At 48.2% G+C, this 71791-nt stretch overlaps 3 protein-coding genes across 3 annotated transcripts; all 3 read right to left on the bottom strand.

The window, feature by feature from the left end:
- Nucleotides 1-32876: 32876 nt before the first annotated feature.
- LOC136465156 (putative homeobox-leucine zipper protein HOX26) lies at nt 32877-33979 on the bottom strand. Its single transcript, XM_066464008.1, has 3 exons — nt 33500-33979; nt 33180-33392; nt 32877-32960 (listed from the first exon to the last, which is right to left on the bottom strand). The coding sequence occupies exons 1-3, from the start codon at nt 33977-33979 to the stop codon at nt 32877-32879; spliced, it is 777 nt and encodes a 258-aa protein (XP_066320105.1).
- Nucleotides 33980-44008: 10029 nt separating this feature from the next.
- On the bottom strand, nt 44009-45729 carry LOC136465154 (uncharacterized). The gene is made up of 3 exons (XM_066464007.1): nt 45650-45729; nt 44948-45567; nt 44009-44109 (listed from the first exon to the last, which is right to left on the bottom strand). The coding sequence occupies exons 1-3, from the start codon at nt 45727-45729 to the stop codon at nt 44009-44011; spliced, it is 801 nt and encodes a 266-aa protein (XP_066320104.1).
- Nucleotides 45730-59348: 13619 nt separating this feature from the next.
- On the bottom strand, nt 59349-61567 carry LOC136465153 (zinc finger BED domain-containing protein RICESLEEPER 2-like). Its single transcript, XM_066464006.1, has 3 exons — nt 60907-61567; nt 60595-60772; nt 59349-60450 (listed from the first exon to the last, which is right to left on the bottom strand). Exons 1-3 carry the CDS (start codon nt 61565-61567, stop codon nt 59349-59351), a joined length of 1941 nt encoding a protein of 646 aa, XP_066320103.1.
- Between the last annotated feature and the right edge of the window lie 10224 nt (nt 61568-71791).

Below are 71791 nucleotides of genomic sequence, written 5' to 3'. Positions count from 1 at the left end.
CGCGCAAACGCGAGGTATGCTACCCTCTTCCCCTTTCGGTTTCTTTGATTCGTATTTTTGCACTATTTTCCCGATTAGGGTTAGGGTTAGGGTTAGTCACGACGCTGTTTTCTTTTTCCCGAATCACCTTCGGGTTTTAGGGTTCGTTCTTTGCATGAAAACCGAGCCCTTCTTCTTTTCTCAGATCCGACGGATCGAGTTAGGGTTCAACCGAACGTCGGGTGACCCTTTTCTGCTTAGATCCGCACTGGATCTCTTCGTCTTTTTTCTTTTCTAATCGGTACCCGTTCTAGATCTACGTGCTAGTAGGCTCTGGTACCATTGTTGACATTCTGTGAATCGACTAGAGTAGATCTAGACGGATGAACTCATAGAACCATGAAACACATGCACATTTAGACCTAGAACACTACACCGAGAGGGAGATAGGGGAGAGAGGGCTGGTGATGAACCTGAGCCTCCAGATGATGTCGCGGTTGTGCCAGCCATCGCGGGTTCGGTGATGGAGGCAGCACACGGGCAGCGACGGGTGGAGTAGAGGTTGCACGGACGTCGATGCAGTGCGGTCGGGCGTAGCAGTGGCGACGGCGAGGATCAGTGGAGCTTCCCGTCGCTGGCTGCGCGCCCTCTCGAGATCGGTCTAGGGTTTTGTCGGTGGGTTTGCGGCTCACGGCGAACCTCGTACATTGAGCCGCCGGCCCCCACCTCTCTATATAGCGCAGTGCGACGGGGGCCCACCAACCATGTAGGGTTGGGCGCCCCCGATCAGGGCGCGAGACCAAGGCCCAATAGGCCGTTGGGCCTACTGGTCAGGAGATCAATCTAACACCATCGTCTGGTGGGTACTGTGCAAGTCATGCTGACGCAGTGTATGCATGCTGCTAGTACTGTACCATCATAGTACATATATAACATGCAGTGTACTGCATGGACTACCGGACCCTGGGTTCATTCATTAAATCATGAATCGGTGTAACCCCTGCGGTGTTAAACAAACTAGAGCACTGATGAGCGAGGCAACATGGGCATGGAACACCCAATGGCATGCAGCACCTTGGAATTCTGTTCCGCTGATCACTCCTTGTTGGATGCTGATGGTATATATGCATCTGAAATTCTGAATTCTGTGGCTGCAGTTGTTGTGTTTCTGCCAAATTTAGCTTAGGCTGATATTTATGCTGATTTGTTGTGAGAGAAAAATATTATTGAAAAGTACTGCCAAAGTAATTGCGAATATGGGTGTATATACACGTAGGTGCTGTGCTGCCTCATACAGTACTGGTTATACGTGCAGTATACTACTTCCTATATTTAAGGGGGCTGCTATTTCTCAGGTGTTTGAAATTTAAGTTTTTTTTTCGGCAATGAACAGTATCCATTAGATCTTAATCGAACCATCCAGGAAACCGGCACTATACATGTTCTTTCTCTTCCTCTCTTATCTCTCTTGGTCCTTGATTTCAGGCATCTGGATTATAGGAAACGTGTATATTTAAAGGAAACGAGATTTGGTAGAATAACAGTACTCGGTTTGTATAGAGGACCGTGGTACGCTGGGGAAGCGTTCAATCAAAAGATTTCAGAGCATGTGTAGACTAGTGATCCTATACAGATAGGAGCACTACAGTACATGCCATCTCTCTCAATCGATGTAGTAGTAGTACTTGGAGACAGTTCCCCCAGGCTTTGCGTCTTGGCCACACTGACCGACCCGTCACCCTCCGGAGTTCATCGCAACCGGACAAGGGCTACGCAACGAACTGATGCATGAACAGATGATGATGAGGGAGACGAATTCAGAAGGGCAGGACGACCCATGCGAGGCCGTCAGTTTCCTTGCCCATCATTGGATGCCAAACTGCCACAGGCGTCCTTGTACCTAGTATGCTAGTATGTTTAATTTCGGTGTTCCGGTTTAGTTCGCGAAATTTTTAGCGAAATGCTACGGTAGCATTTTTGTTGTTATTTGATAAACAATGTTCAATCATAGTCTAATTAGGCTTAAAAGATTCGTCTCGTGGATTTCGTCTAAACTGTGTAATTAGTTTTATTTCTTATTTATATTTAATGTTTCATGCATGCGTCCAAAGATTCGATGTGACGGGGAATCTTAAAAAATTTGGCTTTTTGGGTGGAACTAAACAGCCCCTCAGATCAACTAATTTTTTTTGGGCGGGGGTGTTATTCGCTCATATCGTTTACGTGGCTTATAAGCCGGCTGATGCTGTTTTGTTGTAAGAAAAAAAATATTATATCATGATTGATAAGTATGGCTAGCAAACAGAGTGATTATTAGTAAAGACTAAAGACACACCAGTTCAATAGCCTGTTCGTTTCGTCGTAAACGATCATGAATTATTTACTGCTGGCTGGTTTGGTGTAAGAGAAAAATATTATTTCAACTTATAATCTACGATCGTAAGCATTCAGGTGGGACAAACCTGTCCAGAAAGTATCAAGCGAAAACAGGAAACAAACGAAAACAGATAGCACCCAACCCTCCATTCCAGCGGAAGCGTCCGGATCAACTGAATTTTCAAGGAGTTGAGTCTGAAACAACTGAATTTCTCTTATTACTTTCTAAGGGCAGCTAATCTTGGGGGCGTATGATGGTAATGTTAACTCTCACTATACAGTAATCCTAATGCTCTCCAAACAGATGTGCCAAAGCCCAAAGTGGGTCAACTACACAATCCAGTTCAGAACTTTCGGATTGAGAGGATCATTGAATCTCTGTCAATCTGTTGTTGTCATGTCGAATGGCACATTGGCGTGGCCGCCAGGGTGATGGTTGTAGCTCTCTGTAGCTAGTACGGCCTGGACCGGACATGCACAGCTCAAGCAAGCAAAGCAAGCATGCATGCTCTAGTAGAGTAGCTCGCCTCTAGGAGCGAAGGGATCTGAGCATTTACGACGTACCGGAACGTGGTGATGATAGCAATAGTGGTCGCAACGTGACGGAACCGAGGGAGAGCCCATAGCCCTGTCCCCTGTAGCTAGTAGGGGTTTTCTGAGGAACAGCCCATTCAGTCTATTCGTTTCGTTGATCGTGGATTGTTTAGCGCCGACGGTTTGGTGTGAGAAAAAATATTATTTTAGTTTATAATCTACGATCGTGAACAGTCTGATTGCTATTGTTAGTGTAGAGCACCACCTATTTTCTTCCGGTTATTATGAGGAAAAAACGACTGATGATGAACCTAATTAAGACCAAACAGAAAAGTACTACGATCACAGCTGTGCAGGGCATGAGCATGGGCACAAGCATGGAGCATGGATGGCTATCCTATCAGCTACTCCTACATGATGACTGATGAGCAAAGGAAGGAATGGCATGCAGAGAACACGAGTGAGCCCTGGTTTAGTTAGCGAAAAGTTTTCTCAAAAAGTGCTACAGTACCCGTCACATCGAATCTTACGGTACGTGCATGGAGCATTAAATGTAGACGAAAATAAAAACTAATTGCACAGTTTGGTTGGAAATTACGAGACGAACATTTTGAGCCTAATTAGTCCATGATTGAACACTAATTACCAAATAAAAACGAAATTACTACAGTAGCTAAATTTCAGACTTTTCACGAACTAAACGCGCGCTGAACTGAAATGCCCTTGCCATCTCAATCTCAAACACATAGCCCAAATGGTGCACTACAGCCCTTCTTCATCAAGGCCTCTGCTCTCCTCCTCCTCCTTCCTAGGGCTTGTTTGGATGCTAAAATTTTTGGCAAAGCGCTCCGGTAGCATTTTCGTTGTTATTTGACAAATAGTGTCCAATCATAGTCCAATTAGGCTTAAAAGATTCGTCTCGTGGATTTCGTCTAAACTGTGTAATTAGTTTTATTTTTTATTTATATTTAATGCTTCATGCATGCGTCTAAAGATTCAATGTGATGGAGAATCTTGAAAAATTTTGCAAAATGGGGTGGAACTAAACTGGCCCCTAGTCCTCTCAATGTTCTCTGCAGGAACAGAGGGATTCATGGCTCATCAATGTGGTTTGGTGGCAGAGGAATGGGGGGGGGGGGGGGGGGGGGGGCTCTACTGCAGCCTTTTTTTCATCAGTGTGTGTCCTAGGACTAGCAGATACTCCTCCTTTGACCCTCCCCTGTCCTCTGCTGCTTCCTTTTTATCAATGCCTCGGACACCACACACCAGATCAGAGTTCAGTATTCCGAAAAATGCGGCGCGCCATAAATGAATTCTACATGATTTTGAAATGAATTATGCAGGATTTTGAAATGAACTTCCCGGTGTATTCTAACAATGTTGTGAGCTTTCTTGGTGTTCTTTTACATGGCCATCAGACTCATCACACTATCAACCCGATACTGTTTCAGTGAACCTTTTAACTTTTATAAGGGATGCATTAATTCTGAATTCTAGAACTATATGCAGCTTCACCATGACAATTCATAGAGAAAAATCAGAAAGTTATTGTTTTTGGATAAGGAACCAGCAAGTTACAGCAGCATAGATATTATATATATAAACTAGCTGCAGGCTGAGCATTGCACACAGCTGAACTCTCACTCCCAGTCCCGGTATCTTCAGCTCCTCACTTCACTCACGCTTCTCCAGTTCTCCTGCTTCGACGCCACAATTGGCAGCACTCAGCAGCAGCAGCTGCTACTCTGCAATGCAGTCTGCAGTACTGTGACAACGCTGCGCTAGTCTCTCCCTCGCCTCCGCCCACATAGCCTACACGTACACGTTCACCTCCACTCTGCTCGGCTCGCGCCCGCCAGGCCGCCATGAGGAGGCGACGGTGGGCGCCCCTCGCCGCCGCGTGCCTCGTCGCGCTCGTCGTGCTCCTGGCCGCCGTCCACGGCGGCGGCGCCAGCGCGTCAATGCCCGCGGACCGCCGCTCGGGGGCGAGCGTTCGCGGCCGCGCGCGTGTCGCCGCCTTCGACACCACCATCGCTCGGTGCAAGAAGCAGGGGAAGAGTGCTGGCCCGGCCTGCGCGAGGCTGCCCGGCGGCGGCGACGACGACGACGACAAGCGGGTCGTGCCGACCGGCTCCAACCCCTTGCACAACCGATGACAAGATCGTGCGTGCTTTTGCATTTTGCAGCCAAGGACATGGGGATCTCTGTCGCTCTTGCTCTGTATGCGCCCTGCGTCATTCCATGGCGCGGATTGGTTGGCGGCGCGAGAAGAAATGGAGCAGAGGAGAACTTCATGGCCATTGATCTAGGGAGGAGTAGACTGTAGTAGTAATGTAGTATATAATCAGTTACTATTTTTACTGATGTCCGACGTAGTAACTAGTTCTTGTTCCATGGTGCCTGGTATCGGCGTTCGTCAGAGATTAGTTCCTCTGAACCGACGAATTTGTAAGCCACGGTTTGGAACGCCGGAATTTCGTGGGATTTCTAAGGAAATTGCACGTTTCTCCTATGAAATTCTTGCGTTCCAAACAAGACCTCAAGATTGGGAAAAGACAGTTTCCTTTTGTCTCCTGAATCATCATTGTATAGAACGAAGTTCGCTTTTTAAATCCAGTTAGCATTTTGACCCCGTTCTGTTCATCCTGTGTCCTGTCCGATCCTCCCCTTTCAGGTTTTAAGCAATGGGATTCATTTCTGCATAAAAGAAATGCAAAAGACATAACTTCAGTTGGCTTGTTCGTTAACAGTGTGTTTGGATTGGGTCATCGGATGATCCTAGAAGCATCCGAACCTAAAACCGAGGCTCCAAGCTCGTTTGGATTGCCACACGGAATGGTCACGTCGGTCACCAGCCGATGCTCCGTAACTAATTTCGCAAGTCAAGAGCAGGAACCTACTCGTCCGGCACAAAAACGGCGAACGACTCCGTCTGGAATGGAATGGACCCAGACCGGCTGAACCTCTAGTCCAAACACGCTATAAGTTCTTTTCCATCATCATGTTGTTCCGGACGATTCATAACACCCAGATGGCCAGGTTACACCTGCAGGAACAAAAGGAGAGAACGATGTGGCGCCCTGCACTTGTCCAAGAGCCAACTTCACAAACACACTTTACATTAGGTAGGGTAGGACGTAAGACAATCCATGTATATGGAAGGCCTGGTACCAAGTTCGCCTCTTGAAGTGAAAAATTGCCTGCCTCTTGGGTTAGGATGCTCAACTGGCTCGCTCCTCGTCAGCTCAACTAACTTGTTGCATGGCACTTCCTCTCTCAATCCTTGTCTTACTGTCAAGTAGATCTCGGCACATCTCACTTGAGATTATTACTTGACTACATCTTTATTGGCGTGAGCACATAGTGAGCCATTTTCTCCTCAGCATCGAACCTACCACGTATCATAGCCCCAAAACCTTCCTTAGGAAAATCCAAAATCAATCTAACTCGACGGACCATTTATAGGATGTTGGTCTAGCTCTTAAAATCACGGCCAAATACTTGGAACCTAAGAGGATTGTGAACATTAATAATGCTACAAGTTTTTTTTTTTGAGGAAAATAGGAGGGTGCAAGCCCCTACTGTGCTTTTATTATAATAGAACAAGTGTTTACAACCAAGATTATGATACATAGAAATTTACAAAGAAGATTAAAGCTATTACACATATGCTTCTAGCCATTGACTAATTGAGGGTACATAAGCTTTCTTTGCTCTAAGAATAACCTGAGCAAAATCATTCCTGAAATGACGCTTGGCATTACTGATTTGTGGCTGCACATTCCTGAAAATTGCATCATTCCTAACTGACCAGATAGCCCAACTCATTGAAATAATTATCTCCATGGAGAAAGGAACACCAAGCTGAACTCTGAAAGAGGTGATTGTGTCAAAAGGATCAGCAGAATTATGAATGACAAGGCCCAAAGTGCTCCAACACTCCACTGCAAACTGACAGAAAGAGATGCAACAGAGTTTCTTCTCATATAAGACTGCAAACATCACAATTATAGTCGTCCAGATGCATATTTTTCCTTCTCAGCAAATTTCTAGTGCTGAGCCTATCTTTCATTAACAACCAAAAGAAGAACTTCCTCTTATTTTGACTGCAACTCTTCCATAACCATGAAAATGCTGGATGAACCTGCCTTCTGCCAATGAGATGAGCATATGCCTTCTGAGAAGAAAAAATACTGGAATTCCATATGTAAGACCAGAGATCAGGTTCTTCTTGTAGATTCAGATTTGCAAGTATCTCAGAGAACTCACTGAATTGCTCATAGGCTTCCTCTGACAGTGGCAAATGAAATAGATCATAACGCTCCTGACTCTGACACGCTTGCCTGACAGAAATTTGAGAATTTTTGGCATGTGAGAATGATTTTGGAAAAGCCTGTTCAAATACCTAATCAGACCAGAGGTCCTGCCACAAAAAGCAGGAAGACCCATTCCTTATGAAAACTCTTGACATTCCTTTGTATGAGCTTAATAGCTTTATGATATCTCTCCATCAGAAAGAGCCATGTCTAGAGGACCCTATAAGCCTGCCAGTTGAATAATATTTCTCCCAAATCAAATGAACCCAAGGGATATCCAATCTTCTAAAAAATTTGTGAAAATGCTTGAGGAGCAAACTCTCATTTTGAGTTGAAAGATTCAGAACCCCCGGACCACCACTGTCCTTTAGAATGCAGACTAGCAGCCTTTGGTGGAGTTTTATTATTGATATCACATCCTCTCCATAAACAATGTTTCCTAAATTTATAAATTTGCTTTACTACCATTTTTGGCAACAAAAAAGTACACATTGTGAAGGTAGGCAAAGCTGTAAACACTGCATTAGTTAATTCCAACCTTCCTGCCTGACTCAGAAAAGAAGAAATGCTACTCAGACGTCTCTCACATCTTGAAACAAGAGGCCAGAAGTCAGCCACAGTAGTTTAGTTAAACTCAAGGGCAGCCCAAGATAGGTAAAAGGAAGAGAATCTTTAGTGTAGCCAAAAGTATTAGCCAAGATATGGAATCTTTCCTCATCAACATTTATTAGGACCATTAAAGACTTATTATAATTAACTTTTAGTTCTGTGCTATCAGCAAAAGAATTCAGCAAAGCTTTGAGAAAAAAGAGTTGTCTTGCATCCCCTTCCATGAAAATAAGTGTGTCATCTGCATACTGCAAAATTGGGAAATCTTGATTGTGGACTAAATTCACTGGGAGAGTAAGAAGACCTTGATTCTTGGCTGTATTAAGAAGATTTTGCAGAAAATCAGCTGCCAAAACAAGGAGCAAAGGGGAGAGGGGATCCCCTTGCCTTACTCTCCTCTTTTACAATGAAAAACTTTTCTAGGCACACTATTCAAAAGGACAGAAGAAGTTCCAGAACTGAAAATCATATTCATCCATTAAATCCATTTTGGGGGGAAACCTTTATTTTACATAATTTCAATCATCAATTGATGTTCAACCTTATCAAAAGCCTTCTCAAAATCCAATTTGAGGATGATAATTTCTTTTCTAGACTGATGACAAAGATGAGCATATTCCAATGACCATGCTAAACAATCCTGAATAGCTCTTGCTTTAATAAAACCATACCAATTTTGATGAATGAGAGAAGGTACAACCATCTGCAATCTGTTGGCTAAAAGCTTTGTCAAAATCTTCAGAGAGGTATTTAGCAAAAATACGGGTCTATAATCTGAAACCCTGACTACATTATCATGTTTTGGAGCCAATGTGATATGAGAGCCATTAATACTTTGCAAACAGATATTATCATCAAAGAATGCACTGCAGAGATTATAAAAATCATGACAGATGATTGGCCAGCACTTTTTGACAAAATCAGTATTAAACCCATCAGGTCCAGATGCTTTGTCAGAGGGTAATAATGCTACAAGGTAGTGTATTGGTTTTGGAAATGTATAGGAAGTATGTAGTTGTGATTTCTAAATAACAACATAGTTTGCTTTGCTGTTAGCCAACATTTTGTCAAACTTCTTAAGTTTCACTATGCAAGTGTTAGTTTCTTTAGTTGTTGAAGATAGCTTACAAGTAGTTTTTTTTGTTAATTCTCAGTGGTTGTGCTGCTTGTAGACTACATATTCATGTTGCGGAAAACCTAGAAAATTTACTAACCATTTTGGTGCTCTTGGTCTTGGGAACAACAAGTTATCTAAATGCTTGTCTTGAACGTTTGTACATGTTTATCATGTACCTTGTTTATTGAACTATTGGCTAAAATCTGTGCAGGGTCTATATGGCTATCTGACAAGAGTCTAATATAGGGGTATCCTAAGTCCCTGGGAGAAGGGGAAACCGACCAACAGACCCCCTAACCGATCTCACAGATCACTCGGGGGCTCGGAGGCTATTCCCACCAGGTACGCTCACACGCACCCTTTGGGAGGAGTCAGGAAGAGCCCGAGCATGCCTGTGGCCACTGCTTGGTGCTCGGGGGCTCGCCAAGGCCCTAGACCGCCGAGCGACGATAGCCTGAGCCAGACTCTAGCCCTGAGCATACCCATGCTAGTGCTCGGATGACGAACCGATGTCTCGAGCCACGGGCAACCTACCAGGCATCCGAGGGTTGGTAGGTATGGAGATGCCACACCGTCTTCTCGTTCAACGGGCGCGAGGGCCCTGTCGGCCACTCCTTCGACAGAGTCACACAACTGGCGTGACACAATAGGACAAGGGACTTCACTAGCTCCAGGGGCGAAGGGCTCTAGGGCCTACTCGTCAACCCTTCTAGGCGGGGGCTTCTTGCTAGCTAAGGAAGTCTTGAGAAGGTTGAAAGGACCGTGACGCCTAAGAGGGGGTGAATTAGGCAACTTAAAAATCTAACTTCTAAAACTATGGACTCTTTTGCTAACCCTAGCAAAACCTATGCAATAGATAAACTATCTAGATGTGCAACTATGGTTTTGCTAGTGTGTTGCTATCTCTACCGTAAATGTAGTAAAGTAATCAATGTAAATGTGGAAATTAAAGAGCAAGGTAGAGATATGCAAACTCCCGTCGACGACTCCGGTATTTTTACCGAGGTATCGAGAAGCGCGTAAGCTTCCCCTAGTCATCGTTGGAGCCCCTCGCAAGGAATCCCTCATAAGGGCCAAGCTCCCGGTTAGGTAACTCCGTGGATAGCCTCGGGCCTTCCCCACGCGCAAGTGGGTCTCTGATGTGCCTCTCGGCAAGCCTCTCCCGGACGCTCCCCACCGTCTTCACTATCAAGCTTCCGGCTGAAACGCCGCGGGCCTTATTCCCTCCGGTCAACGGTGGCGGCCACACCACAAACGCGGTTGGTGCGATCTCGCAAGACTTCAAGCCCCTCCGATGTACAACCCTTGTGCTCGCAAGCACGGGGTGGTAAGAGGTATGCAAACCTCACTAAACACTAGGCAAACACCTAGAGCAATCGCATAAGCGGTGGTCTAATCAACCTAAGCACTTCGCAAAATACTTATGCTAATCACCTAATAAAACACTAAGCACTATGCATGTGGAGATCACTAAAATGGTGTATCAACACCCTTGGTATGTTTCCTCAGCTCCACTCTACTCAAATGGCCGGTTGAGGGTTGTATTTATAAGCCCCACTGAGAAAGTAGCCGTTGGGGTCGAACTCCCGCAAAACTGCTACTGACCGGACGCTGAATCGCCTTGACCGGACGCGTCCGGTCGTCCCGACCGTTGAGCCGGCAATATACTGATCGGACGCTGGCCAACGTCCGATCGCGTCCGGTCGGTTGCTGCCAGCGTCCGGTCCAGTGTCCGGTCGCCTGTCTGCCGAGCCACTTGCCCAGCGTCCGGTCGCAGCGTCCGGTTGCTTGTCCAGCGTCCGGTCCTGCATCCGGTCACCACAGTGAGCTCTTTTCTTCGCGATCTTGCATACGGCTTGGTTCCAATCTTCATGCTTGGACTTGGCTTGATCTTTTGGGTCTTCTCTTGTGCTTCAAAGGTCTTGCTTGAGGTGTTGATCATTGGATCATCACGTCGCCTTCGTCCAAGTTACATCTTGCACCCTATTGAACTACAAAACAAACACTTGCAAATTCATTAGTCCAATTTGGTTGTGTTGGTCATCAAACACTAAAATCCAAAGTAAATGGGCCAAGGGTCCATTTTCCTTACAATCTCCCCCTTTTTGGTGATTGATGCCAACATGACCAAAGCAAGCAAATAATAAGAATTTGGAAGTTAAAAACTACCTACTTGCTAGGATGCAATGCAAAGGTCTTGCCCTTGCAAATGTCCCCATAAGATATTATGGATTAAAGCCTAGCTTTCTAAAAAAAACTCCCATTACTTAGACTACTCCATAATTCACTTTCCTCCTATTCTCAGACCATTACCACTTGTAGACATTAACTTAATGCTTGCATTTAGTCCTTCAAATTCTCCCCCTTTGGCATCAAACACCGAAAAGGAAGACATTAGTAGCACAAGGGAGGGTCAAATTTCATGATCCTTTGTATATAGAGTGAAATGGATCATAAAATTTGACTCTCACATTATATAGACTAAGCTTCCCCTAAATATATGCATACATATGGTATAAAGCAAGGCATATGCATAATTAGCAATTTATTGTACAAGAGAGTTTAATCTATATAATGTATGGAGAAAGCATATAAATATGGAATGAAATCAACATGATGATGCTAATTGAAGAATAATGCTTTCCTTCGGGGACTCTATTTTCCTTGCAATGAGACTACTACACACAAGATAATCTTGAAAAAGTGTTAGTCTCAAAGCATCCAATTTGTAGATAAAGCTCCCCCTAAATTTGTGCACACAAGTGTTGAATACTTGTAAAATTTGTGCACATTGATTTAAGTATCAAAATACCACTTGAAAGATGATATTTGGGAGAGATTATCTACAATTTGGACTTTGGCACATATTAGATAAGTAATTGTAATACAAGCTACGTGCCGTGCTCCTAAACAATTTTAAATCATGTAGGTTTGCTCCAAGGGTTGATAATGAAACCGAGCAAGCCTACCATATGATATACCTATTGAATGCATGACAGAAGATTAAGCATGTAGATGCAAACATAGGCATGAAAAATAACTAGATGCTTTAAGAATATATCAATTGAAAAACAATACTAATTGAAATGAATACTAATTGAAAGTAATGACATCTAGTTACCTAACATGGGAAGGGGAAATTGGGTCCATAGTATTCACTGACCTACTTGGCAATGACTTTGTCCATCATGATGCACCCCATGAAATGCACACAAACTTTGCCAAGTCTCCAAATTCCCCGTTATCCGACGGACTTCTCACATCCCTTTCGGGATCCAAACCTTCTTGGTGCTCTTCATGTTTAAAATGATTTCCTTTGGCACCCAAAAGCGTTTGACCCTATTGTTGGCTTGCTTGTTCACCTTGATGGCCACCACCTTGTCATTTTTCTTCTTCTTCAAGAGATAAGGTGTGGAGGCCTTTTTGTCCACCTTGTTGGTGTAGGTGTTGGAGAGCTTGCTTGCTTGCTTTTTCCCCTTCTTCTTTGCTCCTCTCCTATTCTTCACCTTGCACTCATAGGACTTGTGACCTTTCTTGTGGCACACGTAACAAACCACGATTTGTCCTTCGTCAAGCTTCTTCACTCCCTTGACGATGTTATCTTGATGAAGTTGGGTTTGCTTCGCCTTGCCTTTTACTTGAGTCAAGTCCTTGGTGAGGCGAGCTACTTCTTGCTTAAGTTGCTCATTCTCCTTTGCAACTTCTTGTGTGCATGTATCTATAATAACTTTCTCAACACAAACTTGGTTGCACAAAGGTGAGTCTAAACATAAATCATTACAAGAAGTAGAGGCATCCTTTTTAGACATGTTAAAGATAGAACTTTTCTTTTTAGATGCCTTGGTGGGGTTTGTGCTAACGGCTTCAAGATTAACAACTTTATTAGTTAGCTCATCACAATGTTTGCACATGGTTTCCATTTTTGCAAGCAAACTATTATATGCTTCTTGTGAGCTAGCTAACTTTTCTTTTAATTTTTCATTTTTCTTTAAAAGTTGTTCATCATTGATTGTGCATGCATTTGTTGTTGCACTAGTCTCAAGTTGCTCAATTTTAGTAGATAGTTCAACATTGAGATTTGCAAAGTTTTCATATTGTTCAAGCAAATTTTTGTATGCTTCTTGTGAACTACCTAGCTCTTCTTTTAATTTTTTGAGCTTCTTTTGTTGACTAGTGCAAACTTTAGCATATTTAAGATTTTGTTGCACAATTGTATTATAAGAAGGCAAATCATCATCACTATCGCTCTCACTAGAGGATGAGCTTTCATTACCTCGTGCCATAAGGCACACACGAGAAGAGCTTGATGATGAGTACTTGCGCCCTCGCCTCTTGTGATGATCTTCTTCACTTGAGGAATCATCCCATGACCTTATTGATGTGAGGGCTTTGTTCTTGCATGCCTTCTTCTTTGCCTTGGGTGTGGGCTTGTTTGGACAAACTTCCACAAAGTGCCCCAACTCGCCGCATCCATAGCATCCTTTCTTTCTTTGCTCGTCTCTTTGATTAGTGAAAACGAGGTCTTGAATTTGGATGGGCACACCCTTGACATTGAGCCTTACGGTCATCTTCTCCACCTTTTTGATAAGTTTGATTGATTCTTCATCAAGGTCGGAGGTGGAGGAGGAAGATTGATCATCATCACTTGATTCTTGTTCATCATCATCATCATCCTCATCTTCTTCTTCTTCACTTGAGGAGCTTGAGCTTGAGCTTGACTCGACTTTCTTGCCCTTCATCTTTTTCTTCTCGCTACAAGCGAGAGCTTTGCCTTTGCTTGATGAAGAAGCTTCTTCTTGCCCCATCTTACGTGACATTTCAAATGCCACTCACTTGCCAATGGCTATGCCCGGGGTCATATTGCTCAAGTCCTCCATGTTGTGAAGGATGGTGATGATGCTTGCATATTTCTTTTGTGGTAGCACGGAGATGATCTTCCTCACGATGTCCGCATCATCTAGCTTTAATAATCCTATAGAATGGAGCTCATTGATAATTAGATTCAAACGAGAATACATATTACGAACAAGCTCATCATCATTCATGGTAACTGAATCATAGTTTTGCTTTGCCAGACAATGTTTTTGCTCACGGACATTGCTTGTGCCGTCATGGAGCTCTTGGAGTTTTAACCAAATTTCATGTGCCGTATTTAAAGTGAATACTTGGTTAAAACATCCATACTAAGTGATTCAAACAAGCAATTTTTAGCTCTAGCATTGAAGTGCATTTCTTTTTCATCACTCTTTGTGGGTTTTTCGGGATTCTTGATGGGTTTCATCCCGTCACGAGTGACTCTCCATACACCCAAATCAACCACCTCAAGGTGGCAAGCCATTCTAGCTTTATAGTATGGAAAGTTAGTGCCGTCAAATTATGGAGGCCTAGCGGTATCCATCCCAACCACTCTACAATCGTGTCGGCTCAACGGCGGTCAAGCCAAGGGTCTAAATATGAGCCAACCAGCTCTGATACTAATTGAAAGGACCGTGACGCCTAAGAGGGGGGGGGGGGGGTGAATTAGGCAACTTAAAAATCTAACTTCTAAAACTATGGCCTCTTTTGCTAACCCTAGCAAAACCTATGCAATAGATAAACTATCTAGATATGCAACTATGGTTTTGCTAGTGTGTTGCTATCTCTACCGCAAATGTAGTAAAGTAATCAATGTAAATGTGGAAGTTAAAGAGCAAGGTAGAGATATGCAAACTCCCGTCGACGACTCCGGTATTTTTACCGAGGTATCGAGAAGCGCGCAAGCTTCCCCCTAGTCATCGTTGGAGCCCCTCGCAAGGAATCCCTCGCAAGGGCCAAGCTCCCGGTTGGGTAACTCCGTGGATAGCCTCGGGCCTTCCCCACGCGCAAGTGGGTCTCTGATGTGCCTCTTGGCAAGCCTCTCCCGGACGCTCCCCGCCGTCTTCACTATCAAGCTTCCGGCCAAAACGCCGCGGGCCTTGTTCCCTCCAGTACACGGTGGCGGCCACACCCCAAACACGGTTGGTGTGATCTCGCAAGACTTCAAGCCCCTCCGATGTACAACCCTTGTGCTCGCAAGCATGGGGTGGTAAGAGGTATGCAAACCTCACTAAACACTAGGCAAACACCTAGAGCAAGCGCATAAGCGGTGGTCTAATCAACCTAAGCACTTCGCAAAGCACTTATGCTAATCACCTAATAAAACACTAAGCACTATGCATATGGAGATCACTAAAATGGTGTATCAACACCCTTGGTATGTTTCCTTAGCTCCACTCTACTCAAATGGCCGGTTGGGGGTTGTATTTATAAGCCCCACTGAGAAAGTAGCCGTTGGGGTCGAACTCCCTCAAAACTGCTACTGACCGGACGCTGAATCGTCCTGACCGGACGCGTCCGATCGTCCCGACCATTGAACCGGCAATATATTGATCGGACGCTGGCCAGCGTCTGGTCGCCTGCCACCGGACACGTCTGGTCGCAGATTTGCCGCTCTAGAACCTTACTGTACTTGATCGGACGCTGCTGTCCTGCACCTGGTCGGTTGCCACCAGCGTTCGGTCCAGTGTCCGGTCGCTTGTCTATCGAGCCACTTGCTCAGCGTCCGGTCGCAGCGTCCGGTTGCTTGTCTAGCATTCGGTCCTGCATCCGGTAACCACAGTGAGCTCTTTTCTTCGCGATCTTGCATACGGCTTGGTTCCAATCTTCATGCTTGGACTTGGCTTGATCTTTTGGGTCTTCTCTTGTGCTTCAAAGGTCTTGCTTGAGGTGTTGATCATTGGATCATCACGTCGCCTTCGTCTAAGTTATGTCTTGCACCCTATTGAACTACAAAACAAACGCTTGCAAATTCATTAGTCCAATTTGGTTGTGTTGGTCATCAAACACCAAAATCCAAAGTAAATGGGCCAAGGGTCCATTTTCCTTACAAAGGTTCACCCGAGGGAGGCTACACTGTAGCAGACAGCTCCTAATGGTCAAGAGCTAGAATAATGGTAGCAATATCAAGAGGCGGTTGCAACTCTGTCAACTCCTCCCTACATGACAAGGGGAGGTCCATCCACGTCATGCAAGAGGGCTCATACACCCTGTGCATAGGCCAATGACTAGAACCCAACTGGCTTGTACACCAACCCTCCTCGGAGTATAAGGGGAGAGAGGACTCCTATAGACAGGGGGATGATTCTCAAAGAGACTACTAGAGAACCTTAGCTAGAGAAGGCTAGTTTCTTACTCACTGAGGAAGAACAACGACGAGCACTAGGATAGCATCGAATGATCTCCTACCAAAATATCTTGATTTCTACCGTTGTAATCCCCGATTGGGCACTCCTTAACATGAGGAACAATACACTACTAGAATAGGGCTTGAAAGCCCAAACCAGGATAGATCGCCGTGTGCCTCTTGTGTTTTTGAGTGTCTGAGCCACCGAAGACCCACACATCAAATTCTGACAAACAACCATGATGCTCGCCGTGGTTATGAACCCGTGACACTACCCCACTCTCTTTTTCATGGCAATTGTAGATGTTGCTTGGGAACTCATTAAAAAGCCAATAGTTTACTTCTGAGGCCATCCGGTTGGGACTGTTGCTGCAATTGACAAATCTTAGGGGCAACAGTCAACTATGACATTTTCACCAAAGGGAGCAGCTCTTTAAACATAACATCAGTGTGCTTGGATGGTTCTGATAAGGAAATCCTAGCAAGATTCTGAAGAGGTATTGGATGTATCCATAGGTGGTGCAAAAACAACAGAAAATGTGGTGACATGTCAACAATATTTGGATCTAACATTGAGGTTTTCACAACACTAGAGAATTGCACATTTTTCTTACATAGGAGTATAAAAATCACTCTCTTACCTTGTGTCTCACAAAGGGAATGACCTTTATATTATGGGGTACTGCGTGTGGAGCCTTTGGGACTAAACATGAAGGTGAAAAAATATATGGTGGGAGAAGATGTTACAGTGCTATAGTTTGTGCTGGCTCTAGATGGTGAGGTTGGTTTAACAAGAGTGGGTTCATCAAGAGCTCTATCAGAATATATGTTGTGCACTTTTCAGAAGCTACACGTCTCTATGGTGTATTCAATATAGTCTGCTTATCAGTTCCATCAAAATTTCTCTGAATGCCAACTCGATAACAAACTACATGAGACAAACTCCTTTTGGCCCAAATGCTATGGCTTTTACTCAAAAGAGTTTATTGAACACATCCATAAGATAAAATCTAGAAAGATCCTTGAGCCAATCGGTAATAAAGATGATCATGATATCAATTCACTCATAAATATCACAAGATAGATTCACATATTGTTGATATATGCCTATAATGAGGGGGAATTCAAACACAAGCTGACACCAAATATACTGATTGAAGTGGCATTGGTTAAGAAGCATACAAGTCTAAGACTGAAGATGACACCTTCCTCGCTAGTGTACTAGAGGACTTGCCTGAAGTAGCTGAACTTGAGCAGATATCTAAATTAAAATAGTCAAAACAAGCGCAGGCGACATGATATGTTTTGAGACTTTATAAACCGGTTTCCTGCAATCAAGAGGAGGTTTACACATGCTTTTAAATAGCATGCTATAACTCTACTATATCTTTGTTATAGCTTTTCAGAGGGTATACCGTTATGCTATTGCCAATTTACTATAATCTATATCTATCTCTTTTAAGTTTTGTACTTAATAAATGATGTAATAGATCATGTAATGATTATTAAACTGTTGAATATTGAGTGTTGATCACAATAGTATGTTGGTCGATATGATGAACGTCAAGTAATGTGTTGGAATTGATGGTTCTGGATAGGAGAGAGAAAGGGAGGAGAGAGCATGGTGGTGGAGAGGGGACACACTAGGGTTTTGAACAAGTGGAAATTAGTGAGAGGTGAGGTCCCTTGTCCTCATACCCTTGGGCACTTATATAGGCAATTGCTATTGATGAGTGGACCCTTGGTGGGGTTGACTTTCACATGACACTACTCTCGCTACTAGTTGGACCTCTTCTAGGGGGAGATTTGACCCATATACCTCATGGGCTTCCCCAATAGTAGTCCCTCAATTATTAGGTTATGACCAGTACAACATGAGCTAATAGGTGCTCATACTAGAAGAGGCGCAAATAGAACTCGAACCCTGGTTGCGAGGATTGCCCTTCGCAATCAACGTGTGTACACCTCAATAAAAACTCCATTCAAAAACCATGTTGGAAAAAACACATGAGAAAAGACCATGCCTCGAGTCTACTCTTTACAAGTGCTAACTTAGGAAGCTATTGACTCCAGCAAGTGCCTCAATGTTGATCTCCTCGCCATCTTCATATTCAAGCTTTGGCTTCCTTAGTCACTTTTATGACATAGATTGTTAGCTCAACGTGTAGGTGCTCTAGGACCTTCTTCTTGCATATATCTTCATCTCCGGGAGCTTCTTGGCATGCAGATCTTTGCCTCAAGGACCTTGTCATTGCATAAATCTTTGTCTTTGAGACCTTATCAATGTGCAAATCTTTGCCTCCGAGACCATCTCATTTGAGGCTTCACTTGGAGACACAACTTTTATTCACAAATGGGTGTAGTCATTATAGTCGATGTTGTCGAAGTAGTCATAGCTGAAGGTGGCCATGAAGCCTCCAAATCTTCTCTCATGAGTACGGGCAAAAGGCTTTACCCTCTAGAGTGTCATGTCCTCCAGTATGCCCCCTAGCTCCTCTTCGCTGGCACTTGTGACCGAATCTTTAGTTGTGCTTGTAGTAGTTGTCGTAGTCATAGTAGCGGAAGTAGATGTTCGGACCAAAGTTGTTGGTGAGCCATTGTAGGGTCAAGATGACAGATTAGAGGGTGTGTGAATAGTCTTTTCTAAAATTAATCACGCCGGCTAACCGAAACAAATTAAAAATATCGGTCTAGCCAAGACTACACCCCTCTATCTAAATTCACAAGCACCTTACAAAGATTCTAATTAAGCAACTAAGGTACTGAAGTAGGTAGAGCTCACTTAAACAATTTTAGTTAGCAATGTCACACAAACCTATGCAACTAGTACTCAAGCAATCATAGAGCTCCTACACATGCTAGTATGCAAAAGCACAAAGCCTAGGCTCACTAGCAATACTCAATAACAAGGCTACTCGAGTCAAATTAGAGAGCTCAAATTACTTAGCTATACAAACTAAGTAATGTAACTAGCAAGGCTACTCAAGCCAACTAGTTACGCAAGGGAGCTACTTCTATGCTACATAAGCAAGTAAGGCAACTCATAAAAGCTACTCAAGCTAACTGGTTACACGAGCAACTACACAAGCACAATATATGAAAAAGTACATACAAGCTTGTGTATGGAGATTTTGCAAACCCATGGGAAGATGATGACACAATGATTTTATCCTGAGGTTCGGTGGTTTGCCAACCACTTAATCCTTGTTGAGACAAGCTCCAAGATTGCCACCAATCCTCTTGCTAGTGGTAACCTATAAGTCACACTCTCTCACGTGGAGTGCATACCACAAGCTCTAGCACTTTGACACGGCCGGACCACTTGTCGCCCTTCGCGTCTCGCTCTACTAGAGTTGCTTTTTGTGTCTCCCATGGGGCGAGTACAACACCCCTCACAATCACTTCTCTGGAGCAATGCACAAGCTTCTTGCGTGCTTTGATGGAGACCAAGCCGCCAAGCCATCTAGGAGGTGGCAACCTCCAAGAGTAACAAGCACCACCGGCTTGCAACTCGAACACCTAGCATCACTCGATGCAATCTCGCAATGCAACACACTAGAATCACTCACTCGCAATTGATTCATACTCTTGCAAGCATAAGTGAGTTAGAGGGATCCCAAGCACACTCAAGCATGGAGACTAAGTCCCCCAAGGTGCTCAACCTTAGCCATGGCTGAGCACCACCTCTATTTATAGCCACAAGGCCAAATAGAGCCATTGCTCAAAACTCAGATGAACCGGCTCCAGACCATCACCTCTAGGTCTGGTGCCCTGGATTTCGCCATGTGTCGCCGACTATGAAGCCGACCGTTGGCTTCCAACAGCTACTTCGCGCGTGCTCAGCCACCTACGGATTGAGCTCTGGACCGAGGGTCCGAACCAATGCTCGTCATGGTCCAGAGCACTCCAGAGAGCTCCCAAGGGCACCAAAATGCTCTGGACTGAGTCTTGAGCTCCGGACCAAACCATCACCCAGAGTCCTAAGCCCTCCAATATAGTGCAAAAATGCACCTCCGGACCCAGAGGGCATAGTCCTAAGCCTAGCTCTGGAATGAGTCCTAAGCTCTAGACTGAGTCCTAAGCCAGAGTCCTATGCTCCGGAATAAGACTCAGGACCATTGCGCACTAGGGTCCTGAGCTCGTTTTTCAAGGCAACTTCAACACCCTTGCTTCCATGTGCTAACACCATTGTGTCCCAACATATGTGCACGTGTGTTAGCTTTTCCAAAATATTTTCAATGGTTAGCACTCTTTTCACCATGCCACTCAATTCTAGCAACACACGCAAAGTTAGATCACTCGAGTGGTACTAGATGACCGATGTGCAAATAAGTTTGCCCCTCTTGATAGTATGGCCATCTATCCTAAACCCGATCATGCACTTCTCTACCCAACCTTTGACCAGTGAAATGAAATGTCCTATAGGTTATACATTTGCCTTGCGCATTCCATTCCATCTCCACCAATGTTGATGCTACACAAGCACCAACCTTGATCAACAAATTATATGATCCACTTCATATCATCACATGACCTTATTGGTTCATCGATCTTTACCTCACTTGCTCTTCACCGTTGCCTTTGTCCATCGACGCGAAGTCTTTGCTCAAGCTTCCCCGCCATGCGGTTTGGCGTTTCAAAGCCTCTGACTTGCCCTTCACGCTTGTAACCAGTCCATCAAGCTAAGCCTCATCTTGATCTTCTCCACCTAGCTAGTCACATGACTCCATGTCATGTCTCTAATGGGCTCCTTCATCATATGCGTGAGCTTTGCAACATGTCTAAGTCATTTTCACCATCATGGCGTGTGTTGCTCACACTAGTATACCTATGGACTAATTATCTATGTATCCCACACAAACATATATTAGTCTATCTAGGTTGTCACTCAATTACCAAAACCAAACAAGGACCTTTCAGCCCTTCAAGTCAAAGTGGTCGAGGAAGATGAAGTAGACCCTGGTGCCGAAGGAGTTGATGTAGCCCCTTGAGCTCAACATTGAAGGCAAGTCATCATAGGCATTGGTGCTGAAGATGTAAACAAAGGTCCTCGAGCCGTTGAGTGGCCAAAGATGATAGCAAAGCCCCTCCTGCCAAAGTGTTGGCGAAGACGAGTAGTCGCAGTCGCAAAAGATGTTGGTGAAGCCCCTCATGCATACCAAAGTGTTGGCGGAGGGGAGTCATTGTGGATGCCGAAGATGTCAGCGAAGGCCCTTGTGCTGAATGTATTAACGAAGGCAATGTTGGTGTAGATGCCGAAGATGTCAACAAAGCCCCTCATGCAAAGTTGTAGTGGAGGCAAGTTGTTGTACCTACCAAAGATATCAATGAAGATACGTTGTCTTGCTTACGCTAGAGATGTTAGAGAAGCCCCTTCAGCTATTGGCATCGATGGTTAGTCATTGTGGTTGCTGAAGATGATTGTTAGGCCCCTCGCATCAAAGTGTTGGTGTAGGTAAGTCGTTGTAGTCACTGAAGTATTGGCGACACTCCTCCTACTGAAGTGTTTACCGAGGGCGATGTTGGGGGAACCCATGAGGTATATGGGCCAAGTCTCCCTCTAGAAGAGACCCAACTAGTAGCTAGAGTAGTGTCATGTGAAATCCAACCCAACCAAGTGCCAATTGTAAATATCCATTGTCTACATAAGTGTCCAAGGGAATGAGGGCAAAGAACCTTGCCTCCCACTCATTTTCACTTGTTTAAAACCTTAGCGTGCCCCCTCTTGACCTTCGAGCTCTCTCCTGCCACTCTCTACTGTTTGGAACCTCTAGTTCCAACATAATGGACTTGGAAACATATTCTCCTAGATATTCTACATGTATTTGAGTATTTGTGTTCATAAAAAAGTTGTCTAGTTAAAAGTTTTCAATGCATATTCATTAAGAATGTTCATGCTTTCTACAAAACCGCTAAATAAATAGCTTCCGTTATAGCCTCTTATAGCTTTTATTTGGAGAAGATCACCGCTAAATATCATAGCTCGCTATTTAAAATACTAGGTTTACAACACTAGAGACATCAAGATTAAGTTCAGCTACAGGCAAAGTCTTTTCTGAGAACCACCCATGCCCTAGCGACTTGCAGCACCTCTTCACCTCCAGAGGCCACATGCACCCACTGTGCAGAGGGTTTATGCACCTTCTCACATTCAGAAGATACAAACGGCCTCCATCCTGAGTGTACAACCACCTCCTCAACCCCATAGGCTACAGTCAGTCAGCCTAATCTTGTCCAGGCAATAAAGTTTATTGGTAGAATTTTTCTTTACAGTATAGTCAAATGTCTCTTTAATGTTTCTTCTTGTGCGGTCTACGCTGCACAAGATTTTCTACATGATTGTATATATTGATGGTACTGTAGATGTAGTACTCAGAATAGGATAAGTAAACAATGAACGGTCAGCTGAATAGGCGCAACAGTAAATGACATCTACTGTTTGCAATAGTAAGTAGCATGTACTATTTGCATCAGTGAAACAGTAAATGGGTGGTTGTAGGCTATAGATCTTTATAGATTCTAATGACCTGACATATAACTTCTATGTCCTCTTACACAAGTACCTTCTCCGTTTCAAATTATAAGATGTTTTGGCTTTTCTAAATCCCTTTATTATCAAGGTTTGTGGTAAAAATCCTAATTTGTCTTATCATAAACTTTCTCAAAATCGATCTTAAAAATAATATCATTTTGTTTCTTTGGTGTAACTCATGGGTAGCTTCATGTAAAATCACTACACCCTCTATGATATTTCGCTCGGGAAGAAAAGCAGTTTGAGATGGTTTGATAATTCTTTAACAATTCTTTTAGTAGCAACTTTTGTGAATATTTTGAAACTAACATTTAGCATATAGATGTGTCGATGGCAAAAAGTGACTCACCGCCGGCACATGTAGCAAGCCAAGCTCTCTCCGGACTTAGGAGGACACCGGACCGGATGGTCGTGACCTAGGGCATGCCAGTCAATTTGACCCTATAATTGACAAGGAGAGAAAAGTAATTAGTAATTTAAGGTGGAACATGTCGGTGTTGCTCTAGACAGTTCCAAATGTGCGGCTAGATAGCCGACTCGATAAGGCTATCGACTAAATAGTCGATATCCAACATGTTCATGATATAAGATATTGAAAACCAATACTATTGGCAATTTTCAGATATTAATGATATAAATCTAATGCCAATGATCATAAAAAATGTAAGAACATGGTAGAGAGATGCTATGAGTGAAAGCATTTGCATTGACTATATCATGTATTGGCTTAAAGACCAAGACAAGAACAAGTACAACAATACAAGCCGATATACTTGCAATGCGTGGGCCATCGGCAAAATAGCCGATTCCAAGGTAAATAGATACATATCATGTGATCAATCACTCATCTAGTATAAATGGATCTACAAGCTCATCAAATCTAACCTATCATCATTAACAGAGGGGGTGGAGCGGATCGAAGATAGCCATAATAATGATAACAAAATTGACTATTAAAACACATAGATCTATCCATATTTAGACAAGATTATGAGCACGTGTTATGGTCTTAAAAGCATAAGCAACCGACCGAGAGGCCGATCTAAGTAGTTTTTTTTGTCATATAGTATGCGAACGTTCAACCACCGAAGCATAAGTAAATCTACAAACCGACCAAACCCAATTTATGGCACTATCAATAGGTCGACTGAATCGATGCATCATTCATAGTAGAACGGCAAACTGCAAGCCTAGTGATCTATAAATCTACTTATGTTTTGATGGAATTGTGGACACGTGCCATACACGTGAAAGCTCAAGTTATCAGCTAAAATAGCCGATAGAAACATAGCGGATGGATGACATTATATCTCCCTTAACAAGTAGATCCATTAACCAGCATTACCCGATCTAGTGTGCTACCAACAGGTTGATAGAGAAGACAACAAACCAGAGATTGATGACTAACAAACATATTCCTTAATGGAAACAAGGCTTCAAACACCCACTATGATCGATCAAGATCAAGATAAAATGGTCGATAAACGAGATCTAACGTCAACAGCTGAATGTTAGCGTACAAACAGTCGATAGACAATAGATCGTAGATGAGGACCGAGGAATCTTTAATCTAGATCGAGCAATTGGTGATATTATGTTGAATAGTAAACTATTTAACACAATATCGATAACTAATCCGTATCAAAATTTGTATGAGATCGAGCCGGATCGATGCAACCGTACAAATTTTGATAAGAATCAAAGGTATCAGTAATGGTAAGAGATACGAGCCGAACCGATGCAACCTTACAATAACTGATGATAACTAAATGATACAAAGCTTGTAAGAGGTCAGACCTAACCGATGCAGCCTTACAAACAAAGTATAAGTCGTGACGGTACTCACAACAAACCAGAGGTCGGCTGGACCAATGCAGCCCGCTTGCTGAAGGAACTCGCCGGAATCTACTCTGCTCCTACTCCTAAGGGTGGCATGGGGCCGAAAAAGTAAAGGTACTTGTTTTGATTGATGTGTGGATGTCTATTATAATAGTCGAGGCTCAATATTTATACCCCAGGCTCGACTATGAGTCCTGGTCGAACAAGACCGGTTACAAAACTTGGTAAAGAGAACAAAACTTTCTAAATTACGATAACTTGGACCTCAATCTTCCCCTTCTATGAAGTCTGACGCGTCTTCTTGCTTCATGTCTTGCCGCCCCTGCCGATAGGGCCTATTCCTTTAAGATGACGACATCACCTTATCCAGTCGATTCTGATGGCAATTCAGCTAGCCGATCTTGCTGAATATTTTGGCTTTCCTTGATAAATTCTGACCTCAGGGTCCTTTCACCCTGAACCAAATTTTGGTGTCAACAAGATGGGCCTGTATTGTTGTATTTATTTTGCTTCGATGCACTTTTGTAATAGAATAATTGTTCCAAAGTTGAGGATGTGAAGAGGAAGTTCCCCTTTGTGGAATTCCCTAAAGAGAGCCATTTGGTCATCCTTCATTTCATGCCAGAAAACCTGATGAAACTTTGGTGGGAAGGGAGCAACTAACATTGCATTCTCCTCGGTTGTAACTTGAGGGATATCGTCACGGTATAACTCATTCAAAGATATATTATTACAGTCAGTAGAACAAACAACTTTTTACAATATCTAGTGATGTATGCAGTGTGTGACCATGTATGAGACCCTCCTCTTGCTCCAAATGATAAATTCTAGTTTTCTGTGTTTACCATTTGCTACTAACCGGAAGTATTTTGTATTTGCATCACCTTCAAGTATCTCTCTTATCTTTGCTCACTGGTACCATTTTAGTTCTTCTTCCCTCAATAACTCTGATAGTCTATCATGTAAGACATGCTGAAGATTGAGTTCATCTTGACCCAACAAAGTTTGTTCTTCTTTTTTGTCTAACTCATCTAATTTGGTTAGCAATCTTTTCTTCCCCTTTTTGTAAGCATTGCTAACATTTTTGGCCCATCCCCTTCAATATTGACATAAACGTCTAATTTTTGCTTGCGATTTCTCTAAGGGTACGGTGTATTGCCCTCATCCACGCTATGCCATATATCTTGAACCAGATCAAGAAATCCTTCTCGCAACAACCAACCTAACTCAAACTTAAATAAATGTTGACTATTATAGGAACCTCTCCCGTGTTAAGAAACAAAGGTGTATGGTCAGAGATATCATGTGATAAAGCTTGTACAATAGTGTGTGGGAAATGAACCTCGCATTCACTGCAAGAACGAACTTTGTCCAACTTCTCAAAAGTCGTCGGAATCTCCAGGTTATTAGCCCAAGGTGAACTGCCTACCCGAATGTTCTAATTCTCATAAGTTGAACGCGTCAATAATTGCGTTGAATAGAAAACACCATCTATCATTGTAATTAGCATTATTAGATCTTGTAGTCTTCTAATTATATTAAAGTCACCACCTATTAAGATATGTAAGGTTTGTTTAGTACATAAATAAATGGACCAGCTCTGATGTAGAAGCGGCCTGATCTTTCCGATAAGTATGATAACTTCAATTGGTGAAGAACTCAACGTTCATGATCTAGGCTTCGAACCAAGTCTGATTTGGATCCTCACAACCGTTACACCACTGCTCCGTTGTTGTCAACCGCACAACGCGATTGACCTCACCGAGAAGGTTTTCCTGCAAGTGATCGAGAACACAAGCAAGAACAAGATGAACGTAATCTGAAATTGCAAATATAAATGAAGTATATGATATGAGGTTCAAGTCTTGATTCAAAAGGACTAGTCGACAGAGGAAAACAAGATCAAGAACAGGGCCCTGGTTCACAATAGTCAATCTTGGCGATACAAGTGCAACGTACAATGTCTGTTTCATGAGGAAAACAAGAACACAGCAAAATCCAAACCCTAATGAGAGTGATGGCGGCTAATTATAAAGTCCGATCTGATCACCTATGGATGCACCCCCTAATAGGCTCTAAGACGGTACACTGCCCCAACGGACCAAAAGATAGTGTCGCAACACTATGACAAATTCTAGATGCTGACTTGTTTCGATGATTCTTATTGACTCTAGATGAATTTTGACGTGAAACCAAAGCCATTGGTTAGCTTATGAAATTACCTTTCCGTGCATATGTGGATCGTCGAAAACGAAGTCCATATGCGTCTTGGGCATTGAGTTTACGTGGGACTGCTCCTGGAATCCAAGATGGACCAACTTGAATTGGACTGGGCCTCCGCCATGTAGATGAGTTGGACGCCCATGTTGGTCCTCTTCATTTCCTTGGCTTGTATTTGTTTCTAAAAAAATCCTTAACTTGTATTTGAAGGAGTGATCGATGTCCTCATCAAACTCTATAAGGAATGTTTCTTTAAGATGGTTTTGTGCAGCCCCATAAACTAAAAACAGAATCCACTTAAAATCATCATTTTTGTTTCTTAGTTTGAATTTAACAAAGAAATCTCCTCCATCTCTGGTGCATCAAACGCCTGTGTGGATTGGTACCTAAAAGCATGCCTCCAGATCAGCCTCGAGGAGTTTATAGTGCCACAAATAATTTTTACCCTCGCAAAGATTTTTAAGGAAATTCATGGAACAATCCCTCCTCCCAGTTTCTGATAGAGCAATAAAATCTAAACTTTTTTCACGCACTACATCTGACAAGAACTTAAACCTGTTCGGGTCTCCTAACCCATTGCAATTCCAAAAGATCCCTTTCATTGAGTAACTTAATTTTTTTAGTACATTTCTTTTTCTTTTGTGAACTTGACCTTTTCTTTCTCGGAATTATTGCCTGTAGATCACATAGATCACTTGCATCCCCATCGCTCACAGTCTCAGGTACCTCACCACAGAAATGATTTAACGTGAGAATGTCAAGTTCACCATCTGAATCATATAGAGAAAAAACGTGGTCCTTGTTTGAACTATTAGAACAAGGAACATTAAAATCCTTAGAGGTTAACGGTAGTTTACTCTTCTCAATATGTTTCAAATTTAGTGTGCATCTAAAGTAGCAAAAACTATATATCTAGAAAAGCTAAAATGTCTTATAATTTGGAATAGAGCGAGCACTTGTTTGTAGCTCAAACGACCAAGAAACAGATATGTGAGCATAATGTGATGTGGGCCTGTGGCCATGGATTCCTGATTAGCTTGCTCTTCATTCTTCCATTAACACTGGTTAATTTGAAGAGACGAGCCATGGGAGGTGTTTGGTTGGCCCAAAATACTCATGTCCAGCCCCCCATGACTGATCTGTCTACCAATGTCACCATGGAACAGCTATCTTGCCCATTTTAGCAGTCTAGCAGTAATATGTTCTTGCAGTAACATACTAACATAGTATGTCATAACGCAGGAGTATTCTTTACTGTCATCATGATTATTGTACCTGATTAATTAGCAGCTCGTAATTGTTAGAAAGAATTCATGCTCACTTCTCCACATCACAAATTTTACACGATCCCTCAAAGGATCACTAAGCACGGATATTTTTATATTAAAAAATGAAAATTAATAAGCATAATCAGGCACGTGTACATCGAGAAAATCAAGTCCAATCCAATTCAAAACAAATGAAGAAGAGAACACCTGGAAACAAATAATAATGAATGAAATGAAGAATCAAACCCAAACCAAATTAAAAGTGAGTGAACACAGACACAAATTTAAAGAATATCAATGATGGTCTCATCATGTATATATATGACCGATGCCCATTAGCAAACATATATTGGTCAGCTGAATCCTCTCCATAAAGTATATGGTATCTTAAAACGAGTTAGGGGGTATTTGGTTCTTTAGTCACTCCTAAAATTCATGTCACATCGAATATTCGGATGCTAATTAGGAGGACTAAACATGAGCTAATTATAAAACTAATTACACAGATGAAGGCTAATTCACAAGACGAATCTATTAAGCCTAATTAATCCATCATTAGCACATGTTCATTGTAGCATCATATTGTCAAATCGTGGACTAATTAGGCTTAATAGATTTGTCTCGCAAATTAGTCTCCATCTATGTAATTGGTTTTGTAATTAATCTATATTTAATGCTCCTTATTAGTATCTAAACATTCGATGTGACATAAATTTTAGGAGCGACTAAAGAACCAAACAAGGCCTTAATAAGCTCGTGTTGCAGTAGTAAACTAGTAATTACCTTATGCATGTATCTAATAACCAACTGGACGTAGCATGGCCGTCACTAGTACCTAGCTGCCCCATTTATATGTACACAGAAAATCAATTAAAGGGGGGTAAATAAAGAAGAAGAAAAATGGAAATTTGGCCTCTGGATTCCACGGACGAATGGTCGTGAGCATAGTTGGCCATGTAGCCCGAGCCCATCGGCCCGACCCGATACGGAGGCTAGCGGGCCCGGGCTGGCCCGGCCCGGAGCAGTAGGCTGTGCCTAGGCCTGACCCTAGGCACGTGGGTTGGCATGGCACGGCCTGCTACATAGCAGCTGGCTCGGTGATGGCCCGGCCTGCCAGCGTCCCCCCTCCTGCCGCCCCGCGCCGCGCCCCACCCCCACATATAAGCGGCTCCCTAGTCCCCCGTCGCCTCGCCTCCTCAGTCCTCACCTCTCCACTCTCCCTCCTCGTCCGCTCATCAGTTAGCAGTCGCCTTGCCTCCTCGTCCGCTCTGCTCTCCGCTCCAAACCCTAACCCTAATCCCAAGTTCCCCACTTGCTCGCCACGACGCAGCCAAGCCCCGCTCGCCTAGTCGCCTCGGCCTCGCCGGCGGCCGGCTCCGCAGTCCGCTCCCAACCCTAACCCTAATCCCCACTCGCTCGCCGGCTCACTGTGGCACAATCTCTGCTCCCTCTCTCGCCCGCATCGACCGCATCCACGATCTGGTGAATCTGAGCTCTCTCTAGTGATCTACTGATCTCGTCCGTCGTCCCCGACTCCGGTGACCTCGATCCGCCTCTCCTCCCTTCTCCCTCTCTCTTCTCTCGCTCTCGGTGAACTATGTGAGTTCGTGACCGTGTTCCCATCCGTCCCTCCTCCACCATTCGCCATCGTTTCTAATCGGTCTCTCTCCTCTGGGTGGCCCTCGTCATCTCCGGCACCGGGCTCCAGTTGCGCAGGTACTCCGCTAACCCTAACCCTAACCCTAACCCTAGATCTATCTTCTCCACTTCTTGTGTCTCTTCCACTGACTCTGGATCTGTACCTCTATGGCTCTATCTCTCTGACTCTGTTTTTCTCCTCCATGCAGGTCGGTTGCCGATGCCTCGTCGTCCTCTTCCTGTGGCATAGACTGGGCACGGCGGCCGCGCGCACCGTTGAGGAACGGTGCTGGAGATAAGTCATCCGCGGTCAAGGTTGCCATGGCGGATGACGATGATGTCGTCTATCCACTCACTGGCAATGATGACCTGATCGCGGCAGGGCTGCTCCCAGAGGACGACGATGACATCTGTGACAACGCTGCTGTGTTGTTGGGTATCAATGTCAGTAGCGGCTCTGCTCCGATCGATCTGGACGGTGGCGACGGTGGTGGAGGGGCGGAGCCGGCGCCGTCGGCGATGGCGACAGGGACACCGGTCGGCTCCAACAGCACAGATGGTACCTCATGCCTTGGTAAGCGTAAATTTGGGGTCTAGGTTGATTTTGATGAGATCTATGAGACTGTGAATGGTCAAAAGGTTCGAACTGCTGCTATCTGTAAAATGTGTAAGAGTAGATTGTCTGCTAGATCTTCTGCTGGCACTGGCCATTTGATTAGGCATCAGAAATCTTGTAGGAAAAAGGTTGATCATGCTGCTAGGGTTCAGTCTAGGCTTTCTTACAATCCTGATGGATCTGTGCATAACTGGGACTACAATCCTACTGTTGCTCGCTCTGAGTTGTGTAGGTTGATTGCTAGGCTTGACCTTCCATTAGGTATAGGTGAGTCACAAGCATGGGAGGATTACATTATTCTTGCTCATAACCCTATGTTTGCCAACGTTTCTAGACATACCACCACTAGAGATCTTGGTAAGCTGTTTACTGAACGTCGTGATAAGTTTAAGAATTTTGTGTTGCCTGCTGCTTCTTCTGTTGCTTTGACTTTAGACATTTGGTCTGGTAATGCTAAGGAGGACTATATTAGTGTTGTTGCTCACTATGTGAATGCTGATTGGGAGTTACAGAAAAAAAGGTTATTGGTCTTAGGCTGATTGAGGTTAAACATTCTGGTGAAAACATTGCTGAAAGAATTGCTGCTGTGGTTGAGGAGTATTGTCTGATTGACAAGATTTTCTCTGTCACTCTAGACAATGCTTGTTCTAATGCTAGGGCTATGAACACTTTGACACCTCTATTTGCTTGTTACTTGGGTCCTGATCCTTCACCTGATCCTGTGGATCCTAGTAACCGTAAGTATAGTTTTGTATATCAATGTTGTGCTTGTCATATCATTAATCTCATTGTAAAATCTGGCTTAAAGAGGTTGAAACCTTACACAGAAGATTTTAGAACTGCAATTAACTTCTTAAATTTCTCTAATCAAAGAATTGTATTGTTCAAGGAATACTGTAATGTTAAGGGTGTTAGACCTAGAAAGTTTGGCTTGGATATAGATGTTAGATGAAATTCTACTTACCTGATGCTTAAACACTTGGTTCCATACAAGAATGTCTTTTCTGTGTTCATTAATTCTTATTATGGTTCATAATTGTTGACTACAAATTATTGGTATTTTGCTAAGAAGTTAGTGGAGTTCCTGGAACTCTTCTATGACTCCACTGTTGTACTGTCTGGTTTTTATTATCCTACAAGTCCACTTGTTCTGCACCATATCCTAGAGATTGCTTCTCATTTGCATGCATGTGAAAAAAATCATAATCTGAGAGCTATTGTATTACCTATGAAGCTTAAGTTCCTTAAATATTGGCAAGACATACCTCTGTTATATTCATATGCATTCATTCTTGATCCTAGAGCTAAGATGAGAGGTTTCTTTAATGTGCTGCAATTACTTGGTGAATACACTAGTTCTGAGTACAATTCATACTATGCTGATATCAAAACTGAATTGTATAAACCGTTTAACAAATATGAGAGCAAGTTTGGTGCAGCTAGGTTTCAAAGGGTTGCACAACCATCAGATCATACAGGTAAGAAAAAGCCGGCCTGGGGAAGAATCTTTGGCCGTGGATCAGGTGTTGTTGGTCCTTCACCTCTCCCTGCCACTTCATCTTCATCTACTTCTGTTGTTTCTGAGCTATCTGCTTACTTAGACAGTGACAATGTCACTTCTTATGAGGGTGACTTTGACCTACTTCTGTGGTGGCGTGACTACAAGCTAACCTTTCTAATCATGTCTATAATGACTAGAGATATCCTATCAATTCCTGTATCTATTGTGTCTTTAGAGTCTTGTTTCAGTTTGACAGGTAGGATAATTGAGGAACGACGGCGGCGCTTGTCACCAGAGACTGTGGAGATGCTGACCTGCTTAAAGGACTGAGAGTTAGGAGAAAAAAGGGAACAGCATGCTGTTGAGAACCAAGAACTTGAAGACTCATTCCAGAACTTGTACCTTGATGAAGATGGACCTGCTGGTGGTGCTCCTGGTACTTAGTGAGGTACTGAGGTTAAGACTTGCCTCCTGAGTGTGTGTGTGATTTGTGACTGTGAAAGGGTGTGTGTGACTGTGAAAGACTTGTCTATCATTTGAACAATGGTTAATTAAGAGCTGACTGCGCTCTTTTTTTCTCTCTAGGGTTTCTCACAAGGGTGAGTTTTACCTAAAAATGTTTTTAATGAGGCAGCATTGCACTAAACAGCTCATTTTGGTTATTTATGTTGTCTGTCGGCTTTAGACTTTGATTCTGTGAATCAGTGAATGTATGAAACTGTGATCTGTGAATGTATCGGACATTTCGACTTTGATTCTATGAATGTATGAAAATGTGACTGCATCGGACAAGTTTTAGACTTTGATTTTGTGAATGTAAGAAACTGTGATGATGTATTGATGTGAACTGTGAATGTATGAATTATAAAACTGTGAACTGTTATCTGTTTGTGAAACTGTGATTCTGTGAATGTAAAGGGTAACATGCCGCGGGCTGGCACGGCCCATGATTCTGGCCGTGCTTCGCGGGCTGGCCCAGCACGGAAATCGGCCCATAGGGCCGTGTCGTGCCGACCCGTTGGCTATCGGGCCTTGCTGGCACAGGCCCATGCCGTGCCGGGCCGGGCCAGCCCGTTGGCCATATATAGTCATGAGGTCAGGTGACATGGCGAGTCAACTGAACGTTACTACTACGCCAGCATGTTGCCGCCGCCGGCGACGACAGCGAGCTGCTGCTTGTCGGCGCCGGCCATGCCAGCCCGCGGTCTGTTACCCTTTGCATTAACAGAATCACAGTTTCACAAACAGATAACAGTTCACAGTTTTATAATTCATACATTCACAGTTCACATCTATACATCGTCACAGTTTCTTACATTCACAAAATCAAAGTCCAAAACTTGTCCGATACCGTCACATTTTCATACATTCCTAGAATCGAAGTCGAAATGTCCGATACATTCACATATCACAGTTTCTTAGACGGCGGCGACCAGGCTCGTGGACGAAGCCGCCGCCCGGCGGTGGTCGGCGAGGTCCCTCCTGAGGCGGGCGTTGTCGTCGGTGAGGCGGTCGCACCAGCGTCGCAGCAGGTCGCAGTCGACCTCTGTCTGCTTGAGCTTGGTCCGCGCCCGCCGGTTCTGGAACCACACGTCCACCTGCCGCGCGCTCAGCCCCACACGCCGCGCCAGCTCCTGCTTCTCTCCCTGCTCGATCCGATTCGATTCATCAACGAATTTGCATTTGATTAGTCGATGAACTGAATTGAGGAATGGAAGAGATGAATGAAGAATTATGCATGCATACGACATACGTGAGAGAGGATGTTGTGGGCGCGGAAGCTGTCCTCGAGCATGGTGGCCTGCGCGGCGGTGAGCCGGAGCTTCTTCCTCCCGCCGCCGCCGCCGCCGTCGCCGTCGTCGCGGCACGTCGTCTTGGACTTCTTACTCTGATGCCTATCAGCAGCAGCGGCTGTGGCGGTGCCACCGCCGGCGTCTGCGTCTCTCTTCTTCTTCCTGCTCGCCGTCGCCGCCGCCCCAGTCGGCCGGCCCCGGTGGTGCTGAAGTGCTTGCGCTTCGTCACCGTCACGAAGATCATCGTCCTGCACCGACAGCACCTCGCCGAACAGCTGCACCGTCCGCGGCGGCGGTGCTAGCCACAGGCTCTTAGCTCCTCCTCCTCCGCTGCCGCCGCCGATCCCCAGGGACAGGTGCGTGCCGACCTCCTCCGCGGACACGGGCACGGAGTAGTACTGCTCCTCCATGCTGCTGCCGGCCGTGGTGAGGCTAGACATGGCGATATGATGGCGATCGATCGATGGAAGTGGCGAGACGGCTCGACGAGAGAGAGAGGAGGAGGAGGCAAGGCAAAGCAGCGTGGCGGCCGATGAGTGCACAGGCTGCTGGTGCGTGCGTTTATATAGGTGGCATGCAGGAGAAGGGCGGCCACCACCGTACCAGTCCACCATTCGGGCATTCCATTCCACACCAACCTTAACCTGATGGAGGATTGGATTGGAGGGGACAAGGTCGTAGTACGGTTTCGTGTGGGGGTTAATGAAGGGGCAATTAGGTTACTAATGAATGGGGGTAATGGCAGGAATTAGTACACGCGTTGATGCATGCGTGGTTGGAGTTGGACTCAGGGACCAACCTACCTACCTACCTGATTTAATTTACTAATTGGGATTGGAATACATGTCAATCAAGAACAGGAAGCAGACAAGTCGTCGGTCTGACGGTCTCACTGTTGGAGGTCAAGATCAGGTGTCTTACAATTGGCCTTTTTGTTTGGAAACCGATGGCAGTTTAAGACTAGATAGCGTACCAGGTACTCTTACCGTATTTAACAAGCGTTAACTATATACTATAGTAGTGCCCTTCCAACTTAATGTACCAATAGTTAACATACAGTATATACTAGTAGTATTTGGGGAGGTACTTTATGGGGTGTACTATTAGGATTAAAGAAAAGTCAAACTTTGTAGGTTTTGATGAATATTACCATTACTCAAATTATATGCAAGGTTAATATAATATATAAATACATAATGATCATGAAACGATATACTTCTATATTTTAAGCGCGTGTAACTCCAACAGAAGATCTAAATTGTTTTGGAGACAAAAAAAGCGTCTTCAACGGACTGGTCAAATACATCTTCAAATTTAGTAGCTCTCCATCGTAAAAAACAATCGCCCGCTAGAATTGGATAAGCATCCTCGTCCGAATTTTTTACATTTTGGCCTTTTTTTTAAAGTTTCTCACAAATAAACCCCTGGCGGAAAGAATTCAGAAAATTGACCCTTAGCTCGGCGCCATTGATGCTGACGCCGAGCTTCTGGACACGGTGGACGGTGTCGGGTACCATAGAACGGGGTACCCCGAGCTACACCAAAAGAATCACTTAAATCCCATCAAAAACAGAGCTAGAGGGTAAGTCATGGGCTCATCACCGGCCACGTTCGAGCCCACCAGGTTCTCCACCTCACCTCGAGCCTCGCACAGGAGGTCTCGGCATCCTGACGCAATCTCCGCCTCACGCGAGGCCTCTCACGGGAGGCCTCTACAAGGAGCCCAATCTCCGTCTCGCCCGAGGCCCTGTGCGTACGACCTTGAACGAGATAGCTATTCTCCGTATCGCTCAAGGCCGGCTTGTCAATAGCCCGTCGCCCCCGCCGCGACCGGTCCTCCCGACAGCATGTCACGTCCCATTAATATGTCAACCACTCCCGCAATCTCAGTCGAACGGCGGCTCGACACCGCGGAGTGGCCGACGGGACACGAGGTCGCATCAGCGCCATACCGACTGAGACAAAGCACGGCGGAGATTACCGGCCACAATATTCTGACGCTGTGCCCACGATCAGCGCCCGCACTACACTGTGCCCCGCGATCCCCGCCTCGAAAACAACACGGCATGGGCAGCCTGGCCCGGGTCATCATCGCCTCCGAACCAGCACACCAGACCAATCGCTCTCTCCGGGCCTCGGCACTCTACACCAGGGTCTCGGCTATCTCGGGATTCGTGTCTGCTGAGACCCCCCACCACGGTGCGGCCTCGGCACCGACCGAGCCTCGGCCTCGTGCATAGTCAATCCACAGCGACCCGCACACTGACCGCCGCACCCGCTCTGAGGCAGCACTGGAGCTCCCATGACGCACAGGATCGGATGTGACCGGCACGTCGCCCCGGTGCTCCAAGGACGGACCACTCCGACGACTACGCCGCCACAGGAACATGCTACAGGGCTCGGACACGCCGCCTCTGTCCGCACGATGCCGTATAGTTAGCACATGTACCGCCCTTGTCCTCCCTTCAAACTATAAAAGGAAAGGACTTGGGCCATTCTAGGGGACGAGTTCTCAGGAAGAGAAAAAGAGAGGCAGACACAGAAACAACACCCTGTAACTCGCGTACTCACCCGCTGTCTGAGAGCAACATCTCAAGCAGCCCCCATCACTCTGTGCCGAGACCTGGGATTAGCTCCCTCTCTCACCCAGCTTGTAACCCCCTACTACAAGCACCTCGGTGCGAGGAATACAAGATCAATCTCTCAGACTGGATGTAGGGCACCGTCGCCTGAACCAGTATAAGCCTTGTGTCTCTTTGCATCACCATCCGGGATTGGGAACACGCAATACAAATTTACTAGTTGGTTGAGGATCCCCCGGTCCGAAACACCGACAGTTGGCGCGCCAGGTAGGGGACTCTGCGTGTCAGTTTCGCTATCCCAACAAGTTCCGGATGGCAGACCCCATACGATCGTTGCGTCTCGGCACGGTGGTTTGGTTTGGAAGCCTAGAGTTCATGTCTCTAGGGCATGAGTACGACATGGTACTCCTCACTCCTCGAGCCCCACCAACCGACGACGAAGTCACGCACCGGTAGCCCAGGCGCAAGCGGCGCCCAGGCGACCGCTCTCGCCGCGCTCGCCAAGCACGATGCGAGCAAGATCTCCCCGATGCCATGCGAACCCAGGGCGACACGCCGCTCTCCAATTGGGGACCAGCTGTTGGCGCAGGGTCCCTAATTGGGGACCTTTCTAGCCTGAGCCTGGACAAGGGGAAAACGCCGGTAGCCTTCGGCGACGCCCCATCATCAAGCTCCACTCCACCACTCCCGGAGGAGCCAACTCCGGCGGAGCAGAGCCCGGTGACGGTGCCATCCCCATACCCCTTCGGGTTGAGAAATGGCGCCGCCTCCTACGCTTACGCCTACGCATCCGCTCACGCGGATCCCTCGGGACGCCACCAACGCTTTGCCCTCGACTTCGACACCACCGCATCGACCCACACCCATGCCGATTCCTCGGAGGAGGATGAGGCGTGGGCCGGAGCGGATTTCTCCGGCCTCCACAACCCTGGAGCCATGCGCCGCTTCTTGGCTGCAAGCAACTACTGCTTCGGCTACTCCGACTCCGACGACGAGGGCACCTATGACCCCACTCGCGAGTGTTTCCACGTCGGGCTCAGGATGCCGAGGGCGGGCAAGGAGGACGAGGGGGCGGGTAGCCATTCCCCGCTTCGCCCGAGTACAGGCGCCGCCACACCTCCGCGTATTGTCCTGCCGGCAGCACGGAACGAGAACCTCGCTCCTGCGTGACCTCAACGCCCAGACCTAGAACAACTCCGTGAGCTCTAGGCCAAGGTCGAACAAGACTGACTCCTTTTATAGCAGCTTTGAGACTCTCGAACAGGAGCAGCGAGGTCGCGGCGACGGCGGAGGAGCCCGACGGAGGGCCCACGATGTGCATCACCGCATCCACGACGATGAAGGGAGTGAGCAACCCCCAGTCTTCAATTGCGCTAGCCAGAACGTCGCGGCTGCGGCAATGCTGGTCCGCGCGATGCCCGAGCCTTCTACCACGGAGGGGTGGCGGGTCCGCGGCGAGCTCTGAGAGCTCCTACAGACCGCCGCGGTGCAGCAGGCCGAGAGTTCCGCCTCCCGATGGCTCGAGGGCGCCTCGAACCTGCCCGCAGCACCGCCTCGGCAAGATAGGGAGGCCTCGGTTCGTCCCGAGCCTGCTCGAGCACCGATAGCCCACAGGGTCCCCTTACTACTTGACCGCCTCAGCAATCGACGTGAGGCGCAGGGAGACCATGAGGTAGTCAGCAGGCGACGACGCCACGACAACGAGGGGCCCACCTGGGGCTATCACCCGCACCGAGGTGGCCGTTATGACAGCGAGGAGGACCGCAGCCCTTCTCCTGAACCGCCAGGCCCTTGGGTCTTCAGCAGAGCCATCCGCGCTGCTCATTTCCCGACCTGGTTTCGGCAACCAGCCAATCTCACGAAGTATAGCGGCGAGACCAACCCCAAACTCTGGCTTGCTGATTACCACCTGGCCTGCCAGCTAGGTGGCGTGGACGAGGACCTGCTCATCATCCGCAACCTCCCCTTGCTCTTGTTAGACTCAGCGCAAGCCTAGCTCGAGCACCTTCCTCCCTCACAAATCCACGACTGGCGCGACTTAGTTAGGATCTTCGTTGGGAACTTCCAGGGCACATACGTGTGCCCTAGGAACTCCTAGGATCTTAAGAGCTGTCGCCAGAAACCGGACGAGTCTCTCCGAGACTTCATCCGGTGCTTCTCCAAACAGTGCACCGAGTTGCCCAGCGTTGGCGACTCGGAGATCATCCAGGCTTTCCTCTCTGGCACCACCTACCGGGACTTGGTCCGAGAGTTAGGTCGGAACATGCCGCGCTCAGCTGCCGCGCTCCTTGACATCGCAACCAACTTCGCCTCGGGCGAAGAAGCTGTTGGAGCCATCTTCCCCGACAGCGACGCCAAGGGGAAGCGGACGGACAAGGCCCCCAAGGCCTCAGCCTCCCACCTCCCCAAGAAAAAGAAGAAGGACCGCTTGGGGAAGCAGGAGGTCCGGGAAGCCGATCTGGTCGTGGTTGCAGAACGCAAGAATCCCCGAGGCCTCAAGGGCCCTAGGCCTTTCGACGACATGCTTAAGAAACCCTGCCCTTACCACTAAGGCCCGGTCAAGCACGCCCTCGAGGATTGCTCCATGCTGTGGTGTTACTATGCCAGGCTCGGGCTCCCCGACGACGACGCCAAGTAGAAGGGCACCGGCGACCAGGACGATAACAAGGACGACGGGTTCCCCGAGGTACGCAACGCCTTCATGATCTTCGGCGGACCCTCGGCGTGCCTTACGGCGTGGCAGCGGAAGAGGGAACACCGAGAAGTCTTCTCGGTCAAGGTGGCCACCCCCCGGTACCTTGACTGGTCTCAGGAGGCGATCACCTTTGATCGAGACGACCACCCCGACCATGTTCCGAATCCCGGGCAGTACCCACTGGTTGTCGACCTGATCATCGGCAACACCCGACTCTCCAAGGTGTTGATGGACGGAGGCAGCGACCTCAATATCCTATATGTCAACACCCTGGAGCTCTTGGAGATCGACCAGTCGAGGCTCCGAGGCGACGTCGCACCCTTCCACAGCATCGTGCCAGGGAAACGCACGTGACCCCTCGGGCGCATCGACCTTCCCGTCTGCTTCGGCACCCCCTCCAACTACCGCAAGGAAGTCCTTACCTTCGAGGTAGTCAGGTTTGGGGGAACCTACCACGCCATTCTGGGGCGGCCGTGCTATGCCAAGTTCATGGTAGTCCCCAACTATACCTACCTCAAGCTCAAGATGCCAGGCCCCAGCGGTATCATCACGATTGAGTCCACGTACGAACATTCATACGACTGCGACGTCGAGTGCATCAAGTACGCCAAGGCTCTTGCGGAGACTGAGACCCTTATTGCCCACCTCGACCAACTCAATGGCGAGGCGCCTGACTCCAAGCGTCGCGCAGGGGCGTTCGAGCCCGCGGAGGCCATCAAGCTCGTCCCGGTCGACCCCGCCTGCCCCGACGACCGGGCGCTGAGGATCAGCGCCACCCTCGACATCAAATAGGAAGCCGTGCTCATCGACTTCCTCCGTGCGAATGCCAACATATTCACATGGAGTCCCTCGGACATGCCGAGCATACCGAGGGAGGTCGCCGAGCATGCCTTGGACATCCAGGCTGGCTCTAGACCGGTGAGGCAACGCCTGCACCACTTCGACGAGGAAAAGCGTAGGGCCATCGGTGAGGAGGTGCAGAAACTCTTGGCGGCCGGGTTCATCAAGGAAGTGTCCCACCCAGAGTGGTTAGCTAACCCCGTGTTAGTTAAGAAGAAAAATGGGAAATGGAGGATGTGTGTAGACTACACCGGTTTGAACAAAGCCTATCCAAAAGTCCCCTTCCCATTACCCCGAATCGATCAGATCATTGACTCCACTGCGGGGTGCGAGACCCTGTCTTTCCTTGATGCGTATTCTGGTTACCATCAAATCAAGATGAAAGAGTCCGACTAGCTTGCGACTTCTTTCATCACCCCATTCAGCATGTACTGCTATGTGACTATGCCTTTTGGCCTCAGAAATGTAGGGGCCACGTACTAGCGGTGCATGACCCAGGTCTTTGGTGACCACATTGGGCGAACCGTCGAGGCCTATGTGGACGACATCATGGTCAAGACTAGAAAGGCCGGGGATCTCATCGATGACTTGAGGATAGCCTTCAAATGCCTTAGAGAGAAGGGCATCAAGCTCAATCCTGAGAAGTGTGTGTTCGGGGTCTCCCGAGGCATGCTCTTGGGATTCATAGTCTCGAAACGAGGCATCGAAGCCAACCCAGAGAAGGTCTCTGCCATAACCAGCATGGGACCAATCAGAGACCTCAAGGGAGTACAGAGGGTCATGGGATGCCTTGCGGCCCTGAGCCGCTTCATCTCGCGCCTCGGCGAAAAAGGATTGCCTCTATACCGACTCCTGAGAAAATCCGAGCGTTTCTCTTGGACCCCCGAGGCCGAAGAAGCCCTCGATAGACTCAAAGCGCTGCTCATGAATCCTCCCATCCTGGTACCCCTAGCCAGGGACGAGGCCCTCTTACTCTACATCGCCGCAATGACCCAAGTGGTCAGCGCTACCGTAGTAGTAGAGAGGCAGGAAGAGGGGCATGCTCTACCCACCCAACAACCTATTTACTTCATCAGTGAGGTGCTCTCCGAGACCAAAACACGCTACCCCCACATCCAGAAGCTGGTCTACGCCATAGTCCTGGCCCGGTGCAAACTGTGTCACTACTTCGAGTCTCACCTAGTGACTGTGGTATCATCTTTCCCCTTGGGGGAGATAGTTCATAACCGGGAGGCCTCAGGTAGAATAGCCAAGTGGGCTGTCGAGCTTATGGGGGAAACCTTGACTTTTGTGCCTCGGAAAGCGATCAAGTCTCAGGTCTTGGCCAATTTCGTGGCTGAGTGGACCGACACCCAATTACCACCTGCTCAAATTCAGATGGAGTGCTGGACCATGTACTTCGATGGATCCCTGATGAAGACCAGGGTAGGCGTGGGTCTGCTCTTCATCTTGCCCCTTGGAGTACACATGCGCTACATGGTGCAGCTCCACTTCGCCACCTCCAACAACGTGGCCGAGTACGAGGCCCTCATCAATGGCTTACAAGTCGCCATCAAACTTGGGGCACGGTGTCTTGACGTCCCGGGCGACTTGCAGCTCGTCATCGATCAAGTCATGAAGGAGTCAAATTGCCTCGACCCCAAAATGGAGGCTTACTGCAAGTTGGTACATCACCTAGAAGACAAGTTCGACGGTCTCGAGCTAAACCACATCGCACGGAAGTACAACAAGGCCACCGATGAACTGGCAAAGATGGCCTTGGCATGGGCTCCGGTCCCCCCGAACATCTTTGCCAGGGACCTCCACAAACCTTCCATTGACTACACCTTGGTAACAGAGGAGGGCCCACCTGTGGAATCCGCGGTAGGGCTCGACGCCCCCTCTACTGCCGAGACCCCCTCGACCGAGCCCGAGGTCATGGAAGTCAACACCGAGCCTCCGTAGACCGGCCAGAGCATGGATTGGCCAATCCCGTTCCTCGATTGGCTTAATCGAGGGGAGCTTCCTAGTGATAGGACCGAAGCCCGACGGCTTGCGTGCCGAGCCAAAACTTACGTCCTCTGCAATGACGAGTTGTACAGGCGAAGTCCCTCCAGTGTCCTCCAATGATGCATCACCGCCGAGGCAGGCCGAGCCCTGCTTTGGGACTTGCATGTAGGGGCCTACGGGCACCATGTGGCGTCTCGGACGCTCGTAGGAAACGCTTTTCGCCAAGGGTTTTACTGGCCGACGGCGGTTGCCAACGCCACCAAGCTAGTACGCTCCTACGAAGGATGTCAGTACTATGCTCGACAAACACATCTCCCGGCCCTGGCCCTCCAAACCATTCCCATCACTTAGCCATTTGTTGTATGGGGGCTCGACATGGTCGGGCCTCTACAGAAGGCGCCCGGGGGCTACACCCACCTCTTGGTAGCAATCGATAAATTTTCCATGTGGATCGAGGCTCGTCCGATCAATCGAATCAAATCCGAGTAAGCAGTGCTGTTCTTCACTGACATTATCCACAGATTTGGGGTTTCTAACACCATCATCACCGACAACGGGACACAGTTCACCGGCAAAAAGTTCTTGATGTTTTGCGACGACCACCACATCCGTGTGGCCTGGTCGGCCATAGGACACCCAAGGACCAATGGCCAAGTAGAACGTGCCAACGGCATGATCCTACAAGGCCTCAAGCCAAGAATTTACAACCGGTTGAAGAAGTTTGGCAAGAAATGGCTCGCCAAACTCCCATCGGTCATCTGGAGCCTGAGGAACACTCCAAGCCGAGCCACGGGGTTCACGCCTTTCTTCCTGGTCTATGGGGCCAAGGCCATCCTCCCCACTGACTTGGAATATGGTTCCCTAAGGCTACAAGCCTATAACGAACAAAGTAACCGCACCACCCGAGAGGACGCTCTCAACCAAGTGGAGGAAGCCCGAGACGTCGCACTACTGCACTCAGCTAAATACCAGCAGACCCTGCGATGCTATCAGGCCCGGCGCGTCTGAGGCCGAGACTTGAAAGTAGGCGACCTGGTGTTGAGGCTAGCACAGAGCAACAAGGGCCGCCACAAGCTGACCCCGCCATGGGAAGGACCGTACATCATCGCCCAAGTGCTGAAGCCCGGGACCTACAAGCTAGCCAACGAGAAGGGCGAAATCTTCACCAACGCTTGGAACATAGAACAGCTACGTCGCTTTTATCCTTAAATTTCCAAGCATTGTATATATTGTTTCTCGGAATACAATTAAGAAGCGTTCTTTAGTTGGTCTAATTTTCTCGAGAACCCCCCCCCCCGAGCCCATCATGGGTCTCGGCAATACGATAACACGGTAAGGGAGACTCGGCTCTACCTCTGCAGAACCAAGCCTCCCTCGGGGGCTAGATGGGGGACTCCCCCTAAGTCCCACGCACCATTCTTCAGTCGTTTTTTGAAAAAAATCCTACGCCAAACCCTCTAGCATGCTCTGACGAATCAGTTGCGAAAAACCCAAGGATCAAAAGCCCGTCTTAGGGCCAGAAGGCCGGTTGAGTCGCGAGATAGCCTAAGCCTCCGGGCTACGGCGCTCCCTCACCACCTTTTGCCCAGGGGACGGCTTAGGCTCCAAATAGGTTTTTTACAAAGAAATCAGATCGGAGACAACAAGAGGGCAGAGGCTCGGAAATACAAGACAAATGATTAAAGAAACACGAGTACTTCGAAAAGAAAGGTCTCGACAGCCACAAGCGTTATGGTACAAAGATAATTCCTACTCTATTTTTACATGGCCCCTTGGGCCCAGCTCAAAGCTCAGGGCCTCCGGCATCTACAGACGGCAGGGGAGGGACCACCTCCCCTTCGAACAGCATCGCTAGCGCCGTGCCAGGGCCTTCTGCCGCCTCCATCAGCTTCGTGACCACCACGCCGGCCTCCTCGTCATCATCAAGCAGGACATAGCCATCACTGATGGCCGAGAGGTCGATGCCAATGTAGTGAGAGGAGATGACGGCCAACGCGCGCTTGACACCCGTGTGCAGCGCTCCTCGGAGTCGCTCGCGCATCTGGCTGCTCAGCGCAATCAAACGGCTCCCAAGGGAGCTGCCTGACTGAACCCCTTCGACCTCCAAGGCCTCGCAGGCGGAAAGGGCAGCATGTTTCAGCGCCTCGTGCTCCCCGATCTTGGTCTCGAGCACCGTTTGCACCGCGCTGGAAGCCTCGGCCGCCCGAGTGACCTCCACCTCCAACTCTGCGCCCAAGGAAATGGAGTGAGATTGAGTGCGAAGAAAAAGCGAGCCAAAAAAGGGACAGCAGCCTGCGGAACTCACCCCTCGCCTTCTGCTCCCATCGACGGGCCTCGACCCGAGAGGCCTCGGCCTTCTCTCCCTAGCGTTGGGCCTCGGCCATGGAGGCCTCGGCCTTTTCCTTCAGGCACTGGGCCTCGATCTGAGAAGCCTCGGCAGCCCTGGAGACCTCTCTCCCTAGCTCTGCATCACATCAGGGAGTTAGGAGGTGAACACAAGAAAAATGAGGAAAACGAGGGGGACAGTACTCACCCTCGGCCTTTCCCCTCCAGACCATAGCCTCGATCCGGGAGGCCTCAACCACCGCAAGGCCCTCATCCAAGGCGTCTTTCATCAGCTGGTGCACACTCTCCTCTGCCCCTAGCTGCCCAGCGAGGCCTTGCCCGAGGCCGTCGCTTCTTCAGCCCGGGACCTGAAGGCATCCCGATCACCGGCGACGCGGGTAAGCTCCTCCTCCAACTCCTTGACCCGCGCCATCAAAGGGGCGACCTACCCCTGGGCCATGACCACCTCGACCCTCGCGTCGGCACAACGAAGTCAAAGGTCCTCCACCTCCGCGCTCCGTGCCGCCAGAAGCTCGTTGGCTCCTGCAAGCAGGCCCTTTTGCCGCTGGAGCTAGTCCCAGACGTCCCTCTCCCACCGGAGAAAGACCGACTTCCCAAGGGACCGGGTCTTGAGTTCCTGGGGAAGCAGAACAGGGGTCATTGATTGCAACAAAACTCAGAAAAAGACAACATCGCACGAGAAAAGAAAACGCGAACCTGGGCGACTCCGGCCAGTTCGTCGGCCACCACGGACAGCGCCGTCTGAAGCGACCGCTCCGCCAGCTGGTGGTATTGCTCGAAGGTGTCCCAGCGCCCGCCCTCGGCTGTGTCCTCGAGAGCGAATAGGGGCTCCCCCTCATGGTCGTCCCGGCTCCGCCACAGTACACGCGGGTGATCCCACCCGCGAGGCTCGGGTTGCACCCGCACGAGGGCCGAGCTTCCCTCGCCCAAGGTCGGAGCCAGCTGTTCCATGGCACCGGTCTCCTCGGCGTCGACCACCCCCCGCGCCTGGGAAGTATTGTCGGAGGAGATTGGATAGACCTCCACCTCTCGGGCGCTCCCTCGTAACAACAGCGGGCCCTGAACCAAGGGCGCCACCAAGGCCTCCGCAGCCTTCATCTCCGCCTCCTGGGCAGACGGCCTCGCCACCATCACGTTGGCCTCGATGATCTCGGGGGCTCCAGCCTCCGCAGTCATGGCCTCGATGGTCTCGGGGGCTCCGGCCTCCACCATAGTGGCCTCGGTGGTCGTAGAAACACCGACCCCCACCGCTGTGGTCTCAGCGGTCTTGGGTGCCCCGGCCTCCGTCGCCTCAGCCTCGGAGACCCCGGGGGCCTCGGCAACCAAGGGCACGCCAGCTCCATCCGACTCATGAGCCTCGCCCTCGTGGGGCAGAAGCACTCCCTTCCCTATCTGTGTCGGGGTCGCCTCGGCAGCCCCTCCTTGGGTGGCTGGCTCCTTCGGGTCGGCCCTCGCCGACGCCGCGCCGCGTTGTATAGCGGCTTGCGCCTCCGCCACCCAGTGGGCGAAGGAGCCGGGCCTCACCTTGAGCACCTCAAGGGGCACCAAGGGAAGCTCGTCCGCAGGTCGCTTCCGGCTAAGGACAAGACGATCACAGGGTCAGCACAAGACAAAAGAACGAACGGAAGGCACTGCGAACCCACCAAAAATACACCTACCTCGAGCGGGGCGGCAACCGCTTCACCATGGTGACCCTTATCCGCAAAGGCGGCGGCGGCGGCAGAGGCATCGCCTCCATGTCCACCGGCGCCGGTTGGTCCTCAACGGACCCCGGTGCCCCCTTGGTCCTCCGTGGGGGCAGTTACGTCGCCTCCACCGCCACTTGTTCCACCGCCATCGCCAAGACCACCGGGCTGATGGCGCGTTTGCCCAACGCCCGTGCCTCAGGCGTATCAGCCTCGGCCCCAGAGCGGGCAATTGCCGACCCCGGGTTCGCTCCTCCTCCTCCTAGGAGTGCCGGGCTGCTCGCCAGCGCCCCGGGCACCACCTCCACTACGTCAGGAAGATGGTCTAGGGGACCTCGCCCCACCTCGCCCTCGTCATCCCCGTTCGAGGCCTCCGTCGACAGCAACAGCGACGGGGATTCCTCCAACGGGAGACCATCCTTCCTTTATTGACGGCGGCGCTTGTCCAGCTCCTCGCGCGCGAGGATCTTCTTTGTGCGCTTCGCCGCCTTGGCGTCTTTCCATTTTTTCTGCGCGTCGGCGTGCGCCCGGTTGATCGCCCGCCGCCTCGCGTCCTCAGGAATGGGCGGCGGAGAGGAGCGCACGTCCCTCATCCCCTGCAGGAATGACGAACGCGCATAAGGGAACAAGAAGTAAGAAGAAATGGAAGAGGCTTGGGGGCTACAGCGGCACATGACTTACCAGCGAGAGGAACCCCCACGATGGTCGCATCGCGATGGGGGTCAAGTTGCCGCCCCTCAGCTTTGCCTCTACCGTCTCCCCCACCCGACGAAGAATTTCCTCATCGGAAAGAGCAGAGGAGGACATCCGGATGCCCTCAATGGGCTCACCCGGCTTCATCTCGAGCAGCCGCCGCCGTCGAGCCATCAGTGGCAGCACCCTCCGGCGGTGGAAGGCCGCCACGACCATAGCCGTGGTAAGGCCACGGCCCCATAGCCTCTCCAGCCCCTCCAGAAGCGGCTGCAGCTTGGGCTGGTCGTCCCTCGGGACGCCGTACTTCCACCTCTCCGGGCAGCTCTCCACAATCCGCCCAGTGTAGGGGGGAAGTCCTCCGTTGTCGTTGCGAAGGTAGAACCAGCTCGTGTACCATCGGTGTTTGGATGACGCGAGCTAGGCCGAGATGTAGAGGTGCTGGCGGTCCTGGCGCACTTGGAGAGTGCAGCCGCCGGCCCTCGTCGCTTTCCTCGTGCCCGACGTGCCCGTCGGCTTAGTGGTGTGCCCCGCCCAGAAGAGATGGAGCCACAACTCCCAATGGGGAGCAACCCCCAAGTGCCCCTCGCAGACGGCAACAAAGATGGCCGCCTGTGCGATGGAGCTGGGGTTGAAGTTGTGGAGCTCCACGCCATAGTAGTGCAGGAGCGCCCGCATGAATCGATCTGCCTGGATGCCGAGGCCGTGCTCGTGAAAGGAGACAAAGCTCATGACGTAACCGTCATGGGGCCTCAGCTCTGGCTCGCCCGACGGAGCGATCCACTCCGGCCTGTTGGGGTCCGTCACCAGACAAAGGAGTCTGCCGTCGATGAGCGACTGAAGCATCTCCTCGGTGACGTCTGACGGATCCCAGGGGTCTACCTCGATGACAACGATGTCGCCGGCCATGGATGCGATGGAGGGATCAGATGCGGCGGTGAGTTTGTCTCTCTCTCTCTCTCTCTCTCGCTCGCTCGCTCGCTCTTTCTCGCTTTCTCCCTAGCTCGCTCTTCTCCCTTCTTCTGCCCGGCACCCGTTGCTCTAGCGACGGCTCGAGGGAGGCAGAGCTAACGCAGGCAAGGTAAGGTGAGGAGGGGCGAGACTCTTTGAGTATTTATGCAGGGTGAAGGCAAAACGGTCGGGTGATGAAATCGAGGAAGTTTCCCCTCGATCCAGCGCGGTTAACCACGATCCGATTTTACCGCCCACGCGCCCACTCCTTTCTCATTAATTGCGGGAACAGTTACATCCCATCCACCATGCCGCGCTCAGCCACTACGACAGCAGGCATCGTTTCGCCTCCCCAGGAAACCGCCTCAAAAGGTGCGCCACCCGTTGCTGAGCCGGTGGGGAGAATATTCCCCCCCTCCCTCGCCGTATTCCTTTCAGATGAAGGAATCAGGCTCTGAGCCTATTATGGTCTAGGGGTTCGAAGGCTGGGCCCCTATGGGTTTTGACAGCCACCCCAGGACAATAGAGTCAGGGACAACCGTAGGCGAGCCTATACGGGGCTGAGGTCCAAGCAAGCGAAACGCTTGGGACGCCCTAAGTCGTGTCTGAGACCAGCAGGGAGGTCTTCGAATGGGATCCCACCGTAGGGAGGCACCGAGCCACTGAGGCCCAGCGAACGGCCTCGGCACCCACTAGAGAAACCCTCTGGTACTCTTGGAGTGCGTCTCTGGACCGCTAGCCGTCCCCTAGCAAACGGCGCACGGGCCTCCACTCAGACTCACCCGATAACAGCTCACCGGAAGTGCCAATGCTCGTGCCCACCGAGGGTAGCCTGGCACATTCCACCCCTCCTTCCGAGCGAAAAGGAAGCATGAGGGTCGTACAAAAAGCCAGGGGACCCCCGACGGACCTCTTGCCCCGTGCAGAGGCTAGGGGGCTCTTCATGCAATCTTGCCGAGACCTAGCGACCCCGGTTCGCACTCGAGGGGGCTCGGCAAAACAACCCCTCCTTCCAAGCGAAAAGGAAGCGCGAGGGTCATACAAAAAGCTAGGGGAGCTCCTGACGGCCCTCTTGCTCCGTGCGGAGGCTAGGGAGCCCTTCCTGCAACCTTGCCAAGACCCCATGACCCAGGCTCGCGCCCAAAGGGGCCTCGGCAAACAAACCCTCACGCGTGAGGGGCGTATAAAAAGCCAGGGGAGCTCCCGACGGCCCTCTCGCTCCGTGTAGAGGCTAGGGGGCTCTTCCTACAACCTTGCCGAGACCCAGCGGCTCCAGCCCGCACTCGAATGGGCTCGGCAAATAGACCCTCCATCCAAACGAAAGGGATATGAGAGGGTCGAATAAAAAGTCCCCCCCGACCACCCTCTTGCTCCAGGCACGGGCCTCAGCATCCACTGGAGAAACCCTCTGGTACTCTTGGAGCGCGTCTTTGGACCGCTAGCCGTCCCATAGCGAACGGGGCACAGGCCTCCACTCGGACTTACCCGATAATAGCTCACCGGAAGTGCCAACGCTCGTGCCCACCGAGGGTAACCTGGCACATTCCACCCCTCCTTCCGAGCAAAAAGGAAGCATGAGGGTCGTGCAAAAAGCCAGGGGAACCGCTGACGGATCTCTTGGTCCGTGCGGAGGCTAGGGGGCTTTTCCTGCAACCTCGTCGAGACCCCCGCGACCCAAACTCGCACTTGTGGGCTCGGCAAATACGATAAAAACTCCTCACTCAAACACGAAAACGAAAAAAGCCCCTGGAGGAGTAACTCCACTCCTCCAGGGCCTTAGGGGCTACACCCGGCGGGTACGCTCGCGCGCACCCACTGAAACCTCAAGAGACAAAACATAATCCCTACGGGGGCGGCTACAAACCAAGCCTTGACAAACCCTCAGGGAGAGTGCACGCACTCCCCCCGAGGCTCAGGGGCTACTGTCGGGTACCATAGAACGGGGTATCCCGAGCTACACCAAAAGAATCACTTAAATCCCATAAAAAACAGAGCTAGAGGGTAAGTCATGGGCTCATCACCGGCCACGTCCGAGCCCACCAGGCTCTCCACCTCGCCTCGAGCCTCGCACAGGAGGTCTCGGCATCCTGACGCAATCTTCGCCTCGCACGAGGCCTCTCATGGGAGGCCTCTGTAAGGAGCCCAATCTCCGTCTCGCCCGAGGCCCCGTATCGCTCGAGGCCGGCTTGTCGATAGCCCGTCGCCCCCGCCTCGACCGGTCCTCCCGACAGCATGTCACGTCCCATTAATACGTCAACCACTCCCGCAATCTCAGCCGAACGGCGGCTCGACACCGCGGAGTGGTCGACGGGACACGAGGTCGCATCAGCACCATACCGACTGAGACAGAGCACAGCGGAGATTACCGGCCACTATATTCTGACGCTGTGTCCACGATCAGCGCCCGCACTACACTGTGCCCCGCGATCCCCGCCTTGAAAACAACACGGCATGGGCAGCCTGGCCCGGGTCATCATCGCCTCCGAACCAGCACACCAGACCAATCGCTCTCTCCGGGCCTCGGCACTTTGCACCAGGGTCTCGGCTATCTCGGGATTCGTGTCTGCCGAGACCCCCCACCACGGTGCGGCCTCGGCACCGACCGAGCCTCGGCCTCGCGCATAGTCAATCCACAGCGACCCGCACACTGACCGCCGCACCCGCTCCGAGGCAGCCCTAGAGCTCCCATGACGCATGACGCACAGGATCGGATGTGACCGGCACATCGCCCCGGTGCTCCAAGAACGGACCACTCCGACGACTATGTCACCACAGGAACAGGCTACAGGGCTCGGACACGCCGTCTCTGTTCGCACGACGCCGTATAGTTAGCACATGTACCGCCCTTGTCCTTCCTTCAAACTATAAAAGGAAAGGACTCGGGCCATTCTAGGGGACGAGTTCTCAGGAAGAGAAAAAGAGAGGCAGACACAGAAACAACACCATGTAACTCGCGTACTCACTCGCTGTCTGAGAGCAACGTCTCAAGCAGCCCCCATCACTCCGTGCCGAGACCTAGGATTAGCTCCCTCTCTCACCCAGCTTGTAACCCCTACTACAAGCACCTCGGTGCGAGGAATACAAGATCAATCTCTTAGACTGGATGTAGGGCACCGATCGCCTGAACCAGTATAAGCCTTGCGTCTCTTTGCATCACCATCCGGGATTGGGAACACGCAGTACAAATTTACAAGTTGGTTGAGGATCCCCGGTCCGAAACACCGACAGATGGCCTACCAGGTAGCTCGGCGCCAGTCACTCTGGCGCCTCGGCGCCAGAGTAACTGACGCCGAGCCTCTATTACCTGTTCGCAACAGCGCGCACGCATATGGTCAGGGGCGGATCCAGCAGTGGGGCGGGGGGGGGCTCAAGCCCTCCTACCCAAACCGAAGTAGTGCAAATTACTGTAGAGCCCCTATGAATTTTTAAGCAAAGTTCTATAGTGTAGGGGGGCTGAGACTTAAGATCGAGCAGCAGTGTTGTTCAGTCCCCCCTAAAATATTTCCTGGATCCGCCGCTGCATATGGTAGCATTCATCTCCTCAATAGTGCCACGCACTGTGCGTCTCCAGTCCACGCGCATGCATGCAGTACCACACTACCACCACCACCGGTCGCTTCCATGGCACCCGCTAGCCGGCTGCGGTGCTCGGTGACGGACCTTTCGTCGTGCTCGTGCTCGTGCAGTGCAGTACATCCAGGCGCGTAGCTGAACGGAGCAGAGGCAGTGAAGCTCGCAGTCACAGCGCATGCTCGGCGAATGAAAGCGTGACCGATCTATCCGGTCACAATTAATTAACAGGTGTTGCCGCATTACAGTACAATCCACCATCAGTAGGTTAGCTTTACAGTACAATTAATTAATGGTGAACAGAGAGCGAACAGGGTAAAGTAATAATCGTCTACTGGCGCTTGCCGTATTAGAGCACTAATATATTATTTATATGGAGTTAAATAAAAATATTTTTTATACCAAAGTTGTAGCTCTGAATGAGATCTACAACTTTGTAGTTTTGAGTTTTTTCATTTGAGGACGTTAAGATATTTAAAAAAATAATATAAAATTTCGGCACCTCCCGAAAATATAAAAAGTTACTGTTTATACACAAAACCGCCCCTAAAAGATCGAAAATTGAACTTTTTCAAGAGTTGGAGGACCAAAGTTATCCGATTTTAAAGTTCGAAGTTGAAATCTAGACTTTTGCGAGAGTTGGAGTGTGTAAATTGGACTTAACCCAAATATAAAAAATTCGGCATCCTCGCTCACCATTTGGCCTCTTCGCAGGAGATCCATGTGTGCCCGGGAACGCCTAGTAACCGCACTCCGACGAGACTCGTCGATCCTGTCAGAGTCAGTTGACAGGGAAGAGGGCTCGTGACGATACGTCGAATCATGTGCGATGATGTGGAGTGGGCCCATCTTAGAGGTTGAATAACAATTTTTTACCGAGGCTGTTGGAGTAGTTCAATTATTTTGAAAGGTTTTTATTTAGAGAATAGGTAAATCACTAAATTTAGCTAATCTCTTAGATGTATAAAAAAGAAACCAAGGGAGCGCCCGGAGCGGAAATATTGCCTGGTCCATCTAAGGTTTGTCCCAGTTGATTTTTTTCACCTATATAAAATTGAAACAACAAACTGTTAACATTGCTAGAACTTGTTTTGAAAACTCTAGTTTTAAGGCAATATATGTGTTTTGAGTATTACTATATCTATCAAATAAAAGACAATGTTAGCGTACCGATATATTAGAGGTATAATAGTACTTCCTCCAACCTCCACACACACCACACACACAAAGAGCGTTCCCTATTAGTTTCCTTTTTTACATATTTTGAATGAACATTTAAAGTTTTGTATGTCGAGCTACATCCTGTTCGGTTGGCTGGTTCGTATCGTTGCTGGTTCGTGAAGAAGTACTGCTAGCTGGTTTGTGTGAGAGAAAAATACTGTTTCGTCTGGAAATTTACGATCGTTTACGATAAGCCACAGCCAAACGAACATGCTGCTAGATTACTAGTACTCATCTCCAAAAATATTTTCAGAACTTCAGGATATACTAATTCTGCTATTAATTTTCTGCACTACCTACAAGGTACTAAATATATAGCGGTTGTAGCGTCCGCAATAGCGGTAGCGGTCTCCTACCATTACTGCATAGCGGATTGGATTTAACAAGTTAGAACTTAGCAGCCGCTATTTGAGTCAGTAGGCTGCCATAGCTATCCGCGATCCGCTACCTTGCACCAACCCGGTACAAACCCGCTATATGCTATTTAGTACCTTGACTACCAAAATCACTAACAAACAAAAACCTGTCTTAGTGATGTGTGATGACCATATCAGTGCTCCACATACATTATATAATAAATAGTTACTACTGTTTCACGCGTGGACGGTCAAAAGCAGCAGTGTGGACCGACTCTTGAGGACAAACATGCGAACGAGCTACTCCCTCTTCTTTCCTACATATATGTCATTTTCGCTTTTCGAGAAATAACTTTGACTAAATATATATATAAAATATTAATACTAATAGTGCATAATTAATATCAGTGGATAGATATTTGAATCTAGTTTTTTTTTTAAAAAAACTCGATCCGCGGTGGCTAGATAGCACCCGATATTCCACCGTACGAAGAAGATCTTCTCACGTAAATCGAAAAAACCATCGAACCCCTGTCCCACCCTTACACAGCGGCACCGCAGCTCCGTGAGATGAGATGACCATAAACCTGTGCTTTGGATGTAGGATAGACGAAAGAGTTTTTTCCCCTCCTCGTCGATGTGGCTAATAAAGCCACAAGACTAAGTCCCTTGGGACTCAAGCTCTAACCACCGTTATTCGGAGATACAAATGTTGTAAATATTTTCTATGAATCGAGTTAAGTTTTTAGTATGGAAATCAACGACAACAGTTAATTGGGGACATATGGAATATATATATTATATATAATTAAAGGCACAAGATATAGGTCAAGTGATTACTGGCTGACACTTGAGACGCACGCAAGCGATGGACGCAATGATCGGGCGATTGACTTGTCGTCTTGTTGATAGATGAGATGACCAATAATGCATGCAAGAGGTCAGGTCGATGAGCAGCAGCTCCAGCGGCGTACGGGTGTAGTGCATCTTTTGTGTCGCGTAGTAGTACGTACGTAGACCATGCAAGCAAGCATGACTGCAAAGCGAGCTGCATGGGTACACGGTACGGTAGGTAGGGAGCTGCCGGCGACCGGGTGCGCTTGCTCGATCGGAATCGGATCTTCCAAGCTACTAGTTCCATTCCACGACGTACGATCGTCATCAGGGACGACGACGACGACGACGGGGATGGAGGGGGGTTTCTTGCAGCAGCCTGCTTGACCAACCCGTCATGCATGCAGAGTACTCGTATCGTACGTGTCACACAGCATGCCCTGCCTGCTGACCACGTGGATCGCGGTTCACGACACGTACGTACCTGCGTAGCAGCTAGCAGTAGTATAGAGGGAGAATACACAATCGGTCTCCCCGTGATGACCTGCCGCCTGTGCCGGCACACATATATTGTTCACACATGTACATGGAATATATAGTAGGGAGAGGAGGGTGTGTGAGTATACGTGGAGTAGCGCACATATATATAGTTCTTCCTCTGTTACCAAATAAATTATTTTTAAAATCATTTTCAATAAAGTTTTCCTAATTTTGACCAACTACGTTTTCCTTCGTTACAAAAAATTTATTTTTAGATTTCTACCCATTTTATTGGTCCTTTCTCCCCTAACTAAGAGCACCCGTAGCGTGAGAAAAGTCGATGCTCGGAAAGGAAAGAAGGTCCAAGCATCGTTTTTCATGCTGCAGTGTGTGGTGCTTGGATAAAAAATGCTGGCATCCATGCTTCTTCAGTCATCGGTGCTTGGTTGTTAAAAAATGTTTCATCTCATTGTGCTTGCATGTACGTCAGGCATGGAGAGTTCTGTAGCAAGCTTGAAAACTGCAGCATACAAAAACGATGCCAACTTTTATGACATGGGAATAAAAATTTTCAGGCATCGAGGTGACGAGGTCTGCCACTGCGGGTGCTCTAACCCCACGACGAATACATTTGTGGCATGGAGCTATCCTGTATGGTTGTATGCAGCATCGTGCCATCATCATGTTCATGTCGATCGCACTCACACATATATACATCATACGTACGTACATATATATGGACATACTATATTACGTGCACGTCATGTAGAATGCAACAAGTATATACAGCTTTATTACATGCATGCCTCTCGGTCGTTTGCCCCGATCTCATGCATATGTATCCCGATTCCCGATACGTACGTATGAAGTGGATGCATGCACGCCGTGCAACTGACGCCAGCTCGTCGTCGTCGTTGTCCACGGAGCCGCTGATGCGATGAGACGAAACGCTCCGCGCCTGACCTCACACATGCGGAAACTGTCGCACAGCACACACCAGGTCAGCGTCCGTGCGCTACCGCCAGTTTCCGTTGGAACGGCCGGCCACAGCGAACGTGCCAGCAGATACATCATATATGGTATAGTATTGGTACGGGACGTACACAGACGCAAGCATTCCTTCGATCACGTAACTACGTCTGGCATGATGATTTGTTTCCATGATTATTAATATTAACTGACTAAACATACTGGTCTATGCATCGACACCCAGTGACGGATGCAGAACAGGATTGAAAGGGGGCTGGTCTCTTCTTCTTCCCATCTCTTTCCATTTTTCTTCTTTCCATCTCTCTTGTCATTTTCTAACACAATTTTTTTGAACCAAGAGATTCTCCATTTCCATTAGCTATTCTAACACAATTGAGATAATTGATACTGTGTATCATTGCTTCTTCATTCTTCGTTCGCTCTTTCCCCGATAGGTATGCCTCCCTACCTTTCTATAGATTGATGGACTAATAAGACTCTAAATCCTTGCTTTTAGCATTCTTTATTTTGGAACCTTTCATAGGAACTTCAAACGGAACAAGGCTAGGATCCTATCTCTATTTGTTCCTCCTTCGCGTTAGATAACTCCAATAAAGTATGACTGAAGCAGATATAAAATGTGTCAAGAGCTATATACTTTTCTTTTTAAACCTTATATCTGATTGTGATAAACTTATCAGCTACTTATTTTGAATATGAATTTAGTTACCATAGTTTAAACTATGGTGTGGCTCTTGTGTCGCAGTATATATCTTATGACTAGGGATGAGAATTAGGATGGTTGTGGGGCAGTTTTAGGTCGGGGCCCTACGGATTTCGGGTCTAGCAGGTGTGTGGGTGCCTGCATTAGAGGTTACAGCCCCACTCTTCAAAGCACCTGGAATCAATTTTCCTTGCTATATAAACATAGCCAACTAGCAAATGGCCAATCATTTCAAGTTCTTGCGGACAAAGGATGCAGATGCCATCTTGACGCATATCATGTTGACAAACTCTGTTAGATGTCCAACTACGACCAATCAAATCCAACCAGATGAAGAAATAGTATTTGCTAGGTGCCTTGATCTTCTAAAAGATCTTTTCTCTCAAGATGACTGATTGCTCAAGAAGGCCTTATAGGGAGAGGAGGATGAGTAGTGACCATTTGTGCGACCATTTCTAGACCAAAAAAATATTAGTTCCCCTGAAAGACTCATTTGAGTTTTGGTAATTGAATGAAAACACATGTGGACCAATGATTTCATTTGTGAGATGAAAGGTGATGTTTAGTCCACACGCTAGGATTTGGCTACATGGAGCCATGGAAGAAGTGGCAAGGACCATGAGTATGAAAGACTCAACAAGAGAAGAGATGATGGGTGATGGAAAGAAAATGATGAAAGCAAGTTGAAGATGCATAGAACTTTGTTTTCACTAGCCATATGGTGATTAGTAAAGAATAAGATGGCCAGATTAATAGGATATATAGCCACAATATAAAGAGGGGAAAATCATTGCTATTATGGTTATCTAGTGCCACCAGGTGAGATCAAACTTTGCATATGAATTAAGATCGAGTTGTGCGGTGAGATGCAAGGGACAACTTTTGTAGAATGTTTACTTGGTGCTAAAGGTGATAGTTATCTTCACCTCTAATCTCTTCTCCTTTCTCTTATTTCGTTTCTTGCTCCCTTTGTTGTTCTTTGTTCTAGAGAGAGGGAGAGAGGAGAGTGGGAGATGAGTGAGAGGGAGGGGCTAATTCTAGTGACTAGAGGGGATTTAGAGCTGACATGTGGGGCCAGAAGAGATGAAAAATGGACAACACACCATTTGTATTTTGCATAATTTCTGCCTGATTGGACAATATGATAATAATTGTCGAACAATCCAATGGGTCCTCATGGACTCTGTCGTGCTGGCTAGACAACTAGGCTGATTGGGATTGTCGGATAGTCCAAAGCTAAATATAGAACAATCCGATAAATTGCCTTGAGCTCTAGTTTGACCCCATAATTAGGGGAGATGACCTCTAGGCTATGTCTCCATTTGCAAGAGACACTTGGTAAGCCTAGGCTTCTCAAACCAATTTCTTGCTCGCCCCAAACTCATTGTTGAAGTCGGTTGACCGGTCTTACCTTTGAGTTCACCTTTGCTTAGGAAGCTTATTCTAGAGTTAGTGGTGAGGACTAATGAGTATCTAGAGAGTTTAAAGATGTGCTTCATATGGTTAGAGTTCAATTGAGGTGGTTCAGAGGTTGATCATAGCACCTGGGGGTCTCTCTTCTCACCTTGGGTAGTTGACAAGGAGGTGAAACCAAAGAGTGAGCAGGTCTAGGCTTACTAAGAGGAGAGCTTTCTAGAGTTCACCAGGGCCTAGAGCTCAAGATAGGGGGTTGAAGTTCTATCCCATGATCGTGCAATTTCTATTGTGGTTGAATCATGGTAGCATTAGGTTTCCTGTTGGTGACCTCATTCCTCACTTAAATTATTGTTCAAATTTATGACAAATTGTTTACTTCATTGACCCTTTTGTAAATTTAATTTTTTTATCACCTTGTGCAATCTCTTGTGGATCTATAGTTGCCTTCCCCCCCTCCCCTTAAAATATCATCAAATTCATCACAATGCTTCTTATGTATGCTAGAGCCATTGCTATCTCAAGAAACAATTGACTGACCCCATAGTCAAGCCAACATCCATCGGCGCCTCAAGCCTTCCGAAAATAAATGTGGAACCATGATTTCTAGTAGTATGGGAGCAGCTTAGGGGTAGGGTAGTTCTAGGACTAGACATCACGATACTTTTTTTTATAGGTATATCAATAGCACTTGTTCGTCTCATAGTCATATTGGCCTAGGGTTTCCGAGGAAAACCTTACCACTGTACGGAAGGATATCTCGTAACAGAAGTATTGAAATCAGATAAAGTCACTGAAATAACTACCTTAGCTATAATGTGTTTTGTCGAACAACCTTGACTAGCTTTCCAGCATGCACTACCACTGCCTACCTAGCAGTCACCTCTTCCTCCATTCCTTTTCTAGCGCAATATCTGAAGGACTGACTCCAACGAGTTGTTGATATCATGCCACCTACCCGTGTGTCATGCTACTATACCGTACTACTACCGGTCGTATATTGTGGCCACGTCAGTTTACTCGCGAGCTTCTTGAACTTTAGATAGCTCTTGTACATGCATATAATCCTCTAAAGACATTCCATGTGACTTCCTTGAACTTTATTATTACCATGGCAAAATCCAGTTGTAATATATAATGAATGAATTCTAAACTATTGCTCTTTCCATACTTGTTCTAGCTGTATCTAATTCTTTATTTTTTTCTTCAAAATACTTGTGGTAGTACACTAACTTTTTCTTGGTGCCTTTTCAATGTATGAAAAACAAACTACTATGCATTTGTTTTGAAATTTTAAAATTTGAATTTAGCTATGTAGTACTTCTAATTTAGCTAGAGCTTTTGCAATGAGTGAGAAACAAATTACTATGCTACTCAAAGCATGAAGCCCCTCACAAACCCCTCTACAAATTGTTGGTATCCAAAGAAACTTGAAAGGAAGAGCTAGAGATGGAAAATAATGGGAGAAGTCCCTCCTTACTCATTTTTTCTAGATCTCCCACGGTCCCTCAGCTCGGACCACTAGCGGAGGGTACGGAAGGTATAGTGAAGGCGAAGCTGGGCGTCTCTTTCTCTCCCCTTCTCCACGCGCTGGCCAATGCAAATCTCCATCTGTGCTTGTCACTTTGTCAGCTGCTATATCTAACATGCACTAGTTAAGCGAGCATTATTACCGCTGGATGTAGACTCAGCAGACTGTCAGAGCTTAATTAGCTTATATTAGCTGCCCTGGCCCTTTGATCGGCTTCACGCTCTCCGTCACTGCGTGGATCGGCCAATCCTCGATCTACGACGGCATGACTGGAGCATTTGTTTCCGTGGACGGATCAGGTCTTCTCTGCTTACGTGATTATTAGCTGATTGCTTCTAGCTAGCTAGGGTATGACTTTGACTTTCTCGTACGGCCTGCACTCTAGCTAGCTAGCCGTAAAGATTTCCAAACGTGTCGGCACGGCACTACACGGCCCTAGCCCGCCTGGGCACGGCCCGGCAGACACGGTTAATGAGGCGTGCCGTGCCGTGCTGTGCCACCGTGCCGGAGTTCAGGCCCAGGCACGGCACTAAACTTGCTGGACCGTGCCTGGCGTGCCGTGCCGGCACGGCAGCCTAGCGTGCCCCGTGCCGGCCCTGGCACTGAAATTACAAAAACATTCATTCAAATCATAAGTTCGCAGAGATAACTTCTAACTCATCAAAAACATCAGACAATGCCAGCAAAAAACAGCAAAGATCAAAGAACAGCAAAGAAAACAGGCAAGTTTTGAAACTAAAACTAATTAAAGTAGGAGTTGTGCAATGGCTGCCTCATTAAAAACTTGTTTAGGTAAAACTCACCCTTGTGAGAAACCCTAAACAGGAAAAGAGTACAGCCAGCTCCTAAGATTGTTCATAAGTTCATTACATCCAGCCTCCAGCATGTCCAAGTCTTAATAGCTATTACAGAACCATTACATAAATGGGGAACTTAATCAACATCAAGATAAAGTGCTTCAAAGGCCTCTTCCAGCTCCTTATCCTCCACCATGTGCTGCAGTCTTGATTCAGCATTCTCCCAGTCCTTGATGCAGGTTAGTGCCTCCACAGTCTCAGGGTTCAGCCTCCGGCGACGCTCCTCGATGATCCTGCCAGTAGTGCTAAAGGTAGATTCTGAAGAAATGATTGACACAGGCACAGTAAAAATATCTTTTGCAAGAATAGAAAGCACAGGATAAGTAAGCTTGTGCTCATGCCACCATTGCATGAGGTCAAAATCATCATCTAACTGGCTCACTGTGTCAGAGTCCAGGTAGGATGCAAGCTCACTAGAGTTAGAAGCAGAAGCTGTCTGTAGCAAAGAAGTGGCAGAAACACTCCTAGACTGATCAAGATTAGGAGGGAGGGAAGAACAGCCAACTCCAATGTCAAGCTCATCATCATCATAAATGTCAGCCCAAGCTGTTCTTTTTTTACCAGAAAGGGATGCAGGAACATCCCTTTTAAGCCTAACAGAGCCATACATTGCATCATACCTGTTGTACATTCTAAAAAGAAGAGCTCTGGTGTCCAGCAACTTGTTAGTGTAATCAACATTAAAAAGAGAATTCAACTTTCTAAGCACTTTGGTAAAGCCCTTAATCTTAGCTCTTGGATCCAGTATGAATGCAATGGAATGAAGATCAGGTATGTTCTTCCAGTACTTATTATATTTGTCAATCATAGACTTCACAACAGATCTCATATGTTCATCATGTTGATATTTATGCAGGTGAACAATAATCTTAACAATATGATGAATCATAAGTGGAGAAGTAGGATAGTACACACCAGATAAAGCAACAGTAGAGTCATAAAACAGTTCAAAAAATTGCAACATCTTAGTTGCCATATCCCAGTGATCATCAGTCAACAGGAAAGGACTACCTGCAGGTCTAGGGTAATTAGCCTCAATGAAAGTACTGAAAGTACTCCTGTGAGGTAACAATGTTTTCAGCATAAGGTAGGTGGAGTTCCACCTAACATCCATGTCCAGTGAGAACTTCCTAGGTCTAACACTGCTAGCAATGCAATAACTCTTGTATGTAGCAATTCTTTAATTAGAGGAGTTCAAAAAAGAGATTGCAGTTCCAAAGTTGTCAATGAGAGGATTAACAGCAGCCAATGCTTCCTTAACAACCAGGTTAATAATATGGCAAGCACATCGTTGATGCAAAAACAGATCAGCACCTAAATACTCTTTAAGTATAGGTTTCAGTTTATCCATTGCATTTTTATTGGCAGATGCATTATCCAAAGTCATAGAAAAAACCTTGTTAAGTATACCATACTCAGCAAGGACAGTTTTAACATGCTCAGCAATGTTTTCAGCATTATGGGAGACATCAATCAACCTTAAACCAAGCACCCTTTTCTCTAATTGTCAATCAGCATTAATGAAATGAGCCACAACAAACAGATAATCTTCTTTGGCCTTTCCAGACCAAATATCAGAGGTAACAGCAACAGATGAAACAACATTGTCTTACAAACAAGTCATTAACATTTACCATTGAAGTGCTTAAACAGATCTCTAGCAGTAGTTTGCTTAGAGACAGGTGCAAAGGCAGGGTTATGAGCAGTTTTAATGTAATCTTTAAAGGCATCAGTTTCACCAATCAGTAAAGGTAAATCTAGCCTAGCAAGCATACGAACAAGCTCAACACGAGCTACATCAGCATTGTACTCCCAGCGACGAACAGAACCATCAGGATTAAAACCAATTTGAGTTTGAGACATGCGACATTTCTCACGACGCTTAACACAAACCTTAAGATGTCGAGTAAGATGTCTAGTGCCATTAGCAGAATAAGCAGAGTATTGTTTCTTGCAATGTTTACAAGTGGCAGCATACCTGACGGGTCTCGCCTTACCTGGCACCTTCTTGAAGTGCTTCTCAAAATCATCCCAGACAGCAGAGGTAGAAGGCCGATTGGAGCCTGCCACCTCACTGTCGCCACCGTCGGCATCGGGATCGGCCCCTTCCCCGTGGACCGGGACCGCATCTTGGTCACAGGGAAGGGGATCAGCAGCAGACCGCCCAAATAGCTCGGCGTAGTCCTCGTGGACATCGTCCTCCTCATCATCCCTGGCTAACCCGCACATCCGCAGCTCGTCGTTCTGGGAGTGATCAAATTCCCCTTCATCGGCGTCGCCTACGCCTGGGGCCATCTTTGTCGTCTCTGGTTCCTCGACGGCTGCATCAATCAACAATAGAAAAAGATGGTTAGGGTAGGGGATTAGGGTTAGGGTAGGGGGTTAGGGTTAGGGTAGGGGCCCTTACCTCTAGAGCCGGAGCGCCAAAAACGACGATGAGATGGACCGGATGCACCCCCCCCCCCCGGTACCTCAACGGAGACCGGAGCCCCGGAGGTGGCGGCGGCCGGCGATGAGAACGACGAATAGAAGACGGAGATGCGTCGAGGATGCTAAGAACGAGTCCCAATCGACTTTCAAGGATGAAGAACAAGGGAACAAATGGAGATTGAAGGTAGGAACCACCAGATCTGAGAGAGAAGAGGGAGATTGAGGGCAGAGAGGGAAAGCAGGGAGATTGAGGACGGAACCCACCGGATCTGACCCCTTACCCACCGGAGAACGCCATGGACACGGCGGAGCAGAGGAACGAGGCGAGGATTAGGCGAACGGGTGAGAGCGAGGAGCGAGACGACAGCGGGCGAGAGCGACGAGCGAGACGAGAGCGGCGCGAGGGAGACGAGAGCAGGCGAAATGAGCTAGGGTTTGGATGGTGCGGGACTGGGGGGCGGCCGCGGTGGAGATTGAGGACGGAACCCACCGGATCTGACCCCTTACCCACCGGAGAACGCCATGGACACGGCGGAGTAGGGGAACGATGCGAGGATCAGGCGAACGGGCGAGAGCGAGGAGCGAGACGACAGCGGGCGAGAGTGACGAGCGAGACGAGAGCAGGCGAAATGAGCTAGGGTTTGGATGGTGCGGGACTGAGGGGCAGCCGCGGCGGGTGGCTTATGTACCGCAGGCCCGCAGCCCCGCCGGCGCCCCTCCGTGCCTGAGCCGTGCCGCCCGTTGTAACGGGCCGTGCCCGGGCTGACTCCTCGGCCCAGGCACGGGCACGGTACTGGGCCGGGCCAGGCACGGGCACGGCTGTGGCGGGCTAGGGCCGGGCTTTTTCGCACCGGGCTCGTGCCAGCCCATTTCAACCGGCCCGTTTGGAAATCTTTAGCTAGCCGTCTGTACTACTATAGCGTTTACTAGTTTGGATCGAGATATATATATAACTAGACTAGAAACAAACGAACCTGGACGTACGTGACGTGATTCGTTCTTTGTTTGAAAAAAAAAGCACGTTACTTCTCTCTCGTACATGATCGTCAATTTTGTCGCATGCATGCATGTTCCCGTGGACAGGCCAGGCAACCTGCCGCAGCCGGATCACATGTTCAGTCTTCGCAGGTGCACACCATGCTGACACGCGCATTTAGTCATGGCGAGCGGCGACCGGGGAAATAAAACGTAGCATCATGGCACACATTGCATTGCAGACTGCAGTTGCACGCAGGCGTGGAAAAATCCGTTTTCGTGCGCGATTCCGTACGTGCCGTGACAGTCAATGTCCCAACTCACAAGCAGAAGCAGCCACCTGTTGATGCCTCCCTGGCGTATCACCTGAACGCTTTCTCCCGTCATGAATCTTCAGCAGAGATCGTTTACCTGTAAAAGGGTTATCTGGACTCTATATTTTTTTAATTTTTAGTTCAGATGATATAATTTAATTTTCTCTGATGACTCTTCTGTCATTGTCTTTTCCCCAGTGATATGACTACACTGTCCAGTCCTCGCTAACAGGTGCAGTAGTATAGTAGTCATAAAAGACGACTTGTGTGTTGTGTCCGAACTAGTTCTGGTGTAGATGGATGGATGAATATAGGGGCATTTTTTTTCCTACGGTAACTACTAAAATTCTTGTCACATCGAATATTTGGACACATGCATAGAGTATTAAATATAGACCAATTACGAAACTAATTGTATAACTTGCGACTAATTTGCGAGATGAATCTTTTAAGCCTAATTAGTCCATGATTTGACAACGTGGTGCTATAGTAAACATGCGCTAATGAATTCATCTCAGAAATTAGCCTCCATCTATGTAATTGGTTTTGTAATTAATCTATATTTAATGTTCTTTATTAGTATCTAAACATTCGATGTGACATGAATTTTAGAAGCGACTAAAGAACCAAACACCCCCATAATCCCATAGGGTGTATTCCAGATAAGGTACACACATATATACGTACGCAAGCACGTATGACATGATGATTTTTGTTTCGGCGAGGTTAACGCCTAGACGTCTGGCCGTGTCCGGACCCAACTCTCGTTCGACGTACCTACTGCGTCCCGTCTCATCCCCTGCGTGTCCGCCATGCCCACGTAATACGAGAGCCCACCCGCCGCGCCCGCGTCACCACACCGTGATGGCTCCCGCGAGACGGCGATGGCATTGGTGAGCAGGCCATTGATCAGGTGCAACGCAATGAGGACCCACTCTAGGGCCAGGTACGCTAGCGTAGACGCCTGCGTGTCCTCCGGTGGAGCGCTGTCGTCAGCTTACTACTGACGCCACATGGCTCTCGCGCTAGCTCTCTCTTCCTCGCTCGACCACCCTACATCTAGATCTACTTTTGGGATACTCAGATGAAATAATTGCAACATACGACTGAAACAGATGAAACATTTAAAACGTACACTCGCAACATAGCCATTGTAACATATGCAACATCTAGACAAAACACTTACAACATACGTTTGAAACAGATGAAATATTTGAACAAACTTTTGCAACATATCTCTGAAACACTTGCAACATGTGCAACATCCCAATCTACTTTTGCGACATACCTGTGAAACATCTGAGACACTTGAAACATATATTTGCAACATAGGAGAGGGGAAGGGCGGGGCCGATCGATTCCGGTCGTTTGGGTGGGATCCGGCGGCGCACGAGCACCACCAGCACCAACACCAGCGGCGGCGCACGAGCACAACCACCACCAACACCGCCCTTGGCTCTGCCGGGTACGTGGCCCACGCTACGAGAGGGAGCAGGCGGCGCACGGCTGGAGCGAGGAGCGAGCGGTGCGGGTGGGGCGCGCAACGGGCGGGAGCGAGCGCCGCAGGTGGGGCGCATGACGGACAGGAGCGAGGAGCAAGCGAGCGAGTGGCGCGGGGTGAGGCACGCGGTGGGAGAAAGTAGTGAGGCAGGCTGAGGCGCGCAGCATCCAGATGGGATGGACACCCGTGGCCAAACATTATCGTTTTTGTTAACTAGCAAATGTTTTCGATTTTCGTGCGACCTAGTATGCTCAAACAGTCAAGTCTAATGAATATGATATGATCTAAATAAAACTAATATTTTACACAAATTATGCATCCTTGTTAGGAAATACTAATAATTTGCATATATGCCCCCACATGGATCTTTGGTCCAAAAACCTAGGCTTGTACTATAGGAAACTCTGTTATATTTGTTGTGGTCTCTTTGAATTGATTTAGGCCATTGATGATCATAAAATCTAAAGGTGTTGGAAGAGCCCTTATTGGCCATGGGAGAGGTGCAGAGTGCCTGGGGCCCATCTATTATTGGGTGGAAGGGATGATGAGTGGAGTCTTGAGAAGAACTTGCCCTGTTCGCTAGAACTTATCAGTCATAGAACAATGTTTTTCTCTTATAACAAATCAGTTTCAACTAGCTTATCAGCCGTAGAAACCACTGGCCGAACAACTCGTGGAGCAGCTTAGGCCCACCTGTCATTGGTCAAAGGGACGATGTATGGAATAATTGCTTCCGCTTTAATATTACTATCAAACATATGTATGTAAGTTGCAACAGGATGTACAATTTGTTGCACGACCATGACAAACAGGATGTACAATTTGTTGCACGACCATGACAATGTGACTATGCCAATCATAATGAGCCAGTTATATTTGTTGGGTTTAATTGGGCTTGACCAAACCTTATTTCAGTTAAATCAAATATTATTCCCAAGGCCCATAATAAATGATAGGTGCCCATATGGGAAATTGAATTAACTTAAATTGGTGTCTATTGTGTACAACTATTACAAGGTTGAGAATGGTAGAAGGCGAGCTACACTCCCATGCATATGTCGCAATGTGCATGTGGTCTCGGGCTTGGGTAGCCAATCCATGACATGAGTGGCATGACGCCAACGGAAGTTTTGCAAGCCTAATATTCGCTCTGTTCGCTTAGCTTATAAGCCGTACTTTTTTAGCCAACAAACAATGTTTTTCGCTCATAGTAAATCAACCAACAGTATTTTTAGCCATGGCTTATCAGCCAAACGAACAGGGCAATTAACTGCCACGTTGGAGGATACGGTCTAATATTATAGGCATAGCCTCACTTCAGTCGTCATCACTTTGTCCTTTGTCTCTTGATCCTCACTCGCACATCTTTTGTATTGTCTCTCGGCCCTCTTCTTGAGCTGCATAATCTTCATTGGGGCCGCGCCACTCATGTTGTGGCCTGGCCGATCAAGCATGTGTGCACTACTGGACACGGGTTCTTTGCCGAGTGCCCTAAACACTCGGCAAACCCTTGTTACACTCGGCAAAGACCCGCCGGCATAGCTTTTGTTGGCAAAGGGTTCTTTGCCGAGTGCAATATATCGGGCACTCGACAAAGCCTTTGCCGAGTGCCACGTCAACACTCGGCACTGAAAAGTCGCCGTCAACGGAAAGGCCCGTCTGACGGCGCCTTTGCCGAGTGGTGACGTGGCTGGCACTCGGCAAAGTTTTCCTATTTTTTTAAATCTTCGCCGAGTGGTGACATGGCCGGTACTCGGCAAAAAAATTTTAATTTTTTTTTCAAAAAATCTTTGCCGAGTGCCATGGTTCTAGCACTCGGCAAAGTGCCCAATTTCGCCGAGTGCCGTGACCATAGCACTCGACAAATCTGGGACCTGAGACAGTTTTGTGCCCAGTTTTGCCGAGTGCTATGGTTGCAACACTCAGCAAATCTGCAGAAAATTCATTTTTTTTTATTTTTGCTTTCCATCACATATATTCTCACATTATTGCACAGACAAGCAATTCACATATATTCTCACAATATATATCACACATGCATCACAATATATACCACACATGCCTCCATCACATACACATCCATGACAATATATACCACATCCATCACAATACATATATGTCACAAGTATTTGATCCAACACAAGTCTAAGTGCAACATAAGTCCATGAAACATGAAAAGAGACAAATCAAAGGCACCTACTACCACCCTGGCCACCCAGGCTATGAAGAAGGGCCACCTGGGCACCCGGGCTGTGGAGGAGGGCCAACTGGCCACCCGGACTGTGGAGAAGGGCCAGCTTCACTTGGATGCGTCGAGTGGTGCCCTTGAGGAGTCAGGTTCGAACCCGCGGACGGTGGCTGCGCAAAGGAAAAGCGAATTCATGAGTTTCTGCAGGAGAGTCGCACAAGCTAAAGCAATAAATAACCATACTCACCGGACTAGGTTCAGGAGTATGAAGCACTGGAGCGAGGAGCGAAGGTGGCACGGCTATACCCATCGTGGCCTGAAGGTTCGCCATGAACGCATAAAGGTCCTGCGGCCTCTTCTCCTCGGCCGGCCTCCTTAGCTCTTGCTCCGCCTGCGAGGCCGCCTGCGTGGCCTCCAGCCTCTGCACCTGGGCCTTCAATATTTCACCCGCAATGTTTCAACAATGCAAAGGCAAGATATATGTAAAATCAATGAACGATGAATAAAACATCACTAACCTGGAGTTCTGCCACCTGTTGCTGTGAACTCTGCTGCCGAGGTCGTATAGGGAGGGAGGAGCTCATGCTCGTTGCTCGAATCTAGGAGAGGGTGGGAGTAGAGGCCGTGTCAACTTGGCTGTCCGCCATCCAGTACCGGCCGTGCTGCTTCCCTCCTCCAAGCCTCATCACGAGGTCCGCATCCAGGGGCTGGGAGGCCGGATCGAAGTCCTCCCCATGGCGCCTGCGAGCCACCGAGGAGTACTCGCTGAGCTTGCTGTGGACGCTCATGTTGGTGTACGCCTCGGGTGGGTCCTCCAGGTTGTAGGTGAGGTCCGGGGCTGTCGCCTTGCCCTTGTGTGTTAGGGCGTATGCCATGAACTTGTTGCACTCCTAGCCACCATGCGACTGGGACTGCGAGGAAAACACCAAGATGATTACAAGTAATGAGAATTGAGCGTTTGAATGAATAAAGAAATAAATATAAAGAGCGTTACCCATGTCTGGGCGTACGCGCTGAGGTGGCGATTGCCTTGGTGGTGTGGCACACCACCCATCTACAGGCGGCAGTCCCGACGGATGTTGTGCTTTTCCATCCACTCATTCGAGCACCACCTGTCCACAATGGCCACCCAGCAGGCTCGATCCTTGGCGCACCAATCAGGACACATCTGTAGACCATCAAGTATATAACATGTCAAAAGATGAAATGAAGCCTACCTATTCTTCATGGAAGGAATCAGTATTAATGTTTCGTACTAACCTGGAGGTACTGCTCCCTGGTGAGCGTCATGGTCCTGGCCTCCTGCTTCCTCACCACCTCACCAAGGACATTCCTGTTGTAGTTGATGATGCACTGGAGCCGCGTCTCGTGGTACAGGCCTGAGAGTCGGTGCCTGTAGACCTTGTCCTGCACTCGCTCCGCCCGGCCCTCGTACCCCGGGGCGCACCTGAAGAAGTCCTGCATACATGCATCATGTGTCATTTCATTATTTTAAGAACGACCAATGAATATAATAAATTGACCAATGTAGTGCGATGAAGACTTACCCAGTGCTCCTGCTTAATCCGTGCTGCCTTGGTGCCTACGATGTTGTCCGTGGTGAGGGCAAAGTGGTCCCACATCTAGGGCGGCGTAGTCACATTGCCGTTGGTGCCTACGACGGTGACCATGCCAGGGTAGTGCTCCCAAATTAGAAGGCTCAGGATGCCATTGATCTGGCATACCTGGCCGGCTCTGGACACAACTTCCCAGTTGCTGCATGAGTCATTAAGAAGAATTATTAGTCCCCATTTTGATTGTTGACATGTCATATGAACAAGTAGAGAAAACATGAATGGTTACGTACCCGTCGCCCACGGGTCGAATCAACGGGTGCTGGTGAACTGGGATTGGCCTCCGCGGGAGGGTCGACGGCCCACGCAAGTAGACGGTCGACCCACCAGAGGAAGAGGAACCCCCTATTGTCGCCGCCTCCTCATGGCCAGACATAGCGGAACCCCCTACTGTCGCCGCCTCCTCATGGCCAGATGTAGCGGAACCCCCTGCTGTCGCCGCGTGGTCGTCCTCGTCCCCCGTGGCCGCCCCCTGGTCGCCCTCGTACCCGGAGGCCGCCACCTGGTCATCGGGCGACGGGACGCGAGGCATAGGCCTCGTCCTCGGACGGCCGTGGGGGCAGCCGGTCCTAGTCCTCCTCATCGATGTCTTCGCCGGCGGCTCCTCGTCCTCCACGTAGAGTGAGTGGATCTGCCTCTGCCTTCCCCCAGGCATTTTGTCGAGTGCCTGCAATTACAAAGATGCAAAATGAATTTGTAAGTCCTTATAAAGAGATGCAAAATGAACAAAACATAATTGCAAATTAATAATAATAATAATAATATAGTATTACATGAATTAGAAATAATCTCCCTCATCATCATCTCCCTCGTTGTCATCATCTCCCTCGTTGTCATCGGCATCACTATCAATATTGTCGAAAAAATCGGCCTCATCTCCAACGTTGTCATCATTGTCATCGCCTAAACGTAATCGCTCAAGCATTTGTAAGTCGTTGGCATTTTGCACCTCATCTCCATCGTCCTCATCAATGTCATTGTCTACTTCCATGCCCATCAGCAAAGACATGTCTATTTCAAACCTCCCTTCTAGCCCCTCCGGTTGATAGAACTCTCCATTGTATGTGTTTGGGTCAAAGATGTAATCCTCATCGTTCGGGACAGGCACTTTACTGTGCGGCGATACCTTGTGCACAAGGTACCAGCCTGTAAGATTGGGGTCTTTTTGGCACGCCCATGGGAGATAATAAACTTGCGTGGCCTGTTGAGCCACAATATAGACATCGTCGCCTCGATAGACGGAATCCTGTCGAATTTCGACTTGCCCAAGCTCAGGGGTCGTTCTCGTTACATCAGGATCGAACCAATGGCATTTGAATACGACTGGATTAAGAGGTTTGCGACCCTCAAATCTAAGCTCGTATATTTCTTCGACTATGCCGTAGTAGTCGCGGTCATCGGTGCCAGGCGTACAAACTCTGGTATTCGTGGTTCTTCGGTTTGGGCGACTCTGCTCGTGTCTTGTTGTGTGAAAGCGATATACATTCACATCATAAACGGTAAATGACTTGACCTTATAGGCGAAGCCATTGGCAACCTGTCTCAACTCATCACTCATTTCCGCATCCGTGCTGGCCTGCAAGGTGAGGCCGGATAGATCGTTACATTACTCGCTCGTACGAGCAAAGTGGTGAGTCAAAGATAGAATGAGGTAAATTGGACGGTACCTTCTTACTAAACCAGAAAATGAAATCGGGCACACCATCTTTGAGAAGGCTATCTTGTTCTTGAGGGGAAGGAGCCCAATCCTCTTGCTAGTACTTATCCAGAAATTCCTTGAAAAAACGAGAGACAAGGGGGTTGGATGGATGGAGGATAGTGACGGCGTATGTAACAAGCTCATTGAGAACTTACCGCAAATACGGGTTCACTTCGTCAAGGTTCAACAACACATACAGCATGATAGTGCGCCACTCATCATACTGCAAGGTCTTGGTGCTCGATGCGCTTGCGCTTTTGAGTTGCCCTTTGAAAAGGCTGAGGTTCGATGAACTCTCGTCGGTGTTGTAACGAGGGGGTGGATTGTGCACACTTGGAAGGTTGTCCTTATAGTATGCTGTGGTGAAGTTTGACACCTCCTCCATAATGAATGCCGCTGCCACGGACGCCTCAATTTTGGCTTTATTTCTACACTTTTTGCGAAGAACCTTTAGACATCTCTCGATTGGATAGCACCAACGGGCCTACACGGGACCCCCCATTCGTGCCTCGTATGGTAGGTGCAAAATCAAATGCTGCATCGGCAGGAAGAAGCCAGGTGGAAAGATCTTCTCCAACTTGTAGAGCAACACAGGTGCCACTTTCTCTAAGTCAACAACCACAGCTCGAGATAACTCCTTGGCACAAAGCTGGCGAAAGAAATAGCTCAACTCTGCCAGCACGTGCCAGACATTCTCGGGGACATATCCCCGGGTCATGGTAGGAAGAAGCCTCTCAATCCATATGTGGTAGTCATGACTCTTCATCCCTAAGACTCGCATAGTAGACAAGTTCACTCCCCTCCTCAGATTCGCCGCATACCCATCAGGGAACATTAACGTCTGGATCCACCACAATACCTCCATCCTTTCGTCCTTTTTGAAGACGAAATCGGCATTAGGCCTTTTCCATTTCTTGCCGGGCGCAGGAGGCTTCATCACTAGCTTTGGTCTATCGCACAACGTCGCTAGGTCCAGTCTAGCCTTAACGTTGTCCTTTGTCTTATCAGGAATGTCCATGAGTGTTGCCCAAAGTGCCTCGGCGACATTCTTTTCAGTGTGCATTACATCAATGTTGTGTGGAAGAAGGAGGTCATTGAAATAGGGGAGCCTAGTCAAGCCCGATATATGAGTCCACATGTGATCCTGACCATATCCAATAAAACCACCTTTGTTTTCATCAATTTTGAGAGCCTCTATCTGAGCACGGACCTCGGCGCCGGTCATCATCTGAGGTGCAGGGTCAATGACTCAAACACCTTTCGTGAAGTTCTTGATGTCTCGTCTGAATGGATGGTTAGAAGGGAGGAATCAATGATGTTGGTCGAACGAAGAGAACTTGCCACCCTTCTTCAACCAATTGAACCTCATAGCTTCCTTGCATACTGGGCATGGGAACTTCCCATGAACACACCACCCGTAGAATATGCCATACGCTAGGAAGTCATGCAGGGAGTACTGGTACCAGACATGCATTTTGAAGCTCCTCTTTGTAGCTCGGTCGTATGTCAGTACCCCGTTTTCCCAAGCATCGATCAATTCGTCAAACAGAGGCTCCATGAACACTCCCATATTATTCCTCGGGTGTCCGGGAATTATGAGCGACAGGAATACGTTCTTGGGTTGAAACATGACGCCGGGGGAAGATTTAGGGGGATCACGAACATGGGCCAACAAGTGTACGGGGCCGCCATCATTCCATACGGATTGAACCCATCTGTTGCCAGCGCTACACGTACATTTCGAGCCTCCTGAACTTTACCGGGATGTTTACCATCAAAGTGGACCCATGCATCACCAT

Source organism: Miscanthus floridulus, chromosome 7, assembly GCF_019320115.1.
Source record: "Miscanthus floridulus cultivar M001 chromosome 7, ASM1932011v1, whole genome shotgun sequence".
Classification (NCBI taxonomy): Eukaryota; Viridiplantae; Streptophyta; class Magnoliopsida; order Poales; family Poaceae; genus Miscanthus; species Miscanthus floridulus.
Note: the sequence above shows the minus strand (reverse complement) of the source record. Positions and strands in the feature narration are given on the sequence as shown.

Coding starts and splice junctions, on each gene's coding strand:
- LOC136465156 (XM_066464008.1), bottom strand. CDS start 33,979: ATGTCTAGCCTCACCACGGCCGGCAGCAGCATGGAGGAGCAGTACTAC. Junction 33,393..33,499: donor CCCACAACATCCTCTCTCAC/GTATGTCGTATG, acceptor CGGATCGAGCAG/GGAGAGAAGCAGGAGCTGGC. Junction 32,961..33,179: donor CGGCTTCGTCCACGAGCCTG/GTCGCCGCCGTC, acceptor GTTAATGCAAAG/GGTAACAGACCGCGGGCTGG.
- LOC136465154 (XM_066464007.1), bottom strand. CDS start 45,729: ATGGAGGCGATGCCTCTGCCGCCGCCGCCGCCTTTGCGGATAAGGGTC. Junction 45,568..45,649: donor CGGTTGCCGCCCCGCTCGAG/GTAGGTGTATTT, acceptor TCTTGTCCTTAG/CCGGAAGCGACCTGCGGACG. Junction 44,110..44,947: donor GGTCGACGCCGAGGAGACCG/GTGCCATGGAAC, acceptor GATGTGATGCAG/AGCTAGGGAGAGAGGTCTCC.
- LOC136465153 (XM_066464006.1), bottom strand. CDS start 61,567: ATGGCCCCAGGCGTAGGCGACGCCGATGAAGGGGAATTTGATCACTCC. Junction 60,773..60,906: donor TCTGTTTAAGCACTTCAATG/GTAAATGTTAAT, acceptor ATTGACAATTAG/AGAAAAGGGTGCTTGGTTTA. Junction 60,451..60,594: donor CTGAAACCTATACTTAAAGA/GTATTTAGGTGC, acceptor CTCTAATTAAAG/AATTGCTACATACAAGAGTT.